General features: G+C 40.9%; 3 protein-coding genes across 3 annotated transcripts; 2 read left to right on the top strand and 1 right to left on the bottom strand.

The window, feature by feature from the left end:
- Positions 1-7,072: 7,072 nt before the first annotated feature.
- On the top strand, positions 7,073-11,441 carry LOC137274795 (uncharacterized). The gene is made up of 5 exons (XM_067808129.1): positions 7,073-7,154; positions 8,490-8,897; positions 10,235-10,645; positions 10,949-10,993; positions 11,398-11,441. Exons 1-5 carry the CDS (start codon positions 7,073-7,075, stop codon positions 11,439-11,441), a joined length of 990 nt encoding a protein of 329 aa, XP_067664230.1.
- Positions 11,442-15,885: 4,444 nt separating this feature from the next.
- LOC137274794 (integumentary mucin C.1-like) lies at positions 15,886-18,522 on the bottom strand. Its single transcript, XM_067808128.1, has 2 exons — positions 18,415-18,522; positions 15,886-17,268 (listed from the first exon to the last, which is right to left on the bottom strand). Exons 1-2 carry the CDS (start codon positions 18,520-18,522, stop codon positions 15,886-15,888), a joined length of 1,491 nt encoding a protein of 496 aa, XP_067664229.1.
- Positions 18,523-20,765: 2,243 nt separating this feature from the next.
- LOC137274793 (fibropellin-1-like) lies at positions 20,766-49,885 on the top strand. The gene is made up of 37 exons (XM_067808127.1): positions 20,766-20,834; positions 21,456-21,483; positions 21,912-22,057; positions 22,770-22,893; positions 24,460-24,558; positions 24,679-24,786; positions 28,332-28,448; positions 28,659-28,679; positions 29,635-29,745; positions 30,014-30,046; positions 31,002-31,112; positions 31,381-31,413; positions 32,369-32,479; positions 32,748-32,780; positions 33,737-33,847; positions 34,116-34,148; positions 35,104-35,214; positions 35,483-35,515; positions 36,472-36,582; positions 36,851-36,883; positions 37,840-37,950; positions 38,219-38,251; positions 39,208-39,318; positions 39,587-39,619; positions 41,943-42,053; positions 42,322-42,354; positions 43,311-43,421; positions 43,690-43,722; positions 44,679-44,789; positions 45,058-45,090; positions 46,047-46,157; positions 46,426-46,458; positions 47,415-47,525; positions 47,794-47,826; positions 48,783-48,893; positions 49,247-49,285; positions 49,746-49,885. The coding sequence occupies exons 1-37, from the start codon at positions 20,766-20,768 to the stop codon at positions 49,883-49,885; spliced, it is 2,874 nt and encodes a 957-aa protein (XP_067664228.1).
- Positions 49,886-56,813: the final 6,928 nt, after the last annotated feature.

The following is a 56,813-nucleotide window of genomic DNA, read 5'->3' as shown; positions in this document are numbered from 1 at the left end:
GCACCTTTGTTTTAATTTGATGGAAGGCGTATCATCTCTTGGGGCATGTGCTTGGTGATGTCTGCTTGATTGTGTGTATGTCTGATGTAGCCAGGTATTCATTGTGCAGCTAGTATTACTTGGATCTTTGTACAGTGTGTACCATGTTCAGTTTTTAATGTGGAAGATTTCGGAATCTGTCACCATTGCTCAAATCATACAAATATATGATTAAGTCTGCATTGTCGTTAACAACCATTCTTCCTTGTGGCTTCAACACCAAGAGCATTGTAGAGCTTATACAACCTTGAGATGACCCATAAGGATCTTATTGAAACAGTCAAGCAATATCATACCTCAACACTCAGTGCCTTTCTGTGTCAGTTGACGTGAACAGAAACATTTTCGTCTCCATGCACCTATTGTGTGTCATAATTGGGGTTTACAGAACCAAATGCATTTGGTTCAACTGGTCTTAGCTTGGCCAAGTTACTAATATCCCTTAAATAAGATTTTCCATAACTTTACACTAAATTACAGTTCAAATTTTATGCACGTCCATTTCAAAGTTAATGATAATGGTACAGAGACAAAGTTTCACAGAAGTTTTTCCAAAGTTTGGAAGATGTCACTATTTGTCTGAAATAGTGCCAATGCCATGTTTGAATCTCTTGTTCTTTGGAGAGAGTGAGCCCCCAAGCATCTTATGTCATATGTGACACTCAAAACCATAAATGGGATACAAACATTGTTTGAAAGAATTAGGTAAGAAAAGTGCTATCATCATTATTATTGCTCTGTCTGTTTTCATCATCCATTATGTATTACACACACTTATAGCTGTTGTTTGTTGTGGGGCTCTTTGTATGAGTGGAGTAAGCTTTCGTGAAAATGTGTGGAAATTAGACCGTTCCATTTCATCATGTTCCTAAACAGTTGTGAGTCCAGAGACTAGGGAAAACTCTCTTCAAACCATGCAACCCGTGTTCTTGATTTGTTAGAGTTATGAATGTTTTTGTGAAAAATACTGTGAAATATGAATTAATGACGAGAAACCAATTATGGTGATATTTGTAAAACTATGTAATCAAACTATTCCACTCATCAACTTGCAGATTTCTTGATCTTTGATTGTCCATGTTTATGTCTCAGTACTATATACCCTGAAACACTTTGCTACTCTGGATTCGTTTTGATCCTTTTAACTGAATAATTGCTGTCCAATCAAATTACATGTATGAGCAAGCGAAATTCTGTGCCAAGTCAGCGATTGGAAACATGGAGTTTCAACATCCGAAACCTGACTATAGTGGTATAAATGTAAGTTATTTGGCGTTATTCCCACTTTTGGCAATACCCAGGATATGTGAGGAGGAGATATGTATCTCTCCCAGAGATGAAGTCCTGTAAAACGTTGGAGGTACTCACTTTTAAATGTTATTCTAACTGGAAACCATTTTTTTGAGGGTTGTGGAAACCTTGACTGCATGCTGACATTAAATTATTCTTGCCACTGTGTTCACTCGCTGAGTAGTAATATTTTAGGTGGATGTCTTGGGTATTTTACCATTGTTTTGCCATGTTGTTCCAGAATGCCACACTTCAAGTTTGGTGTCTTGCTGTACTGAAAGGAGAAAATGTCTGTATAGAGTAGAATTAACAACATGATAATGTGATATGGAATTAAGTTTGAGATTGGTAATTCTGTTTTTGGCTGAAAACATGACCATAAGTTGATGCAGTGCTGAAACATTGAAACTTGTGAATCCAAGATAAGGTCAAATGAGTATTCCTTTTCCTGTCTCATGAAATTTGTCATAATGCATGCAAGAGCAGTCAAGTTTATTTTGATTTTCATACATGTCCTTGGCATTTTGTTTTTATGCGTAGATGGAGCTAAACACTTCAGGGATGCTTTGGTATGAACTAGTCAGTTTCATTAGGATATAGACCCTTTACCAACCGAAACTGATATTGTTTACCATGTAATTTGAACCACTATTATGATGCATATAATATGTGTAGTCTTATTTATTCCTCTGAATAATTAACAATTTCATTTAAACCAAGAGAGATGTTTGGGCTTAGAGACATACAGTTAAGCACAAACTATAAATGCCCACTGTTTTTGGTTGCCTTTGGACACAATATCTCTGTCCGGTATTTTTTAAGAAACTGTTGTTTTCTACTCTGACAAAACTGTATAATATAGTCACTAGCAAGTCACTAGCAAGTCACTGGCAAGTCACTGGCAAGTCACTAGCAAGTCACTGGCAAGTCACTGGCAAGTCACTGGCAAGTCACTAGCAAGTCACTAGCAATTCACTGGCAAGTCACTGGCAAGTCACTGGCAAGTCACTCCAATAGACACAGGATTCATTTGCCACATGGGTAAATTATGTTGTGTTCATTGTTGGTATGATGTGGCTGTCTGAAAGCAGAATCAAAAGAGACTCACTCACTCACAGACTAGTGCTCTCATAATTTCAGCTGGTTTGTCTACTCCATGGTTTGATCCCATGTTGACTTCATCTGAACCATGTTCGCTACTCTGAACTCAACATAACCCAAATGAAATTGAGCTAACCACACTGAACCTTGAATTTAAAGATCATGGATATTTTGTGAGTGTACAGATGAAATTGTATGCTCACACTTCAGGAGAAAATATCCCCCAAATATTCATGATATTTGACTTTGTTGTTCAGTACATATAACTATTCCATGACTGAGGTGTTAAAGGGTTGTTGTCAACTCAAGAGGTATGAATGTTGAATCTCAGGTGAAGATACAGCTACAACGAAAGGCTACTCATGTCTCTGTTAAATAATCTATCAACTTTCTACTTTCAGCATTTTTGTTTTGTTTTTATGAGAATACATATTGAACAAGGAAAGGGTGGTTCTGGGGATATATTGCGGGATATTTTTGGAATTGTTGGCTCAGACTTCACTAAAATATCTTCCATAATATTCATGAGGCTAGACTTTCTTTTGTTCAGAAAATATGTATTTTGAGACTTTGTCTTGTTTTCATATTTTCACCAGTTTTTACCATCTAACATTTGCATCAAGATATGCATTTATTTGGCTTGCTGTATGCCAGCTGTGAGGATCACCACTGTATATTGACAATTTGTGTTAGTTGCAGGTAAGCCATGTAAACTAACATTTTTTAATATGTTTCTGAGGAAATAAATGTCCATTGAAATTTGATATGTGTGTTGTTTCTTGTTGGTGTGTGGACCACACGATCCTATGGTTGACACGAGTATCAGTGTGTGGGGGATCCAGGTTACATGATCACCATCCTGGTTCCCTGAGTATGCATCGTATCCCAACTGTGTAGATCAGTGTTCATCCTGTTGATTGTCTCGTCCAAATCCAATTATTTATAGACTCCACCATGTAGCTTGAATATTGCTAAGTGTGGCATAACTCGGCTCACTCCCTCAATCCCTGGGTATGCTGTGCTAGTTCATTACTGCAGGCACTATGCTGTTGTACCAGTAGTGCCAGTGCAACATCACCCATTGTATGTTGTCACAAGCTGCACCACTTAGAAACATCACCTTATGCTTAATCCAGAATGACAATCACACTCAAGTAAAGCTTAACTTGCTCACCCTCCTGTGTTGGGATCACAGTTGCTGGTTTGATGGATTGAAACAATTTATTTACATTATTTCAATGGTAATAGCAATCCACACTCTTTTGTTGTCTAATTTTAAGCTACATAATTGACTTCAATGGCTCTGATATTTATCCATTGAACTGCAGTTCTTTTATACTCCCGGGTTTGATTAATCCATGGAACATATACTGGTCGTAGTGGCTAAATGGATTACCTGGTATGTATGATGTCGAAAGAGGCGACTAAATGGATTGGGTCATATAGTACAAGTTGACTAATAGGATTGGCCGGTATGCTAATCGTATGAGGCGACTAAATGGATTGTGGCATGTGCGGATCTGTGAGACAACTAAATGGATTCGGTCATATGTTGATCGTACTGATGGGATTGCGTCGCATGCTGATCGTACAAGCTGACATAAAGGAGAATTCAAAGACTGTAAAAGGTTTGTTTTTTTCACTTATTAATCATGCCTTAAATGTGAATATTAGCAGAACATAACTCCAGATTCAAAGACAGATGAACCGTTAGTACTTTGTCAAGTCATCATGGGCACCAGTGCAGGCATCAATGCGGGGCATACTACTGATCAAAGAAGTTAGAAAGTCGTGGCCCATGCTGTCCCAATATCGGACCATCTCTTCTTTCAAATTTCAGCAATATTTGTCAAAATTTGACACTTTTCACGCTTTCCTTCATAAGTCCCAAACATTTTCTATTGGATTTAGGTCAGGTCTATAGCTTGGCCAATCTCATAAGGTGATATTTTGGGTACGAAAACAGGCCTGTGAATGCTTTGAACGCTGTTTTGGGTCGTATGGTGGAAAATTCAAAACTTCCCACAGATCACCTGAACAGATGGAAGTAAATGTCCCTCGAGAATATCTGTGTACCGCTCACTGTTCACATTGCCTTCAAATACACAGAGGGACGTTGCCCCTGACACAGATATGACACCTCACACGTTAAATTTCGGGCTGTACTTTGGGCGCTGATACAGTTTTTTCACTTTGTTTGGTCCAGAATTTAATTGTATTAGGAAACAACCCCCTAGAACTTTCATTTGAGAAAATCACATTGTCCCAGTTAGAATTTCTATACTGTAAGCACGAGTTCAACCTTCGCTCATTTTGTTCAGGTTTCATGATCGGTGTTGGATGGAATTCCTCGACTTTTCTGCCAACTCATTGCAAGCAGCTCAGTTCTGTTTGTCTCCTTACAGACAGCCACAGATCCTCTATCAATCATATCCAGCCTTAAGTTTTCGAAATTCCTTCCATTGTTTTTATAAACAAGAATCCCAAGCCACCATATTACAATACTCTAAAATCAACCTCTTCTCTAAATCATCCACACCGAAGATCACTGTCGTCTGCTTGCTAGTAAACAAAGGGTGATCACTCTTCGCAAACTAATGAAAATAGGATTACAACAGTTGTTTCTCTTGAGTGAAATCACGCACTTGATGGATGTTGTAAGGATGTTTATACTAGAAATCCAATTAAACATACACGTACTTCCTAAAATTCGCAATAATGTCTGGTCATACAGTACACACATAGATCAGCGATGTAATTAATCAAAACAAGTATTCAACCGATGACATTTTGATGACCCACATAAAGTGCTATTTAGGTTTGTGTGGCAAATCCGAGATGTTCCCTTACCAAGTCAGAAATAACCCTCCCCCAATCCCGTACCACACCTCGCTGTTACAGATGAAGTGATATTTACACTCGTTCAACCCCAATCTCCATTCGACCATATGTTCTTGAGACATCTGACGAGTAATTTAAGCATTCCACATTGACTGGGCTAACTAACGTCTAAAAGCGTGCTGCGCAAACCAATGATGGAACCAGTGTACCTTCCACCTGCACTCAGCTAATTAGGGAATGAGTGAATCACTAAGTGGTATTTCTGTGTGTGAGGTCAAACCTCAAGCGCCAGGTCGTAATATCGACTCTACCAAATATTTCCTGATCGCGATGGATTGCTGTGAATTCATGATTGGTATAAAGAGTTATTTTGCTTCCAGGATTATTCAAACATACATACATTTATAATGAATTTAGACATGTTTTATATAACGCCGTCCATTGTCAATTATTCGTTCTGAAATGAATCATCATCATATTTTGGAAGGTAACGCCCAAGGTATAATAGAAATAGCGAGCAGGCCGTGTTCAGTTTGACTATAGCACTCAATCCCATTTCCAAACTCGAAAATTAACACGTGGACGTATTTAGTCAGATACAATTTGATACTGATACATAACACATTACCCGCGTTTGAATTGATTTTCGGTAAACCATGCTTGTCGTAAGAGACGACTAAAGAGATCGGGTGGTCTGGTTCGCTGCCTTGGTTGACACATGACATCGTATCCCAACTGCATAGATGAATGATTATGGTTTTGATCACTGGATTGCCTGGTCCAGACCGCCACCATATACAGCTGGAACAATGGTGAGAGCTGTTGACACTGCTTTGGTTCTTAAACAACAACCAAACAATCACAACCAATATAAACGCACGATAATAATGTAGTCGAAATCGGACTTTGGAAAAGATATATCTGTGGAGAAAAATGTGCACTGTATCAGCGAATGTATATACTGTAATACGCACTAAGCGTTATCTCAGGCACCTCACATGGCCTGTAACGTCTGGGCCAGGCATGTCAGTCACTGACATGATTAACAAACCGCCACGTCGTTTGGACATGGTGACGCCCAATCCATAATGTCACTGCGAATGGCAACATAGTCCAACTCAGTCCCCTCTTACAGTAGGAGGGGCGGTGGGATTGGTCAGAGGTTACCCGTCCTTTCTGGGGATAATGAAAGGTTTATACACCACCCAACGTCTATGTCGATTAATTATACGGCTGGGTGAAACGATAACCACCGTTTATTACACAGTTCTTTATATTAAATCATAAATCTGTGTTGTGTTATGGAGGTATCTTTTGTTAGTGCGGCTTTCATATCAAAATACAAAACTCCACATCGTTTATCAACAATAAAATAACACCACCTCCCCAGTACACCAATGCATGTACATCATCTTCTCGAAAGTTACATAGGATATACAAATCGGCTTTGAAGACTTTTAGTATGGTAGAACAGCCGGACCAGATGTCGTACGAATTAGGAGCTAATCCACGTTCCAGACTTCCTGAGCTGCTCCGTTAAAACATCTTGCCGGATTGTCGGGACCAGTTATTGTTTCAGTCATCCCTTTTGAAAGAATTCTTTACCGTTATGTTATTTTATCTTATGAAACGAATAGTATAACACTCCAACAGTTTTAGCGTTAGAAACATGTGTATTTTTTATCTTTTAATAAATCCTGGATGATACCATTATGATTCTTTCAATGTAAACCCGAACGTCCCATAAAGCAATGACTGGTCCTACATGTTTCCGTCTTTTCGCAGTTGTATTTTTCAAACGATGAAGTCTTTAAGCATTGTCCTGGGATTTGTTGTCTCTTGTGTTTTAACCACAGGATCAACGTTAATATCACCCCTACCAGGTAAAAAAAACCCTGTTTCACTACTTTTTTGTATTGTTTCCAATTCATATATCAGAATTGTTTTAATGCGTACATTATCTCCACTCTTCTCGGATGAGCAGGAGTCTGTCAAATATATTTCATTTCTTCATGATATATAGTTGAACGCGAAGCACGAAGGATAGTGTATTACTGACGTGCATGATGTCGTCATGTAAGTTGATGACTTCTCCCACGAAATGTGGCAACACGCCCTAGACACGTGGAGAACTGGAAGGTAGTGGTTGGCTTTGTTTACTATTGAGTGATGAACAGTTTTACGCCACCGCTTTTAGCAATATTCCGCCACGGCGGGAGACACCAGAAATGGGCTTGACACATTGTACCCATTTGGGGAATCGAACCCGGGCCTTCGGCGTGAAGAGCGAACGCTGTGACCACTCAGCCTGCCCACTGCCCCCTTTGTTTGCTAGGATCATGGCATGTCGTTTGTCGAGCTTCCATGACTTAATCATCTTGCATTATCTCGTACCAGGAAGACTAATATAGAGTGATAGATGATTCCTGCTAGGACATAGATGTATAACGTCCACTTCTATCTTACAAGAGGGTCTATGGATTAGCCATGTGGTCAGTAAAGTACAACTATTCTTGTTTGTGTGCCCTTCGGGATTCGAACCCAGACTCTCAGAGACAGGCAGCAAATCATCAGCACACAGAACCAAACGAGAAGTGTGACATTTAGTAGTTTAGATCACGCACGTTGTGTACCCCTGTGGCACGTGTTAACTGGCATGGATCCTGGGGTTGGAACAGATTTACCGAAATGCAAGCCCGGGAGATACAGGGGTACGGCATACAACTGTACGCTGTCCATATATTACGTCTTCACAATAATTTCCTCCTACATCAAACCGACTAAGATTACCATTGCAGAGGTACCAAAACTTCCACTCACTACGGCTGTACCGATCCATCGAACTATCGGTGGATAGCAATTGTCGAGTCTCCGATAGCAACTAATCGATGGTAGAAACGAAAAACTATCTATGCATCGATAGTATATATGACGATCGATAGTTCAGTAATTGACTTCCCTCTAAAAACGTGCAGCGTGAAATACAGGATGTTTGGGAGCAGACTTGCAGCTTCGTTGAGTTTACGTAACCGTTTACTTGATCTGAGTTTCAAGCTTTTTGTCAGTCATTAAATGAGACTGAAATTAAATCAAGTTTTTATTTATTTCATATAAACTATACATACGTTTGGGAAATGACTTCAGATGAGAACTACTGCAACAATTGTTTCCCCCTCCATAATCAATCCCCATTGGGCAACATGTTCTGTTTCACCTAGGTCAGAGGAGATGTTTGGACATGAGTAACGCTGCTGGCAAGCAGGTCTTGCTCCGATGTACATCAACAAAGAACATCATATTCAGCATCAACGCCATGTGCTACACCACCAGCAGCATCAGCGACACCAACAACAGAAAACGAAGCATCTACAGCACCAACGCTATCAGTAGAATAAGCAGTAACATCAGCATCAACGACAGTACCAGAGGCATCAGCGACATTGGGAAGTGTGGTTCTCAGTGTTCGGGCCAACAGCTCGAAGTTCTGACTTCATCGCACAATTGCTACTGGAAGCTGGAGTGCAACATCACGTGGTCAAAGTCCCCCATCCTGAAATCCCCTAGCAAAAACTGCCTCATGAAAGTCCCGTCATACCTTGATGTCAAATACCAGTGTGTAAGGAAAAGTAAGCTGGATCTTTATATCTGATTACCCCAGGGCATCCTTTCCCAAAACACTAAGGTGATCGTAAGTCACCAAGGTAACCTTCGTGCAATGTTAAACAGTGGGAGTTAAGGTCAGCCTTAGTAAAGGTTGCTTCGTGAGAGGAGTCTGAGGACCCCGCTCAAGCGCCCCATGCTGTATATGAATCATACCTTTAAAAAGTTTCCCGTTGTTTAATATCGATCCCAATATTGTTTGTTTTATAATGAGAAATGATCGCTTTAGATAATTAAAAACAACCTTGTGTGTTTAACATGCGTCAAAGACAGCAAAGAAAAATTACTGCCAGATGTTCTGTCGGACTTGAGTTAATATTAGATTATGAAGAGTTGTGGGGAGAGAAACCACATGCGTTTCTGAATTTAAGATGAACCCTGAACATGGGCTACAAACAACTGCACTGACATTCAATGATGTCTAGAAAATGTGTTTGTTGTTTTGCAGTCAGTTACGACCTGTAAATAATCGAGTCTGGACAAGACACTCTAGTGATCAACATGGGATACTAAAAGGGATACGATGACATGTGTTAACCAAGTCAGTGAGCCTGGCTGCCAGATCCCGTTAGTCGTCTCTAACCTTGGAATTATGACATGATAATAATTTCTAGTGTCTGTGGACTTGACGTATTTCACTTTAGAAGTTTGTTCAGATGAGCAGATTTCGTCAGATCTATGGGACGTCCATGGACAAAACCGTCAGACACCCTGGTTACACGACTATTTAAAAACCTGGGCCTCATATCATAAAGTGAGCGTAGCCCTGTACTCTAACTTACGACTGTCGATGTGCTAAGATTCGTTTGGGGACCGAGACTCTGGCATGTTGTAGAACATGATATTAATCCAGTAAAGATGCTGAAAATGTTGTAACATAACCCACGCTTAATCCTGGATCCATTCCATCGATACTCCATCTCACGGAAAAATAACCTATATGGTCAAACATGAATTATCTTAAGACATGTTCTTTGACATAATACTAGTCCAGTAAGATATCGAAACATAGTTTCAGTATTGAGTGAACATTGTTTTACCTCCTCATTTAGCAACATCCCCAATTTGACATTCGGGCATAACACATTGTTCCCATGCTGGGATTCAAGTCCGTCAAATTTCTATTCAGAACATGTTTTGACTGCCAATACTAGTTTCCTTGTATATACATTGTCTCATGTATATGGCTACTCATAGGTTTAAATCTTGTCGAAATAGGACGCGTTTGCTCACATATATTTTCCGCGTCGGTGTTATTGACCTTATGTTAGGAGAGTTAAACAGTTCCATTTTTATGATTCAGAACGAGTGTTCTTCCTCAGCAAAATCGCCGGGCATGGCCCTATTCGCAGGGCATACAAGGAGTCAGACTACGGCATGATCGTGAGTCATGTACAATACCCCTGGGTTTATGAGGCAGGGCAGAGTAACATCCTGACGCTGTCACCAAGGACGTCGAGGAGGCGGCGGACGAGGATTAGCAGGAACAGGACCAGGAGAAGAAGGAAGAGGATGCGGGCTAATAAGGTTCTCGTCACCGTCGACGTCTTAGACGTCGGCCAGAATGACGCCGTTGTTGTGAGCAGCGGAAACTCGACTGAGAGCCTGGTCAAGGGTTCATCCATTGTCCTGGAGAACACACACACGTTCTCGGTCAGGTTCATGGTCAGCTCGGAGCCTTCGTCAAGACATGGATTTGTCCTATGTTTCTATTGTAAGTTCATCGAGGGAATTCAGCAAGAATATTGTAAAAGTTCTTAGAGTTGTAACAAACACTTATTAATGGGTAAGACGACAAAATCTTTGAAGACTAGTTAGTTTACTTTAGGTTTAGGGTAAGGTTAAGGGTTAGGGTTAACGTTAGCGTTAGAGTGACGTGGCACTGAAGAAAATGGTTGGTAAGTACCCGGTATTCTGTAGGTGTGCTTAACTTTGTACTGAGGATCATTATAAGTACGCCCTCCTGCCTGGTAAGGTTCTGATATGAAGATGTAACACTTAATACCATGTGTTTCAGGGGCGAGAGGATGTGAGAACACTTCAGGGGAAGACGCATGCAAGAGTGAGTATTGAGATAGTGTATAAAGTGTCCTGCAATATACAATATACAGTCATGTTTGATGGTGGCTGACATGAATTGGGCATTGGATAGTGATACATTTGATATGATAAGTTGGGCTTTGGATTTTGGACTTTAGATTTGCAGTGTGACTGTTTTAAAAGTATTATTTGGGCATATATCCTGCACCCATGTAAACTTTATACACCAATGCAGGGGTGCGACATAAATGATGTGGTCAAATTCCCTATTGCACCCCAGTTTCCTGCCGGTCCTCCTTTCTCCAAAGCTCGGCACTTTCCGAGAGTTTCCGTACTCTCTAAATTAGATCGATAATAATAAAGTTAAATGTGTAACAAAATCCAAGTTCATATCGATGGGGAATAATTTTGTAAAATTTATGTCAGTTGTCAGATCCAGCAAAAGAAGAAGACGAATACGTCGATGCTGAAGGCGACGAATTATGGTCTATCGTAGGCATAGCTTCTACTGACCGAGTCAAGTATACAGTACACACAGCTGGTTGCCATGGATACGTTTATGCGGCAGTGCGGACGTGGGAAGGTCTTACGTGAAGTTGGTCTTACACCGATTTTAACATTACTTCAGTTTTGTCATAACGTGACAGGTGTGGATGAAAGTCAGATGTGATATGCTCCGTGCTGTGAATTAACCTGGAGCTGTTGGGATACTGGCACGCCAACTATACAATCAGTGGAGTGTGGTTTTGAACACATGATAGGTGGATTTTGCACGATAGGGGATATTTATCCCGTTTTTTACTTTATTGGAACCTTGTAAAAGTGTGAAATTACTCATAGTTATCGTTAATCATCAGCATGACGTGTTTTTGTTATATATCATTGTCAAGATGCTGTCATTCTGAAATGTTCATCGTTTCTTCATTTCCTGAATTAATCTCCCGAATGACTGCGTGGCACAGTTGCAGTGATCACATGTACGTCATGACAGTTGCAGTGATCACATGAACGCATGACTATGTTCAGGAATGAAATCGTTCTTGTTTTCAAAGACTGAATGTAGTGACTATGTTCCAGGACCGGTTGACGACTCTTTGTTCAAGTACTGGATGAAGTTAGTGTGTTCGAGGAATGGATGTGGTCAATGCGTTCGAGGGAACAGATGTAGTTGCTGTGCTCGAGAACTGAATGTAGTTGCAGAGTTCGGGGATCGGTTGAATTCACTATGTTCTGAGGCCAGATTTGGTCAATAAGATTTAGGGTCATATGTATAACGTACAAAGATTGGTAGTAACTATAGTAACTTTCTTCAAGGACTGGCTGAAAACACGGTGTTTGTGGACAGATTGAAGTTACTGTGTTCAAACATCGGATATGATCCTAGGACGTTTTGTGTTCGAGGACCCGATGTGGTCACTGTGTATGAGAACTGGATGTAATTGCCTGGTTCGGGGTCCGGATGTAAAATAACAACTGTGTCCGAGGTCTGGATATAGTTACCGTGTTCGGGTACCAGATGTAGTCAGTGTGTTTGGAGACCGGATGTGGTCACTGTATTCGGGTACCGGAAGTAGTGTCTATGTTTTAAGGCCCAATTGGGACATTTTCGAGAGCCTGGTGTAATTGCTATGTTTAAGGATGGATTAAGTCTTTGTTCAGGGACCGGATGCAGTCACTCTGTTCGAGGACTGGATGTGGGTCACTGTGTTCGAGGACTGGATGTGGGTCACTGTGTTCGAGGACTGGATGTGGGTCACTGTGTTCGAGGACCGGATGCAGTCACTGTTTTCGAAGATTGGATGTGGGTCACTGTGTTTGGCGACGGAAGGTAGTCTTTGTGTCTGGGGACCGTACGTAGTCACTGTGTTCGAGGGCCGAATGTAGTCAATGTGTTCGAGTGCCGAATGTAGTCATTGTGTTCGAGGATCGGATGTAGTTACTGTGTTCGGGAACAGGATGTGGTCACTCTGTTCGTGGACCAGATGTAGTCAATCTGTTCGAAGACTGAATGTGTTTACTGTGTTCGAGGACTGGATGTAGTCACTGTATTTGAGGACTGGATTTGATCAGTCTGTTCGAGGACCGCATGTTGTCACAGTGTTTGAGAACTGGATATGGGCACTGTGTTCGTGGACCAGATGTGCTCACTGTGTTCGGGTAGCGGTGTTTTAAGGCCCGATTCGGTCAATATTTTCGAGAGACAGATCTGATTGCTATATTTGCGAATGGAGAAAGTCACTTTGTTCAGGGAACGGCTGATGTTCAAAGGCGCGAACTATAACCCAATGATATTGTCTTCGGAGCAGTCAGCAAACATCGAGCTGGTCCAAACATGACGAGGTACATTGAGGAAACCGAATGACAATCATTCAGCGGGTTGAGTACTGGAGTGATCAGAATGTAGTGTACATCGTTGTCGCAGGTGCTCTCCATATAAAATATATATGCTTGAACTACACATTAACACTATTGTTTCCTAGTTGGATTTTATGAACTACACACATTGCCATGTCTAACGTGCTCTAACTTATGAATAAACTTTAGTTTATCACCTTCAAATCTCCAAGCAATCAATTTCCGCTTTTGCATTTCCATTATCGATAGTTTCTCCCTGTGTTCTGAGAACATTAGTTCTCCATTAGTTTCTGAGAATTACCTTGAAACAAAGCTTACACCTACTTACTTTTACGCACTAACACATAAAGAGGTTTTGTATTGTAAATACTACAGTGTTTTTCTACAACCTTTTTGTAAGGCATACCAAACTTTGTGCAATTTAATCATATCATAAAGTCTGTTTTCAAACTATCAGTTGTGTCTGCTGCTGTTTTTAAATATCGCCTACTCTTAGCAATAAATGTTTTTAGCTGTAAAGCTGTAAAGGAATGTACCCTGACCAATGTCAAAGTACAGAAACGTCCCCGCTACCCTAAACAATGGACAAGTCGATATTCCCTAGCGTTACTTGTACTCCTAAGACACAGCATTCATTTGGTTAAGGTGAATCCGTCACTGAAACGTTCATAGAAATACGTAAGTTGGTTATCTTTGCCATGTGTCATGTGGAGCACGATTTGGTATCGACATCATAAAACTGAACAGATTTGCGTGCAGCCACGCTAAAAAGTGCTGGTTTTGAATCACTAGCATTGTCCATTACTGTATGTGAGTGTTGTACACGTGGCACAACAAGGTCCCCTGTCAGTGAGTGAGTGAGTTTAGTTTTACACAGATCTTACCAATGTTCCAGTAATATCAGTAATTACAGAAATGGTCTTCGTACATGATATCCGTGTGGGGAATCAAACTCGGGTCTCCGGCGTGACCTTCCACGCTTTGACCACAAGGCTACCCCACCGCCCTGGGACATCTATCAATAGACATAGGTGTGATAACATTGGGCATGGCTACGGCACTAGTGTGAACTGTTGTCGGTTGTACTGATTCGAAAAAACCCCCCAACATATTAATAAAATTACTGCTTCACATTGTTATTTGTTGGATTGTTTATGCATCATATGTCATATCTACGTTTTATTTTGGCTGTTTTGTTTATATTGGTAAATTACGCAGATATCTTGACTAGATATGTATAGAAAAAAATATGGGAGCACCTTAACATTTGATACACATTTGCACTTGGCTGTGTTTGACAATGTTTCATTTCACTGAAACTCAACCAATATTGAATCAGTTGCTTCACTGTATGTTCTATCATATTGTTTACATGTCACATGCAAAGCAAAACACAACTTTGCAAATTCTGATACTTTTCAGTGTGGACTTACAGAAACCAATCATAAAAAATGCATATTCAACTTATAAAGTTAAATAACGCGATGTAAAATGCCCGCGAAATCGGAGTTCAAACGATTCATTAAGAAGGCCACTCGTGTTCTGCGTGCAAGGATTATCGCTAAGTTGGAGAACAAGAGATGTTTCTTGTGGGTGTCTCTGTCACTGACAAAGCCCAGTGTCTGTTTTATTGAAACCTATATGTTTACCTGGGTGTCTGCTAATGACAATATGTAACACACAACTTCAATCTTTGACCACATGCAATTTGAACACCTATCAGGCCATACACCATAAACAAATACACTGATTTACGGCTCGTGCATGTGGGTTCTGTGTCTGTCACATTATGTAATTACACAGACAGGCAGCTGTGATACCTGTACACATGCCATGTTGTTATAACTGTGTGTTGCAACAAAACTGCATCCATTTTTCCCGGATGACTGGATCGGACGGAAACCGGTGCAAACCCAGATTGTCAGTTTCAAGTTTTGCCTTGTACATGGACGAACGACAGTTTCCAGCCACGCAGTAGTTCACCAACTCAGTATATGTTGATTGGACCGAGCACAATTGCACCTATTTTCAAAACCCAACATTTGTACATACATTATATATGGGTAACAACTTCTTCTATTGGATTTGATGCGACAAGGATTCTTGTACCGTTATCACCTAGCGGTGACTACGTCACGCCGAAGACCCAGGTTCGATCCCCAAAAGGATATGAGTGAATCCCATTTCCATTCCCTCCCGACTGACTGTAGATTACACTGTAGTGACTGACTTTTATTCCAGCATAGCTTTCTTTGTTTCAACAGCTGGTCGATACACATGGCCTTTTGGAACGTAAGTGAAGGTTCAATGTTACTTCAATAACGTAGTGTACTGAAGCCAGATGCCAACACTCACGCATCAGCCATATGCACTCACCCAAAAAAGAAACGCATATACGAATTTTAGCTACAGTTATCTGTTTATGTTGAAACGTCGCATGGAATTTAACAGCGAATGTAATTCAAAGAAATATCATATAGGAAATGTCACGGTGTTACTGTTTGACCAGAGCTCGAGAAAAGACAGTGGGTCACGTACAGACATTTGGTGGTGCTGACGTCAGCATCTTGTGTCGCCACCATTGGCGTTCAGAACTGCGTGACATCGTCTCGGCACCTCGTGTCGCCACCATTGGCGTTCAGAACTGCGCGACATCGTCTCGGCATGGGACGAAGTAGTCTCTGGATCTGAAGTTGCTGCGTCACAGTCTGCTCTGCCTGTAGTGTATGTGGGCGTAGCTGCGTCATAGTCTTCTCTGCCTGTAGTACATGTGGGCGTTGCTGCGTCACAGTCTTCTCTGCCTGTAGTGCATGTGGGCGTTGCTGCGTCACAGTCTTCTCTGCCTGTAGTACATGTGGGCGTTGCTGCGTCACAGTCTTCTCTGCCTGTAGTACATGTGGGAGTTGCTGCGTCAAAGTCTTCTCTGCCTGTAGTGCATGTGGGAGTTCCTGCGTCACAGTCTTCTCTGCCTGTAGTACATGTGGGCGTTGCTGCGTCAAAGTCTTCTCTGCCTGTAGTGCATGTGGGCGATGCTGCGTCACAGTCTTCTCTGCCTGTAGTACATGTGGGCGTTGCTGCGTCAAAGTCTTCTCTGCCTGTAGTGCATGTGGGCGTTGCTGCGTCACAGTCTTCTCTGCCTGTAGTGCATGTGGGCGTTGCTGCGTCAAAGTCTTCTCTGCCTGTAGTACATGTGGGCGTTGCTGCGTCACAGTCTTCTCTGCCTGTAGTACATGTGGGCGTTGCTGCGTCATAGTCTTCTCTGCCTGTAGTGCATGTGGGAGTTCCTGCGTCATAGTCTTCTCTGCCTGTAGTGCATGTGGGAGTTCCTGCGTCACAGTCTTCTGTGCCTGTACTGCGTGTGGGAGTTGCTGCGTCATAGTCTTCTCTGCCTGTAGTGCATGTGGGAGTTGCTGCGTCATAGTCTTCTCTGCCTGTAGTGCATGTGGGCGTTGCTCCGTCACAGTCTTCTCTGCCTGTAGTGCATGTGGGAGTTGCTGCGTCATAGTCTTCTCTGCCTGTAGTGCATGTGGGCGTTGCTGCGTCACAGTCTTCTCTGCCTGTAGTGCATGTGGACGTTGCTGCGTCAAAGTCTTCTCTGCATGTAGTGCATGTGGGAGTTGCTACGTCATAGTCTTCTCTGCCTGTAGTGCATGTGGGCGTTCCTGCGTCATAGTCCTCTCTGCCTGTACCGCATATGGGAGTTGCTGCGTCATAGTCTTCTTTGTCTGTAGTACCTGTGGGCGTTGCTGCGTCAAAGTCTTCTCTGCCTGTAGTACATGTGGGAGTTGCTGTGTCATAGTCTTCTCTGCCTGTAGTGTATGTGGACTTTGCTGCCTCATAGTCTTCTCTGTTTGTAGTGCATGTGGGAGTTGCTGAAGCCTCTGGGGATGACGCTGTCTCACCCGTCTGTCCAGATGTTCGATGTGGTTTAAGTCTGGTGATCTGGAGGGCCAAGGCAGCACACTGATGGCATGTTTCTGGAGAACGTCTCTCGTGACACGTGCCGCATTTGTTCTGGCAGTGCGTTGCTGTGACAGCTCCATGTAACGGGTGAGAATAGGAATGGGGTGTGGACCAAGCATTTGATCACAGTACCGTTGCTCTGTCACCAACTCACTTCTTGTAATGTTGGTTATGCCCGCCCACATTATAACGTGCCCCTACTGACTGTCCACCTCGGGACACAGACGTCGGCAAAACGTGTGTACACCTGCATTCTTCCACCGCGTCGTTCCAACAGAAATCTCGTTTCATTCCTGAAGCAGATTCGACGCCAGTTTATCATGTCTCAGGTCTGAACATCGAGTCACGATGTTGTCGATTTTTCTGACTCTTCTAACTCTTCAACATGCCCAACACAGTCTCCTACTGAAGGTCAGCCCAGACACTCTTGTCAATCCGGGTATTTGCCAAGTGGTACTGGTCACTGTAACTGTTCTATGACGCAGATGATGTACCCAGATGAACCGATCTTGTGCTGCACTGTTAACTCGATATCTTCCAGTTCTTAGTCCATCTTCCACCGAGTTTAACGGGTGATATGCCTCTAAGAGACGAAAAATCCCTCTCTGAGGGGTCTTCTTATGACGGGGCAACAAGTTGTGACCGTCATGCTTCAAGGAAATCTATAGCAATATGTTGCTTTGCACGGCTCTGTCGTCGCATTTTGCATTACCCAAATACGCTAAACCGAAACTAAACTCTCTCTTTGAAATTGGTAATCAGTTTAATTCAAACAAATGTGAATAACATAATAATTGTCTGAAAGATTTCAAAATTGACATGTATGATCATCAATTAATAAAGACGAAAATCAGTCAATTACAAGATCAAAATGGTGACAGGTGGCGTGACAGTGCTATCCGAAATTCAAAAGCGTGTGTGGCCTCCTCGAGCGTTGACAACAACATTGCGTCGTCTGTACATGAAGTGCATGAGACGGTTGATGAAGGCCACAGGAGCTTGCATCCAGATTCGGTGATACGCTTGAAAAGGTTCAGCTGCAGTTGTCACGGGGCCTCGGTCGCACATCATTCAACCTCCTCTAAATCTCGCTCCACAAGTAGTCCATCAGGTTTAAGTCTGGACTGAGGGCAGGCCGTTGAAGAGTCTGTACGCCATGTTGACGGAGAAAGTCTGTAGTTGCTCTGGCAGGATGGGCACGCGCGTTGTTCTGCTGGAAGACGTGGTTTCCATGACGACCAAAACGTGGCACGACAGGGGGTCTCAGCGCGTGATCAATGTAGCGGACAGCATTTCCTCTGCCAGGACCAGAGAACACCACTAGGACCTGCTTGTGACCGAGAACAACAGCATCCCATAGCATTACACCACTCCACAAGTTTCTTTCCAGGACACAATCATCTGCAAAACGCTCCCCGCCACGTCGCCTCACTCTCATTCTGTCATCAGCCGTAGAGACGTAATGCCGGCTTTTGTCGGAGAAGACTACAGTTCGCCACTTCCAGTGAAGTTAATTCCGATGATGTGTGGCCCACTGGAGACGAGCACGGTGATGTCGAACGGTGAGGACAGAACCCCAGTAAGGCCTGCGACATCTGACGTTTCTCTGCCTCAAACGCCTCCACACTGTGTCTGAACTGATTTGTCTCTGGTGCTTGTCAGTGTTTGTCCGTGCAGTTTCCGTAGCCCTGGCGAGACGATTTTGCAGGTGATGACGGACAATCTGCTTATTTTCCCTCAACGTTGTCACAGGTGGTCTTCCACTGTGAGGACGGTCGGCTGTGCTTCAAGTGGGTGGGACTTGTTGGCGCAGGCGGAAAAATGTTCGAAATATGAGCAAAAAACGATTTGCAACATGTCTTGCGGTCTGGCCAGCATTTGGTCTTCCTGAATCTTGGTCCCTCTGTTCCCTTGATAATCGTGACATGTCGCTACTGTAGAACAGTGAAAGATTCGGTGCATGTTCGGTGGCTCTTCTTATAGGGATGACACCTTGGGATGCACGTGCATTGTCATTTTCATGACATATGCCCAAAACGTCCCGACATCATCATTTTAGTAACTGCGTAGACGATATTTTTAAATATCAAATACAGAAATTCTGAAACCCGATTTCACTGGTAACTAACCAGGTCTAACTAACATATAGAAAGTGAAAAAATAATTAATTAAATTTAAGATGAAACATATCTGGCAAAATTCTTGGTGAGCAGACATTTCTTTTGCCATTAGTATACAATGAATATAGCAAATAAAGTAATCGATCGTTTATACCAACTTTCACATCCATGGCACGTGCATTATGTCCTGTGGCATTACATGCGTCTATTGAAAACCATGTCTTTACATACGGGTATTTTATATGGGATGCGTTTGGATATGATGTTTTAAGTAAAAACACCATAGCAATCGTAAAGAAAATAAACGTTTTTGTAAACTCATCTATGTACTAATACACAGTCGTATCAAAATGTTTCATTTATGAGAGCATGTATATTAACTGATCAAGCAGATATGTACTTTAGTAAAAATTGATATCGACTTTGGAAAGTGCCAAGCCCACAAACTGATCTCATCTGCAACAACTCAAGTTTGAATGTGGAAGTGTTGTTGCCGATACCAAACCGAAATATAGAAGATAGTTCCAGCCAGTCTGTAGATATATTGACGTTGATAATGACCTTGGAGATAATTAATTTCTAATGAAGAGATATACATTAATATTGAGTTTCGTTGCTGTTTTGTGTATGTGGATGGGGAAGAGAGTTTTGTTGCTTTTTTGTGATTCTTTCATGCTTCTCCTTTCGCCCACAGCCTTTTGCTCTTCGCGTCCTCACCCTCTTTCTTTGTCCCTACCCCGTCCAGACCCTCTCTCTTTCTCTTCCCATTCCACACCCTCTCTCTCTCTCCCATCCACATCCCCCCTCTCTCTCTCCCAGTCCACACCCTCTCTCTCTCTCCCACCCACATCCTCTCTCTCTCTCCCTACACAAACACACACACACACACACACACACACACACACACACACACACACACACACTCTCTCTCTCTCTCTATATATATATAAACACTATGTTAGCAATGTTTACAATTAAATTATAGAGAAAAACAGCAATACATCAGGGGTTTGAAAACATCACTGACCGTGCTGAAATTACACATTGCATGCAAAAGAACCATCGACAGGTGCAGAACGCATGTCGTTCCTTTGCTATTCCTGAGAGCTAACAGGAATGGAAGTACGCATGGGCAATATCAGTTACGTTCACCTGTACAGGTGAGCAGCTGCAGGGTTCCCTGTATCAGCGAAGCAAACGCTGAGTCGATATCACCATGTACATATACTTGTGACACGTGGGTTGGAGCCGACGCGCGTGTTGACCATACTGACAGGAGTATGGCAGCTGTGTAAACCGGGAAGAGTATATAAGCACTGGTATATTTGGATTTTTATCACTCCGGTCTCATTCAACATGAAGACGCTTTCATTGGGTGTCCTGGTTCTATGCTGTCTCGGTCTTGCCGCCGCCCGGAGCACCGAGGTATCCGCTCACATGTATTTAACTCTGAATTATGCTGGACCATGCATCTTCACTGACACATATTGGAGAAAATTTGGTAGGAGTAGTTGCATCAGCAGCCGTAGCAGTAGTAGTGGTTGCATTTGCAGCAGCAGCAGCAGTAGTCGCCGTCTCCGTAGTAGTAGTTGCAGTAGTAGTAGTAATAGTAACCTTGTGGTATTGTAGAATATTATTAGGATAGTAACGTACAAGTTGTAGGGTAAGTAGTTAGAAAAGCTAGGTGCAGCGTCAGAAGTTAAGCGGTGTAGTTTGCAGTGGTAGTTACAACAATGTGACGTCGCAACGGCGTTATTTCAGCCATATGGCGGTGAGATCAAGTCTGCATACACATTTCATGTACACAGCTTAAATAAATTTTAAATAATTTTTTAAGAGCATATTCATTACATTATAATTTACAACCAGACAGTCATAGTAGTAGTAGTAGTAGAAGTAGTAGTAGTAGTAGTAGTAGTAGTAGTAGTAGTAGTAGTAGTAGTAGTAGTAGTAAAGATTGTAGTGAATGTAGGTGTATCTGAAGTTGTAGTAGTCGCAGGAGTACTTAGGGGAAGAAAGAGTAAATGTCGATTTCTTTCGTTTCAGAATGAACATCTCCGGCAAAGACGTCAAGGTAAAAAGAATAATTTCATTCAGAAATCACTATTTGCGGAATATCACAACAGAAACTAAGCATATGTGTTAAACCCAAGACAAACACCTTTGATTGTATCACTATAATGAGGCCCCGACACTTCATAGATTCGAGGTTAGGGAACAGTCGATGGCGATTTGCATATGGGGGCCCGCATCAGTCCATACCGTCAGAAGACCGCGCACGGACTGTAAATGTTATATACAGAACAGCAAAAGCAACGCAATTTTCGAAAAAGTGAATTCTCATAAACGTTCATGTTTATGACTCCTATTCAAATAATTCACAAAAAGTTGCGTTTCTTTTGATGTTCAGTATTTTTACGACACTAAGCCTGTGCTAAGCATGCAAACGTACAACTGTGGATATTTTTACACTTTCCTGAACTCTGCCATCCTGTTTTGCAGCTCCGAACAAGTTGAAGGATCAGATTCTGACAGGTCTGACCGGCACGATTACGAGCCCCAAGGACCCCGATAACCCCTCAAAGTACCCTCTGAGCACTGAACAGACCTACACCATCCAGTTCCCCGACCCCCAGGCGTATTACAAGGTAAGGGAGTAGGCCATGTAACTTACGTGGAAGGAGCAGATGGTGCCAAGTGGGAGGTCACTTCCGGTTACCGAATCTCGCTTACACATTTTTACGGAGTCACAAATAATTCATGTGACAAATCTCGAAAGCATACCTCATATTTCATTGCTCAACGGCAGACTACCAGTCATTACGGAGAATCTATAATTGTTAATTAATCGAAAAGAAAATACTTATAGGACAGAATACTGTGTCGCTCTGAGAGTTCGGTAAACTGACTATGCGTGTGAAATGGGGCAGACTTGAGGACATACATCAGACACCATGTAATGTCCCATAAAATAATTTATTTTTTACTATTACGCACATCATTCAATGCGATTCTTTGAACTTATGAACAGTCAACCCGTGAAGGTCCCGGGGTAGAATAGGCCTTCAGCAACCCATGCTTTCCATAAAAGCTGACTATGTTTGTCGTAAGAGGCGACTAACGGGATCGGGTGGTTAGGCTCGCTGACTTGGTTGACACATGTCATCGGTTCCCAATTGCGCAGATCGATGCTCATGTTGTTGATCACTGGATTGTCTGGTCCAGACTCGATTATTTATAGACCGCCGCCATATAGCTGGAATATTGCTGAGTTCGGCGTAACACTAAACTCTCTCACTCCCTCACTCCCTATGAACACCTTAACGGCTTGGCTAGCATTAAAACCTTAACACTGTCCAGGTGCACATCAACGTGGAGTCACTCAGCATAGAGTACCAGAGCTCCTGCAGTTGGGATTATCTTCTCCTCAACTTCGGTGGAATAGGCAAGATATGTGGCACATACACCAACAAGGTCTACACTGGTAAGAAACCTCCTGGTCATAGAACACACATTTGGTTGGGACTTTGGTTCAGAATATATCACTAGCACCTACTTCTGGATAGGTAGGTCCAATTTGGTTGATTTGGGGACAGTACTGGACTGCTGTTGGAATAAAACCTTCTGGAGAGTTTCTGGAAATTCGAACTGAATTCTAAAACTTATTATTACTCTCCGAATGCAGTCTACCTATTCGGGTCAATTCTTGTAACATACCCGAATCGTTTTAACATGTTCAAAACTTTCGGGGGGACATTCGAAGTGGAAAAATGTCGAACAGCATATGAGGTGCATGCAAAATGCATTCTAAACATCTAAACATCTAAACATATACTCGACGAAGAACAGAAAAGACAAACCACTTCCAAATCCCGTCAGAATTTTTCGACTGCGCCTCGAATGAGTCGTAATATATCTCAATTACTAGTGGACTTCAGGTAGAATATGCTTTAAATGTATCGGAATATTTCGACTGAAATTGGAATAGAGCTTGAATGTGCCCCGAATACACCCCGAATACAGTCAGAGCATCCAAAATGCTCTTCAAATAAGCCCTGACGTCACCAGGACGCCGCCGAATCAAACAAAAACGTGTCTACAGGTCACTGAAAGCAGGGAGGCCATATACAGAGGAAACCCCTGGAGAAGCCCCTAGATGTATCCGTACGTGACCAGTGTGACCAACATGGCGGCAGCTTACTGGTATTTAAGATTGAGCCCGGTTAATTTTCAGCAGTTGATTAAATTCGCTGAGTGTTGTGACAACAGAAAACCTACATGTAGAAGATAAGTTAACTATTTTGTCACGTTAGTTTAAGTCAAATAATTGTTATTAGTGTCAGTATTAGGACAATAGATTTTTCAAGTTGGTATGTTATAGCTCACTGGCTTCCAGTGAAGACTAAACTGTGTCTATAAAAACTTCTTTCACACATTCGTTTAATTTTTAGAAGGTAAACATATCTTTAGTTGAAAGGTATTGCAAGTAATAATTATAGTTTTGTGACTTAAAAATCGTTATGGTGTATTTGAGGTGTGTGAAAAATATGACATATCTTCGATCTGTTCACACGTTAATTAGTACAAATGGTAAAGAAAGCAAGCGAGGAACCCATCCCTGTTGTTGTTTATTTCTTCTGAAACGACCGATAGCATTTGGGAGTCGCATTCTTATGAGTCTTGAAAAAAGTCGTTTATTTTGACATTCTCTCCGAATGCGGTTCGAATTTTGGAAATATCTGGCTGTTTCTCCTGGATCCCTGTCAATTCGAAATAGTGTGAAAGAGTCTTTACAGATGAGCGAGGCTTATAAATAGCACTCATTTCAAGGCAACCCTTTGTTCAGGGTTGGAGAAGACTCTCGCGTCAGTTATGACTGCCATGGCGATATACATCTATCACGTGTTTCACTTTAGGATTTCCTTTCCCGGAAGGTTGACATCGAGTGACCAAACAGAAATACTATTGAAAGCGGTTTATAACTAAACTGACTGGCTGACTGGCTGGCTGGCTGGCTGACTGACTCATTCCATGTTTCTGTATATTTCAGCGGATGAGCAGAAACAGTCAGTTACCCTCAAGTTCTACTCGGACTTTGTAATCAATAAAGAAGGATTCAAGCTGACGTATAGCTTGGAGAAACTTCCCGGTGAGCGATAAACATCCATTCACCCTGATATGTCTACTGAGGCTGTTTTGGGTAATTAATAAAATACCGTAAACTTCAAGAACAACAAAACAGTAATGTAAAGTCATGGCTTCCTTCCAGACGGCTGTTCCGCTCAGCCATGCTACAACAGCGGCAGCTGCACCCCCGTGGGCAGGAGCGACTACACCTGCGCCTGTCTGGAAGGTTTCATGGGCATAAACTGTGATGGTAAGATGCTGCCCCTATATTCCTATATAGGGAACTCAATTCATAGAGGATATTATATGAGTGCTCATGTCATATTACGTTTATAACACGAGTGTCTACATGTTGGTATTTCCCGAGCTATCCCGATATTTACACCAGCGTCGTAAACGTAGATATAAATATGGACTCGAATATAATATTCTGTTTATTACCGAAATCGTCAAATTGAGGAAAATATTCAAGCATAGGATGGCTACACACCGTCGCCGTAGAACGCGACATCTTAGGACAAACGCGTCGTCATAGCATTGTTCATGATGTCACGTCATCCTGAACAAGTGATATTTTGCCCCAGGGAATCGTATGAAACATGTGATATTTATGCCCTCGTGTGTAGCAGTGGGTAGGCAGTGGGTAGGCAGTGGGTAGGCAGTAGGATATAAACAGCATACACACATGCCATGACAGCCGCATTTTGAAGACAGCATGCTGTTGTATTCAGTTACACCAGTGAGAGAGAAATTGTATCACTAAAATTAAAACGTTGAAACAAAGATGTGGTATGGAATGAGCCCATGAGATTTTCTTAAAGGTCACATGCCACGTAAAACACAGCTTTGCAGACTCCGATACCTATCTGTATGCCCTTAACGAAACAAATCATCCAAAATGCCCATTTAACCCATAAAGTTGAAAAAAAAACGCGATGAAAAAAAAAGCCCGCGAAATCAAACGATTCACTAAATTTCCCCCCAACGCTCTGGGAAAAAGTGGTTTCAACAGCTGTGCTGCGCTGCGCTGCGCCCATAACGCATGCGCAGTGAGTAGGTTTGCGGAGCGTGAAACAGTATGCATGCCCAGAGTATGAGGTCGTGAGCAGTAGTCTAATCTTGGTTGTGTACACAAACAACTAAATAATCTACTCGTTACATAAAACACCTGTTGATTGTGGTAAGCAGCCCCTGTCACAGAGAAAGCTCAATGTCTAGTTTATTGACACATATATGTCTCCCTGCATGTCAGCTGAAGACAATATGCAATGCACAGCTTCAATCAATGACCACACGCAATTTGAACTTAACACCTATCAGGCTATACGCCATAAACAAAATAAATTGATTTGTGACTCGTGCACCCGAGTCCTGTCTCTACCACACTACGTAATTAGGCAGGTGTGATACTTGTACACATGACATGTTTTTGTGTCTGTGGGTTGCAAACAAACTACATCCATTTTTCCCGAATGACGGGATCTGAGGGAAACTGGTGCAAACTCTTGTCAGATTCAAATCCTGCTTTGTACTTGGACTAATGACGTTTCCAGCCGCGCAGTAGCTCACAATCTCTACTGAGATAATTTTTGATTGGGTTGAACGCAAATTGAGAGAACATGTATTTACAAAACCCAACATCTCTATATACATTCTTTATGGGTAACAATTTCTTGTAGTGTATATGACTTTGCTTGACAATGGTATATGAATCCATAATGAAACGACGCATCAAGTACAATAAAAGAAATTGTTGTCCATAAAGAATCTTACTCTCTTGTGACTCGCCATGCTTCTAAAATGCCCATCAAACAGATCATCTTTCTGTACACGCAATGAGTCTTCAGCGTATCAGCTAAGGAACCAGCCAATCGGAAGCCGTCGTTACACTTGAGTGCACACACCCGCTATTACTGGGTTCGGTCTCCCGTGGACTTCGTTTCGGAGGAAGTTAGACCAAATACAAAATAATGCACTTTTGAATCGCGATTGTGCGCTTATAATTTTGTGTATTTGTTTGTTTACTAGCAGTAATGTATTTTATGTGTCGTGAATAAGTGATAATTGTGTTTTAATTATGTTTGATTTTTTGGTTGCATGTGATCTTTAAGTATTTGGCACTAATTATGCATGCCAATCCTATTTTCTACATTATAAGTCCCCAAACGTATATGTCATGCTAGTTCCGTATGCTACATATGTGTCATGATTCTGATAACAGCAATCTCAAAATTAGGTTGCATGGTCATGGATACTAGCATCCCCTTTATACAATTTTTAGTATCGGAGTATGCAGTTTTAATATTGAATAACGAAGGAAAACATTTGTTGTGAATAAACCATACAAATTACCACAAAAACATGTATGTTCTTTACCCAGTTGGTTCTTAGAAAACACATTGCAACACGTATCCTTTAAAAAAGGGTATTTCGATACACCGGAATACTGTTCAGTCCTCGTCGTTAGGAAAGGTACGCGGGCGTGTGTTGGGCGTGTGTTGGGCGTGTTCCCGACCTATATACATGGATGTTGTTGCTTAGGCCGCTCGTGACATCCACCCTTCCAGCTCAAATGTTCTTGGCCAATTCGATTTGCAAAACTACTCAGACTAACCACCGTGAACGCGGATTACAAACCAACCCAAATGTTGCGTGTACGGTATAGGCAAAACTGGTTATGATAGTGTATGCCAGGAAAAAGAGCATTGAAAGATGATTGACCCGCAAGAAAAGCCGTCATTGGTTGGAAAGGATTTCTCAACCATCAAAGTCCTTAATGTTACGTCGTTGATTGGTCAATAACATGAAAATGATGAGTGAGTGAGTGGTTATATTCCAGGAACAGCACATCAGGGTTTCAAAATTAGATTGCTGAACCTTTTGGGGCGATAAGGTAGCCTGGTGGTTCAAACGTTCATTCGTTCACTCGCCATGCCGAAGTTTTGGTTCCTCACATGAGCACAATGTGTGAAGTCCATTTCTTGTGTCCCTCACCGTGATATGGCTTTTAAATTCACCCACTCGGATCTCTTGTTACAAATATAAATCCCTACCCATGATTCCCTCTGGCATGCTCCTTTTCTACTTATTCCCCTTATTCACAGACACCGTCAAAACAGAACCCGAGGACAAGCCAGGTGCAGGCAACAGCTCAGGTAATACGAAGACACCGTAATATTTGTGTTTTCTGCTTCCATGTTAAAAAAGCCCCATGTTCTCCGTGGTAACCGCTTGGACTGATAATTGGAAGTGGTTATTGTCTAGCATGATGTCATGTGCTGAGTAGTTCTCTAATCCTATACTTTCATGCTGTTTGTGCCTATCCTGTAAATAATGCATTCTGGGGCAGTAAATCGAGTGATAGATAACATGATTAACGTATTCTGCGGTGAACAATGGTACACATCAGCACTTAAAATCTTTTGGTGTATGATGTTACTGTGTCCCCTGATGAAGAGAATAGGTCTTCCTGCGCTGGCGACCATGTGTTTATATGTGAAGCCCATTTCTTGTGTCCCCCAGTGTGCTATGTCTGGAATATTGCTAAAGGCGGCGTCAAACCATACTCAATCACTCTGGTGCAGATTGGACGTACAGCACCTAATGTTTATCTCCCCTTGGATGATCTTGTATACATCAGACCTACAATAACAACTACTTGTTTGAAATTGGTAACTTCAGCGCAGGTGCCCGTACTTCTCTCACATTTCCTTAATGTCGAGCTGGGGGTTGGGTCGGATCCTATCGCAGAAAATACTACTACATGCTGTTGGACACAAATCATCAATGTCTCAGTTCCAGGAAACAGTTCTTGTGCCTCCAGCCCTTGTTTGAACGGTGGCTACTGCTACAGCAGTGGCAGCAACTACTCCTGCTCATGCAACGCCGGCTACTATGGCTCACGTTGTCAATGTAAGTACTATGATGTAAATGATTTTCCTTACAATGTACAATGTTAACTTTGTCTTACACTGCATACACTTCAGCATTACCTTTACATATCTCCAGTCGTACTAACACGATTTGATGTCCTTTTCATACAATTCATTGTCGTTCAACTATAATGTATTCAATACTGTTTAATGAAAGACAAAGTTTGATAAAGCACATTTCTATTTACAGATATCAACAGCAACACATCAGGTAACAGAATCTGAGGTTACGACTTTGCAGAAAACTAAATTGAGTACATTTCCTAAGATGGTATGGTAAAGAAAAGGTCTCCAGTATGAAATGTTGGTTTTGTAATGAACGATTTAGTGGAGAATAGGTTCACGTTATCAAAATCATGAAATTGGCCCTTAGTACTCAATACTTTTCTCTCCGTAGATGTGTCTAGTTAAAAAAGAGTGACAATGGCCTGATTGATATTTCTGCACTGTTAATCTGGATATGATTAACTTCATCACATCCCTTGCTTATTCCTTCAAGGGTATTTCACATTCTATTGAAATGTAAGTTGAAGACAAAGAAAACGCCTGTGGAGATATGGTGCTTTACAGGTGCATTGTGTGGATGCTTGTTTGCCAATGGTCATTTTAGTGCAAAATAGGAGCACGTTATCACTATGCTTGTTTCCCTGCGGATAAGCAAGTGTAGTGCAGGTGAAACATAGTCCATGTGTGTTGTCCTATTTTTGATACAGTGTGGAAAGATCCAAAGTAAGTTTTGCTTGGTGTCCTGTAATTGATTTGGTGGAAATGTGTCCACAACATCACTGCGCCTGTTTCTCTGTGGATAAAAAGTGGAGAAAGTGTTCTTTTACCACCTATTTCATTCCACAAGAACGACACAACGTAAGGTTGGCCTTCAGTACTCAGTACATGTTTCCCCATAGGTGGTTTGATGCAGAAAGAATGCACAACATACAGTGTTTATGTCCCTTTGGATTACCTAAGAGCTACAATAAGCCCTACATGTTTGAGAATGGATGATGGTTGAGTGGTGAATAGGTACCATGTACTATAGTGAAATTTCCCTACTTTTGAGATAGGGTAGGTCATGTCTGCAACACCCCTTGCTTACTGAATCGCAGAGTATTCCACGTGCTGTTGGATTGACCTGCATGAAAACTATCAATATCCTGTTATTCTTTAAGGAAACAGTTCTTGTGCCTCCGGCCCTTGTTTGAACGGTGGCTACTGTTACCCCAGTGGCAACAGCTACTACTGCATGTGCAACAATGGCTACTCTGGATCACGTTGTCAGTGTAAGTACGTGTGGAAGTATATGTGGATGTTAAGTACCAGGATGTAAAGTGTGAACTTTGTCATTTTTTCAATTACGTTGAGAAGATTGCATAACCTTGAGCAGTGCCTTAACTGACCGTTAGTAGTAATTTACCTCAGTGGCACCTTTCTCTCCCTTTCACTGCATTTTGATGTAGAATACTTTTAATATATGACAAAATATGATAGCCATGGTCTGTGATAAGTAACTGCATAATGAAGTTTGATGAAACCTATTTCTCTTTACAGATATTAACAGCAACACATCGAGCAACAGCACAGGTAACAGAAACTGACGTTACGACTTTGCAGAAAACTAAATTGAGTACATTTCCTAAGATGGCATGGTACAGAAAAGGTCTCCAGTATGAAATGTTGATTTTGTAATGAACGATTTGGTGGAGAATAGGTTCACGTTATCAAAATCATGAAATTGGCCCTTAGTACTCAATACTTTTCTCTCCGTAGATGTGTCTAGTTAAAAAAGAGTGACAATGGCCTGATTGATATTTCTGCACTGTTAATCTGGATATGATTAACTTCATCACATCCCTTGCTTATTCCTTCAAGGGTATTTCACATTCTATTGAAATGTAAGTTGAAGACAAAGAAAACGCCTGTGGAGATATGGTGCTTTACAGGTGCATTGTGTGGATGCTTGTTTGCCAATGGTCATTTTAGTGCAAAATAGGAGCACGTTATCAGTATGCTTGTTTCCCTCTGGATAAGCAGGTATAGTGTAGGTGAAACATAGTTCATGTTTGTTGTCCTATTTTTGATACAGTGTGGAAAGATCCAAAGTAAGTTTTGCTTGGTGTCCTGTAATTGATTTTCTGGAAATGTGTCCACAACATCACTGCGCCTGTTTCTCTGTGGATAAAAAGTGGAGAAAGTGTTCTTTTACCACCTATTTCATTCCACAAGAACGACACAACGTAAGGTTGGCCTTCAGTACTCAGTACATGTTTCCCCATAGGTGGTTTGATGCAGAAAGAATGCACAACATACAGTGTTTATGTCCCTTTGGATTACCTAAGAGCTACAATAAGCCCTACATGTTTGAGAATGGATGATGGTTGAGTGGTGAATAGGTACCATGTACTATAGTGAAATTTCCCTACTTTTGAGATAGGGTAGGTCATGTCTGCAACACCCCTTGCTTACTGAATCGCAGAGTATTCCACGTGCTGTTGGATTGACCTGCATGAAAACTATCAATATCCTGTTATTCTTTAAGGAAACAGTTCTTGTGCCTCCGGCCCTTGTTTGAACGGTGGCTACTGTTACCCCAGTGGCAACAGCTACTACTGCATGTGCAACAATGGCTACTCTGGATCACGTTGTCAGTGTAAGTACGTGTGGAAGTATATGTGGATGTTAAGTACCAGGATGTAAAGTGTGAACTTTGTCATTTTTTCAATTACGTTGAGAAGATTGCATAACCTTGAGCAGTGCCTTAACTGACCGTTAGTAGTAATTTACCTCAGTGGCACCTTTCTCTCCCTTTCACTGCATTTTGATGTAGAATACTTTTAATATATGACAAAATATGATAGCCATGGTCTGTGATAAGTAACTGCATAATGAAGTTTGATGAAACCTATTTCTCTTTACAGATATTAACAGCAACACATCGAGCAACAGCACAGGTAACAGAAACTGACGTTACGACTTTGCAGAAAACTAAATTGAGTACATTTCCTAAGATGGCATGGTACAGAAAAGGTCTCCAGTATGAAATGTTGATTTTGTAATGAACGATTTGGTGGAGAATAGGTTCACGTTATCAAAATCATGAAATTGGCCCTTAGTACTCAATACTTTTCTCTCCGTAGATGTGTCTAGTTAAAAAAGAGTGACAATGGCCTGATTGATATTTCTGCACTGTTAATCTGGATATGATTAACTTCATCACATCCCTTGCTTATTCCTTCAAGGGTATTTCACATTCTATTGAAATGTAAGTTGAAGACAAAGAAAACGCCTGTGGAGATATGGTGCTTTACAGGTGCATTGTGTGGATGCTTGTTTGCCAATGGTCATTTTAGTGCAAAATAGGAGCACGTTATCACTATGCTTGTTTCCCTCTGGATAAGCAGGTATAGTGTAGGTGAAACATAGTTCATGTTTGTTGTCCTATTTTTGATACAGTGTGGAAAGATCCAAAGTAAGTTTTGCTTGGTGTCCTGTAATTGATTTTCTGGAAATGTGTCCACAACATCACTGCGCCTGTTTCTCTGTGGATAAAAAGTGGAGAAAGTGTTCTTTTACCACCTATTTCATTCCACAAGAACGACACAACGTAAGGTTGGCCTTCAGTACTCAGTACATGTTTCCCCATAGGTGGTTTGATGCAGAAAGAATGCACAACATACAGTGTTTATGTCCCTTTGGATTACCTAAGAGCTACAATAAGCCCTACATGTTTGAGAATGGATGATGGTTGAGTGGTGAATAGGTACCATGTACTATAGTGAAATTTCCCTACTTTTGAGATAGGGTAGGTCATGTCTGCAACACCCCTTGCTTACTGAATCGCAGAGTATTCCACGTGCTGTTGGATTGACCTGCATGAAAACTATCAATATCCTGTTATTCTTTAAGGAAACAGTTCTTGTGCCTCCGGCCCTTGTTTGAACGGTGGCTACTGTTACCCCAGTGGCAACAGCTACTACTGCATGTGCAACAATGGCTACTCTGGATCACGTTGTCAGTGTAAGTACGTGTGGAAGTATATGTGGATGTTAAGTACCAGGATGTAAAGTGTGAACTTTGTCATTTTTTCAATTACGTTGAGGAGATTGCATAACCTTGAGCAGTGCCTTAACTGACCGTTAGTAGTAATTTACCTCAGTGGCACCTTTCTCTCCCTTTCACTGCATTTTGATGTAGAATACTTTTAATATATAACAAAATATGATAGCCATGGTCTGTGATAAGTAACTGCATAATGAAGTTTGATGAAACCTATTTCTCTTTACAGATATTAACAGCAACACATCGAACAACAGCACAGGTAATAGAAACTGACGTTACGACTTTGCAGAAAACTAAATTGAGTACATTTCCTAAGATGGCATGGTACAGAAAAGGTCTCCAGTATGAAATGTTGATTTTGTAATGAACGATTTGGTGGAGAATAGGTTCACGTTATCAAAATCATGAAATTGGCCCTTAGTACTCAATACTTTTCTCTCCGTAGATGTGTCTAGTTAAAAAAGAGTGACAATGGCCTGATTGATATTTTCTGCACTGTTAATCTGGATATGATTAACTTCATCACATCCCATGCTTATTCCTTCAAGGGTATTTCACATTCTATTGAAATGTAAGTTGAAGACAAAGAAAACGCCTGTGGAGATATGGTGCTTTATAGGTGCATTGTGTGGATGCTTGTTTGCCAATGGTCATTTTAGTGCAAAATAGGAGCACGTTATCACTTTGCTTGTTTCCCTCTGGATAAGCAGGTATAGTGTAGGTGAAACATAGTTCATGTTTGTTGTCCGATTTTTGATACAGTGTGGAAAGATCCAAAGTAAGTTTTGCTTGGTGTCCTGTAATTGATTTGGTGGAAATGTGTCCACAACATCACTGCGCCTGTTTCTCTGTGGATAAAAAGTGGAGAAAGTGGTCTTTTACCACCTATTTCATTCCACAAGAACGACACAACGTAAAGTTGGCCTTCAGTACTCAGTACATGTTTCCCCATAGGTGGTTTGATGCAGAAAGAATGCACAACATACAGTGTTTATGTCCCTTTGGATTACCTAAGAGCTACAATAAACCCTACATGTTTGAGAATGGATGATGGTTGAGTGGTGAATAGGTACCATGTACTATAGTGAAATTTCCCTACTTTTGAGATAGGGTAGGTCATGTCTGCAACACCCCTTGCTTACTGAATCGCAGAGTATTCCACGTGCTGTTGGATTGACCTGCATGAAAACTATCAGTATCCTGTTATTCTTTAAGGAAACAGTTCTTGTGCCTCCGGCCCTTGTTTGAACGGTGGCTACTGTTACCCCAGTGGCAACAGCTACTACTGCATGTGCAACAACGGTTACTCTGGATCACGTTGTCAGTGTAAGTACATGTGGAAGTATATGTGGATGTTAAGTACCAGGATGTAAAGTGTGAACTTTGTCATTTTTTCAATTATGTTGAGGAGATTGCATAACCTTGAGCAGTGCCTTAACTGACCTTTAGTAGTAATTTACCCCAGTGGCACCTTTCTCTCCCTTTCACTGCATTTTGATGTAGAATACTTTTAATATATGACAAAATATGATAGCCATGGTCTGTGATAAGTAACTGCATGATGAAGTTTGATGAAACCTATTTGTATTTACAGATATTAACAGCAACACATCGAGCAACAGCACAGGTAATAGAAACTGACGTTACGACTTTGCAGAAAACTAAATTGAGTACATTTCCTAAGATGGTATGGTAAAGAAAAGGTCTCCAGTATGAAATGTTGGTTTTGTAATGAACGATTTAGTGGAGAATAGGTTCACGTTATCAAAATCATGAAATTGGCCCTGAGTACTCAATACTTTTCTCTCCGTAGATGTGTCTAGTTAAAAAAGAGTGACAATGGTCTCATTGATATTTCTGCACTGTTAATCTGGATATGATTAACTTCATCACATCCCATGCTTATTCCTTCAAGGGTATTTCACATTCTATTGAAATGTAAGTTGAAGACAAAGAAAACGCCTGGGGAGATGTAGTGCTTTACAGGTGCATTGTGTGGATGCTTGTTTGCCAATGGTCATTTTAGTGCAAAATAGGAGCACGTTATCACTATGCTTGTTTCCCTGCAGATAAGCAAGTGTAGTGCAGGTGAAACATAGTCCATGTTTGTTGTCCTATTTTTGAAACAGTGTGGAAAGATCCAAAGTAAGTTTTGCTTGGTGTCCTGTAATTGATTTGGTGGAAATGTGTCCACAACATCACTGCGCCTGTTTCTCTGTGGATAAAAAGTGGAGAAAGTGTTCCTTTACCACCTATTTCATTCCACAAGAACGACACAACGTAAGGTTGGCCATCAGTACTCAGTACATGTTTCCCCGTAGGTGGTTTGATGCAGAAAGAATGCACAACATACAGTGTTTATGTCCCTTTGGATTACCTAAGAGCTACAATAAGCCCTACTTGTTTGAGAATGGATGATGGTTGAGTGGTGAATAGGTACCATGTACTATAGTGAAATTTCCCTACTTTTGAGATAGGGTAGGTCATGTCTGCAACACCCCTTGCTTACTGAATCGCAGAGTATTCCACGTGCTGTTGGATTGACCTGCATGAAAACTATCAATATCCTGTTATTCTTTAAGGAAACAGTTCTTGTGCCTCCGGCCCTTGTTTGAACGGTGGCTACTGTTACCCCAGTGGCAACAGCTACTACTGCATGTGCAACAATGGCTACTCTGGATCACGTTGTCAGTGTAAGTACGTGTGGAAGTATATGTGGATGTTAAGTACCAGGATGTAAAGTGTGAACTTTGTCACTTTTTCAATTACATTGAGAAGATTGCATAACCTTGAGCAGTGCCTTAACTGACCTTTAGTAGTAATTTACCTCAGTGGCACCTTTCTCTCCCTTTCACTGCATTTTGATGTAGAATACTTTTAATATATGACAAAATATGATAGCCATGGTCTGTGATAAGTAACTGCATGATGAAGTTTGATGAAACCTATTTGTATTTACAGATATTAACAGCAACACATCGAGCAACAGCACAGGTAATAGAAACTGACGTTACGACTTTGCAGAAAACTAAATTGAGTACATTTCCTAAGATGGCATGGTAAAGAAAAGGTCTCCAGTATGAAATGTTGGTTTTGTAATGAACGATTTAGTGGAGAATAGGTTCACGTTATCAAAATCATGAAATTGGCTCTTAGTACTCAATACTTTTCTCTCCGTAGATGTGTCTAGTTAAAAAAGAGTGACAATGGCCTGATTGATATTTTCTGCACTGTTAATCTGGATATGATTAACTTCATCACATCCCATGCTTATTCCTTCAAGGGTATTTCACATTCTATTGAAATGTAAGTTGAAGACAAAGAAAACGCCTGTGGAGATATGGTGCTTTACAGGTGCATTGTGTGGATGCTTGTTTGCCAATGGTCATTTTAGTGCAAAATAGGAGCACGTTATCACTATGCTTGTTTCCCTCTGGATAAGCAAGTGTAGTGCAGGTGAAACATAGTTCATGTTTGTTGTCCGATTTTTGATACAGTGTGGAAAGATCCAAAGTAAGTTTTGCTTGGTGTCCTGTAATTGATTTGGTGGAAATGTGTCCACAACATCACTGCGCCTGTTTCTCTGTGGATAAAAAGTGGAGAAAGTGGTCTTTTACCACCTATTTCATTCCACAAGAACGACACAACGTAAGGTTGGCCTTCAGTACTCAGTACATGTTTCCCCATAGGTGGTTTGATGCAGAAAGAATGCACAACATACAGTGTTTATGTCCCTTTGGATTACCTAAGAGCTACAATAAGCCCTACATGTTTGAGAATGGATGATGGTTGAGTGGTGAATAGGTACCATGTACTATAGTGAAATTTCCCTACTTTTGAGATAGGGTAGGTCATGTCTGCAACACCCCTTGCTTACTGAATCACAGAGTATTCCACGTGCTGTTGGATTGACCTACATGAAAACTATCAGTATCCTGTTATTCTTTAAGGAAACAGTTCTTGTGCCTCCGGCCCTTGTTTGAACGGTGGCTACTGTTACCCCAGTGGCAACAGCTACTACTGCATGTGCAACAACGGTTACTCTGGATCACGTTGTCAGTGTAAGTACATGTGGAAGTATATGTGGATGTTAAGTACCAGGATGTAAAGTGTGAACTTTGTCATTTTTTCAATTATGTTGAGGAGATTGCATAACCTTGAGCAGTGCCTTAACTGACCGTTAGTAGTAATTTACCTCAGTGGCACCTTTCTCTCCCTTTCACTGCATTTTGATGTAGAATACTTTTAATATATAACAAAATATGATAGCCATGGTCTGTGATAAGTAACTGCATAATGAAGTTTGATGAAACCTATTTCTCTTTACAGATATTAACAGCAACACATCGAGCAACAGCACAGGTAACAGAAACTGACGTTACGACTTTGCAGAAAACTAAATTGAGTAAATTTCCTAAGATGGTATGGTAAAGAAAAGGTCTCCAGTATGAAATGTTGGTTTTGTAATGAACGATTTAGTGGAGAATAGGTTCACGTTATCAAAATCATGAAATTGGCCCTTAGTACTCAATACTTTTCTCTCCGTAGATGTGTCTAGTTAAAAAAGAGTGACAATGGCCTGATTGATATTTTCTGCACTGTTAATCTGGATATGATTAACTTCATCACATCCCATGCTTATTCCTTCAAGGGTATTTCACATTCTATTGAAATGTAAGTTGAAGACAAAGAAAACGCCTGTGGAGATATGGTGCTTTACAGGTGCATTGTGTGGATGCTTGTTTGCCAATGGTCATTTTAGTGCAAAATAGGAGCACGTTATCACTATGCTTGTTTCCCTCTGGATAAGCAAGTGTAGTGCAGGTGAAACATAGTTCATGTTTGTTGTCCGATTTTTGATACAGTGTGGAAAGATCCAAAGTAAGTTTTGCTTGGTGTCCTGTAATTGATTTGGTGGAAATGTGTCCACAACATCACTGCGCCTGTTTCTCTGTGGATAAAAAGTGGAGAAAGTGGTCTTTTACCACCTATTTCATTCCACAAGAACGACACAACGTAAGGTTGGCCTTCAGTACTCAGTACATGTTTCCCCATAGGTGGTTTGATGCAGAAAGAATGCACAACATACAGTGTTTATGTCCCTTTGGATTACCTAAGAGCTACAATAAGCCCTACATGTTTGAGAATGGATGATGGTTGAGTGGTGAATAGGTACCATGTACTATAGTGAAATTTCCCTACTTTTGAGATAGGGTAGGTCATGTCTGCAACACCCCTTGCTTACTGAATCGCAGAGTATTCCACGTGCTGTTGGATTGACCTACATGAAAACTATCAGTATCCTGTTATTCTTTAAGGAAACAGTTCTTGTGCCTCCGGCCCTTGTTTGAACGGTGGCTACTGTTACCCCAGTGGCAACAGCTACTACTGCATGTGCAACAACGGTTACTCTGGATCACGTTGTCAGTGTAAGTACATGTGGAAGTATATGTGGATGTTAAGTACCAGGATGTAAAGTGTGAACTTTGTCATTTTTTCAATTATGTTGAGGAGATTGCATAACCTTGAGCAGTGCCTTAACTGACCGTTAGTAGTAATTTACCTCAGTGGCACCTTTCTCTCCCTTTCACTGCATTTTGATGTAGAATACTTTTAATATATAACAAAATATGATAGCCATGGTCTGTGATAAGTAACTGCATAATGAAGTTTGATGAAACCTATTTCTCTTTACAGATATTAACAGCAACACATCGAGCAACAGCACAGGTAACAGAAACTGACGTTACGACTTTGCAGAAAACTAAATTGAGTAAATTTCCTAAGATGGTATGGTAAAGAAAAGGTCTCCAGTATGAAATGTTGGTTTTGTAATGAACGATTTAGTGGAGAATAGGTTCACGTTATCAAAATCATGAAATTGGCCCTTAGTACTCAATACTTTTCTCTCCGTAGATGTGTCTAGTTAAAAAAGAGTGACAATGGCCTGATTGATATTTTCTGCACTGTTAATCTGGATATGATTAACTTCATCACATCCCATGCTTATTCCTTCAAGGGTATTTCACATTCTATTGAAATGTAAGTTGAAGACAAAGAAAACGCCTGTGGAGATATGGTGCTTTACAGGTGCATTGTGTGGATGCTTGTTTGCTAATGGTCATTTTAGTGCAAAATAGGAGCACGTTATCAGTATGCTTGTTTCCCTCTGGATAAGCAGGTATAGTGTAGGTGAAACATAGTTCATGTTTGTTGTCCGATTTTTGATACAGTGTGGAAAGATCCAAAGTAAGTTTTGCTTGGTGTCCTGTAATTGATTTGGTGGAAATGTGTCCACAACATCACTGCGCCTGTTTCTCTGTGGATAAAAAGTGGAGAAAGTGGTCTTTTACCACCTATTTCATTCCACAAGAACGACACAACGTAAGGTTGGCCTTCAGTACTCAGTACATGTTTCCCCATAGGTGGTTTGATGCAGAAAGAATGCACAACATACAGTGTTTATGTCCCTTTGGATTACCTAAGAGCTACAATAAGCCCTACATGTTTGAGAATGGATGATGGTTGAGTGGTGAATAGGTACCATGTACTATAGTGAAATTTCCCTACTTTTGAGATAGGGTAGGTCATGTCTGCAACACCCCTTGCTTACTGAATCACAGAGTATTCCACGTGCTGTTGGATTGACCTACATGAAAACTATCAGTATCCTGTTATTCTTTAAGGAAACAGTTCTTGTGCCTCCGGCCCTTGTTTGAACGGTGGCTACTGTTACCCCAGTGGCAACAGCTACTACTGCATGTGCAACAACGGTTACTCTGGATCACGTTGTCAGTGTAAGTACATGTGGAAGTATATGTGGATGTTAAGTACCAGGATGTAAAGTGTGAACTTTGTCATTTTTTCAATTATGTTGAGGAGATTGCATAACCTTGAGCAGTGCCTTAACTGACCTTTAGTAGTAATTTACCCCAGTGGCACCTTTCTCTCCCTTTCACTGCATTTTGATGTAGAATACTTTTAATATATTACAAAATGTGATAGCCATGGTCTGTGATAAGTAACTGCATGATGAAGTTTGATGAAACCTATTTGTATTTACAGATATTAACAGCAACACATCGAGCAACAGCACAGGTAATAGAAACTGACGTTACGACTTTGCAGAAAACTAAATTGAGTACATTTCCTAAGATGGCATGGTACAGAAAAGGTCTCCAGTATGAAATGTTGGTTTTGTAATGAACGATTTAGTGGAGAATAGGTTCACGTTATCAAAATCATGAAATTGGCTCTTAGTACTCAATACTTTTCTCTCCGTAGATGTGTCTAGTTAAAAAAGAGTGACAATGGCCTGATTGATATTTTCTGCACTGTTAATCTGGATATGATTAACTTCATCACATCCCATGCTTATTCCTTCAAGGGTATTTCACATTCTATTGAAATGTAAGTTGAAGACAAAGAAAACGCCTGTGGAGATATGGTGCTTTACAGGTGCATTGTGTGGATGCTTGTTTGCTAATGGTCATTTTAGTGCAAAATAGGAGCACGTTATCACTATGCTTGTTTCCCTCTGGATAAGCAAGTGTAGTGCAGGTGAAACATAGTTCATGTTTGTTGTCCGATTTTTGATACAGTGTGGAAAGATCCAAAGTAAGTTTTGCTTGGTGTCCTGTAATTGATTTGGTGGAAATGTGTCCACAACATCACTGCGCCTGTTTCTCTGTGGATAAAAAGTGGAGAAAGTGTTCCTTTACCACCTATTTCATTCCACAAGAACGACACAACGTAAGGTTGGCCATCAGTACTCAGTACATGTTTCCCCGTAGGTGGTTTGATGCAGAAAGAATGCACAACATACAGTGTTTATGTCCCTTTGGATTACCTAAGAGCTACAATAAGCCCTACATGTTTGAGAATGGATGATGGTTGAGTGGTGAATAGGTACCATGTACTATAGTGAAATTTCCCTACTTTTGAGATAGGGTAGGTCATGTCTGCAACACCCCTTGCTTACTGAATCGCAGAGTATTCCACGTGCTGTTGGATTGACCTGCATGAAAACTATCAATGTCCTGTTATTCTTTAAGGAAACAGTTCTTGTGCCTCCGGCCCTTGTTTGAACGGTGGCTACTGTTACCCCAGTGGCAACAGCTACTACTGCATGTGCAACAATGGCTACTCTGGATCACGTTGTCAGTTAAGTACGTGTGGAAGTATATGTGGATGTTAAGTACCAGGATGTAAAGTGTGAACTTTGTCACTTTTTCAATTACATTGAGAAGATTGCATAACCTTGAGCAGTGCCTTAACTGACCTTTAGTAGTAATTTACCTCAGTGGCACCTTTCTCTCCCTTTCACTGCATTTTGATGTAGAATACTTTTAATATATAACAAAATATGATAGCCATGGTCTGTGATAAGTAACTGCATGATGAAGTTTGATGAAACCTATTTGTATTTACAGATATTAACAGCAACACATCGAGCAACAGCACAGGTAATAGAAACTGACGTTACGACTTTGCAGAAAACTAAATTGAGTACATTTCCTAAGATGGCATGGTAAAGAAAAGGTCTCCAGTATGAAATGTTGGTTTTGTAATGAACGATTTAGTGGAGAATAGGTTCACGTTATCAAAATCATGAAATTGGCTCTTAGTACTCAATACTTTTCTCTCCGTAGATGTGTCTAGTTAAAAAAGAGTGACAATGGCCTGATTGATATTTTCTGCACTGTTAATCTGGATATGATTAACATCATCACATCCCATGCTTATTCCTTCAAGGGTATTTCACATTCTATTGAAATGTAAGTTGAAGACAAAGAAAACGCCTGTGGAGATATGGTGCTTTACAGGTGCATTGTGTGGATGCTTGTTTGCCAATGGTCATTTTAGTGCAAAATAGGAGCACGTTATCACTATGCTTGTTTCCCTCTGGATAAGCAAGTGTAGTGCAGGTGAAACATAGTTCATGTTTGTTGTCCGATTTTTGATACAGTGTGGAAAGATCCAAAGTAAGTTTTGCTTGGTGTCCTGTAATTGATTTGGTGGAAATGTGTCCACAACATCACTGCGCCTGTTTCTCTGTGGATAAAAAGTGGAGAAAGTGGTCTTTTACCACCTATTTCATTCCACAAGAACGACACAACATAAGGTTGGCCTTCAGTACTCAGTACATGTTTCCCCATAGGTGGTTTGATGCAGAAAGAATGCACAACATACAGTGTTTATGTCCCTTTGGATTACCTAAGAGCTACAATAAGCCCTACATGTTTGAGAATGGATGATGGTTGAGTGGTGAATAGGTACCATGTACTATAGTGAAATTTCCCTACTTTTGAGATAGGGTAGGTCATGTCTGCAACACCCCTTGCTTACTGAATCGCAGAGTATTCCACGTGCTGTTGGATTGACCTACATGAAAACTATCAGTATCCTGTTATTCTTTAAGGAAACAGTTCTTGTGCCTCCGGCCCTTGTTTGAACGGTGGCTACTGTTACCCCAGTGGCAACAGCTACTACTGCATGTGCAACAACGGTTACTCTGGATCACGTTGTCAGTGTAAGTACATGTGGAAGTATATGTGGATGTTAAGTACCAGGATGTAAAGTGTGAACTTTGTCATTTTTTCAATTATGTTGAGGAGATTGCATAACCTTGAGCAGTGCCTTAACTGACCGTTAGTAGTAATTTACCTCAGTGGCACCTTTCTCTCCCTTTCACTGCATTTTGATGTAGAATACTTTTAATATATAACAAAATATGATAGCCATGGTCTGTGATAAGTAACTGAATAATGAAGTTTGATGAAACCTATTTCTCTTTACAGATATTAACAGCAACACATCGAGCAACAGCACAGGTAACAGAAACTGACGTTACGACTTTGCAGAAAACTAAATTGAGTAAATTTCCTAAGATGGTATGGTAAAGAAAAGGTCTCCAGTATGAAATGTTGGTTTTGTAATGAACGATTTAGTGGAGAATAGGTTCACGTTATCAAAATCATGAAATTGGCCCTTAGTACTCAATACTTTTCTCTCCGTAGATGTGTCTAGTTAAAAAAGAGTGACAATGGCCTGATTGATATTTTCTGCACTGTTAATCTGGATATGATTAACTTCATCACATCCCATGCTTATTCCTTCAAGGGTATTTCACATTCTATTGAAATGTAAGTTGAAGACAAAGAAAACGCCTGTGGAGATATGGTGCTTTACAGGTGCATTGTGTGGATGCTTGTTTGCTAATGGTCATTTTAGTGCAAAATAGGAGCACGTTATCACTATGCTTGTTTCCCTCTGGATAAGCAAGTATAGTGTAGGTGAAACATAGTTCATGTTTGTTGTCCGATTTTTGATACAGTGTGGAAAGATCCAAAGTAAGTTTTGCTTGGTGTCCTGTAATTGATTTGGTGGAAATGTGTCCACAACATCACTGCGCCTGTTTCTCTGTGGATAAAAAGTGGAGAAAGTGGTCTTTTACCACCTATTTCATTCCACAAGAACGACACAACGTAAAGTTGGCCTTCAGTACTCAGTACATGTTTCCCCATAGGTGGTTTGATGCAGAAAGAATGCACAACATACAGTGTTTATGTCCCTTTGGATTACCTAAGAGCTACAATAAGCCCTACATGTTTGAGAATGGATGATGGTTGAGTGGTGAATAGGTACCATGTACTATAGTGAAATTTCCCTACTTTTGAGATAGGGTAGGTCATGTCTGCAACACCCCTTGCTTACTGAATCACAGAGTATTCCACGTGCTGTTGGATTGACCTACATGAAAACTATCAGTATCCTGTTATTCTTTAAGGAAACAGTTCTTGTGCCTCCGGCCCTTGTTTGAACGGTGGCTACTGTTACCCCAGTGGCAACAGCTACTACTGCATGTGCAACAACGGTTACTCTGGATCACGTTGTCAGTGTAAGTACATGTGGAAGTATATGTGGATGTTAAGTACCAGGATGTAAAGTGTGAACTTTGTCATTTTTTCAATTATGTTGAGGAGATTGCATAACCTTGAGCAGTGCCTTAACTGACCTTTAGTAGTAATTTACCCCAGTGGCACCTTTCTCTCCCTTTCACTGCATTTTGATGTAGAATACTTTTAATATATAACAAAATATGATAGCCATGGTCTGTGATAAGTAACTGCATGATGAAGTTTGATGAAACCTATTTGTATTTACAGATATTAACAGCAACACATCGAGCAACAGCACAGGTAATAGAAACTGACGTTACGACTTTGCAGAAAACTAAATTGAGTACATTTCCTAAGATGGCATGGTAAAGAAAAGGTCTCCAGTATGAAATGTTGGTTTTGTAATGAACGATTTAGTGGAGAATAGGTTCACGTTATCAAAATCATGAAATTGGCTCTTAGTACTCAATACTTTTCTCTCCGTAGATGTGTCTAGTTAAAAAAGAGTGACAATGGCCTGATTGATATTTTCTGCACTGTTAATCTGGATATGATTAACATCATCACATCCCATGCTTATTCCTTCAAGGGTATTTCACATTCTATTGAAATGTAAGTTGAAGACAAAGAAAACGCCTGTGGAGATATGGTGCTTTACAGGTGCATTGTGTGGATGCTTGTTTGCCAATGGTCATTTTAGTGCAAAATAGGAGCACGTTATCACTATGCTTGTTTCCCTCTGGATAAGCAAGTGTAGTGCAGGTGAAACATAGTTCATGTTTGTTGTCCGATTTTTGATACAGTGTGGAAAGATCCAAAGTAAGTTTTGCTTGGTGTCCTGTAATTGATTTGGTGGAAATGTGTCCACAACATCACTGCGCCTGTTTCTCTGTGGATAAAAAGTGGAGAAAGTGGTCTTTTACCACCTATTTCATTCCACAAGAACGACACAACGTAAGGTTGGCCTTCAGTACTCAGTACATGTTTCCCCATAGTTGGTTTGATGCAGAAAGAATGCACAACATACAGTGTTTATGTCCCTTTGGATTACCTAAGAGCTACAATAAGCCCTACATGTTTGAGAATGGATGATGGTTGAGTGGTGAATAGGTACCATGTACTATAGTGAAATTTCCCTACTTTTGAGATAGGGTAGGTCATGTCTGCAACACCCCTTGCTTACTGAATCGCAGAGTATTCCACGTGCTGTTGGATTGACCTACATGAAAACTATCAGTATCCTGTTATTCTTTAAGGAAACAGTTCTTGTGCCTCCGGCCCTTGTTTGAACGGTGGCTACTGTTACCCCAGTGGCAACAGCTACTACTGCATGTGCAACAACGGTTACTCTGGATCACGTTGTCAGTGTAAGTACATGTGGAAGTATATGTGGATGTTAAGTACCAGGATGTAAAGTGTGAACTTTGTCATTTTTTCAATTATGTTGAGGAGATTGCATAACCTTGAGCAGTGCCTTAACTGACCGTTAGTAGTAATTTACCTCAGTGGCACCTTTCTCTCCCTTTCACTGCATTTTGATGTAGAATACTTTTAATATATAACAAAATATGATAGCCATGGTCTGTGATAAGTAACTGAATAATGAAGTTTGATGAAACCTATTTCTCTTTACAGATATTAACAGCAACACATCGAGCAACAGCACAGGTAACAGAAACTGACGTTACGACTTTGCAGAAAACTAAATTGAGTAAATTTCCTAAGATGGTATGGTAAAGAAAAGGTCTCCAGTATGAAATGTTGGTTTTGTAATGAACGATTTAGTGGAGAATAGGTTCACGTTATCAAAATCATGAAATTGGCCCTTAGTACTCAATACTTTTCTCTCCGTAGATGTGTCTAGTTAAAAAAGAGTGACAATGGCCTGATTGATATTTTCTGCACTGTTAATCTGGATATGATTAACTTCATCACATCCCATGCTTATTCCTTCAAGGGTATTTCACATTCTATTGAAATGTAAGTTGAAGACAAAGAAAACGCCTGTGGAGATATGGTGCTTTACAGGTGCATTGTGTGGATGCTTGTTTGCTAATGGTCATTTTAGTGCAAAATAGGAGCACGTTATCACTATGCTTGTTTCCCTCTGGATAAGCAGGTATAGTGTAGGTGAAACATAGTTCATGTTTGTTGTCCGATTTTTGATACAGTGTGGAAAGATCCAAAGTAAGTTTTGCTTGGTGTCCTGTAATTGATTTGGTGGAAATGTGTCCACAACATCACTGCGCCTGTTTCTCTGTGGATAAAAAGTGGAGAAAGTGGTCTTTTACCACCTATTTCATTCCACAAGAACGACACAACGTAAAGTTGGCCTTCAGTACTCAGTACATGTTTCCCCATAGGTGGTTTGATGCAGAAAGAATGCACAACATACAGTGTTTATGTCCCTTTGGATTACCTAAGAGCTACAATAAGCCCTACATGTTTGAGAATGGATGATGGTTGAGTGGTGAATAGGTACCATGTACTATAGTGAAATTTCCCTACTTTTGAGATAGGGTAGGTCATGTCTGCAACACCCCTTGCTTACTGAATCACAGAGTATTCCACGTGCTGTTGGATTGACCTACATGAAAACTATCAGTATCCTGTTATTCTTTAAGGAAACAGTTCTTGTGCCTCCGGCCCTTGTTTGAACGGTGGCTACTGTTACCCCAGTGGCAACAGCTACTACTGCATGTGCAACAACGGTTACTCTGGATCACGTTGTCAGTGTAAGTACATGTGGAAGTATATGTGGATGTTAAGTACCAGGATGTAAAGTGTGAACTTTGTCATTTTTTCAATTATGTTGAGGAGATTGCATAACCTTGAGCAGTGCCTTAACTGACCTTTAGTAGTAATTTACCCCAGTGGCACCTTTCTCTCCCTTTCACTGCATTTTGATGTAGAATACTTTTAATATATAACAAAATATGATAGCCATGGTCTGTGATAAGTAACTGCATGATGAAGTTTGATGAAACCTATTTGTATTTACAGATATTAACAGCAACACATCGAGCAACAGCACAGGTAATAGAAACTGACGTTACGACTTTGCAGAAAACTAAATTGAGTACATTTCCTAAGATGGCATGGTAAAGAAAAGGTCTCCAGTATGAAATGTTGGTTTTGTAATGAACGATTTAGTGGAGAATAGGTTCACGTTATCAAAATCATGAAATTGGCTCTTAGTACTCAATACTTTTCTCTCCGTAGATGTGTCTAGTTAAAAAAGAGTGACAATGGCCTGATTGATATTTTCTGCACTGTTAATCTGGATATGATTAACTTCATCACATCCCATGCTTATTCCTTCAAGGGTATTTCACATTCTATTGAAATGTAAGTTGAAGACAAAGAAAACGCCTGTGGAGATATGGTGCTTTACAGGTGCATTGTGTGGATGCTTGTTTGCTAATGGTCATTTTAGTGCAAAATAGGAGCACGTTATCACTATGCTTGTTTCCCTCTGGATAAGCAAGTGTAGTGCAGGTGAAACATAGTTCATGTTTGTTGTCCGATTTTTGATACAGTGTGGAAAGATCCAAAGTAAGTTTTGCTTGGTGTCCTGTAATTGATTTGGTGGAAATGTGTCCACAACATCACTGCGCCTGTTTCTCTGTGGATAAAAAGTGGAGAAAGTGGTCTTTTACCACCTATTTCATTCCACAAGAACGACACAACGTAAGGTTGGCCTTCAGTACTCAGTACATGTTTCCCCATAGGTGGTTTGATGCAGAAAGAATGCACAACATACAGTGTTTATGTCCCTTTGGATTACCTAAGAGCTACAATAAGCCCTACATGTTTGAGAATGGATGATGGTTGAGTGGTGAATAGGTACCATGTACTATAGTGAAATTTCCCTACTTTTGAGATAGGGTAGGTCATGTCTGCAACACCCCTTGCTTACTGAATCGCAGAGTATTCCACGTGCTGTTGGATTGACCTACATGAAAACTATCAGTATCCTGTTATTCTTTAAGGAAACAGTTCTTGTGCCTCCGGCCCTTGTTTGAACGGTGGCTACTGTTACCCCAGTGGCAACAGCTATTACTGCATGTGCAACAACGGTTACTCTGGATCACGTTGTCAGTGTAAGTACATGTGGAAGTATATGTGGATGTTAAGTACCAGGATGTAAAGTGTGAACTTTGTCATTTTTTCAATTATGTTGAGGAGATTGCATAACCTTGAGCAGTGCCTTAACTGACCTTTAGTAGTAATTTACCTCAGTGGCACCTTTCTCTCCCTTTCACTGCATTTTGATGTAGAATACTTTTAATATATGACAAAATATGATAGCCATGGTCTGTGATAAGTAACTGCATAATGAAGTTTGATGAAACCTATTTGTATTTACAGATATTAACAGCAACACATCGAGCAACAGCACAGGTAATAGAAACTGACGTTACGACTTTGCAGAAAACTAAATTGAGTACATTTCCTAAGATGGTATGGTAAAGAAAAGGTCTCCAGTATGAAATGTTGGTTTTGTAATGAACGATTTAGTGGAGAATAGGTTCACGTTATCAAAATCATGAAATTGGCCCTTAGTACTCAATACTTTTCTCTCCGTAAATGTGTCTAGTTAAAAAAGAGTGACAATGGCCTGATTGATATTTTCTGCACTGTTAATCTGGATATGATTAACTTCATCACATCCCATGCTTATTCCTTCAAGGGTATTTCACATTCTATTGAAATGTAAGTTGAAGACAAAGAAAACGCCTGTGGAGATGTAGTGCTTTACAGGTGCATTGTGTGGATGCTTGTTTGCCAATGGTCATTTTAGTGCAAAATAGGAGCACGTTATCACTATGCTTGTTTCCCTGCGGATAAGGAAGTGTAGTGCAGATGAAACATAGTCCATGTTTGTTGTCCGATTTTTGATACAGTGTGAAGAGATCCAAAGTAAGTTTTGCTTGGTGTCCTGTAATTGATTTGGTGGAAATGTGTCCACAACATCACTGCGCCTGTTTCTCTGTGGATAAAAAGTGGAGAAAGTGTTCTTTTACCACCTATTTCATTCCACAAGAACGACACAACGTAAAGTTGGCCTTCAGTACTCAGTACATGTTTCCCCGTAGGTGGTTTGATGCAGAAAGAATGCACAACACACAGTGTTTATGTCCCTTTGGATTACCTAAGAGCTACAATAAGCCCTACTTGTTTGACGATGGATGATGGTTGAGTGGTGAATAGGTGCCATGTAATATAGTGAAATTTCCCTACTTTTGAGATAGGGTAGGTCATGTCTGCAACACCCCTTGCTTACTGAATCACAGAGTATTCCACGTGCTGTTGGATTGACCTACATGAAAACTATCAGTATCCTGTTATTCTTTAAGGAAACAGTTCTTGTGCCTCCGGCCCTTGTTTGAACGGTGGCTACTGTTACCCCAGTGGCAACAGCTATTACTGCATGTGCAACAACGGTTACTCTGGATCACGTTGTCAGTGTAAGTACATGTGGGTTGTTTTTTCAGTGTTAGTGGATACGGATTTTATTGATGCAAAACGTACATCTTGTGACACTGTACAAAGAGAGAAAAAGAGTTTATTTGAATTATGATTCCACAGTCACATAGGCTATGCATATGATACAGAAAAGGAATGAATAGTATATAAGAGGGGGAAATATAATTAGTTTTGAGGAATTTCTGTTGTTTAAAACGATGAGAAAGATATTTCGAATATTACGTAGTAGCATGTTACATTTAGAAGATGGAGTGATAAGTCAACAAAAAACCGTCGACTTAAAATGTCCCTAATTATTTTTTCCTGTTATACATTAAACATGTGAACATTTCAGATCCGTTCTACAACGAAACAACAGCGTTTCCTGCATCAGGTGGGTTACCTGTACTGCTATACCTTGAAACCTACGGCTACAAGACATCAAGGGGTCCCTTTTTGTTTTCAAGCATTATATCGCGGATTAGGCATATCGTCTATCTTTTGTCACCAAACGCTTATGATGTTGATCAATGTATTGTCTGGTCCAGACTCGATTACTTACATACCATCACTATATTGCTGGAATGCTGCTGACTGCAGCGTTAAACACAAACAGGCACACGTCATATAATCAGATTCTGGAAACAATATGTGAAAGCCCAAGCAATAATATTGCTGGAATATTCTGAACCAATATTGAAACAATATCTAGGAATTAAATAGTGATAACGGATTTAATGTCTTGTGGAATGTAGCTAGATTTAAGATGAATTTCAGTGTTTAAACCTTTACGAGGTCTGGCTTTCCCCTTCAGCATGTGTTACTCACTCAGTCATTCTTAATTCCGTGTTCAGATTCCTCCAACATCACCGTGACCCAGGTGTACAACATGCTGCAGCAAGCGCTCAACAAGTCCAACACTTCCCAGCAGAAGCTGCAGATGGTCCAACAGGTGCTCCAGCAGATCAAGGCTCTCCTCGGCTTCAGTCACTGAGTAAGTCTCAGGGTAATTGTCCCAGTGTCAGATCACCTGCATGCATGGCTGCATATATGACAAAAGTCTTAGCTCACATGCTACATATGTGTGGCTATATGTATGACATGATTCTTGCTCATCTGCATGCAGGGTTGCATGTATGACAAGATTCTTAGATCACCTGTATGTATGATGAGATTCTTAGGTCACCTGCAGGCATGGTTGCAGGTATGACAAGATGCTTAGCTCCCCTGCATGCATGACGGCATGTATGACAAGATTCTTAGCTCACCTGCATGTATGACTGCATGCATGACAAGAAGCTTAGCTCCCCTGCATGCATGACTGCATGTATGACAAGATTCTTAGCTCATCTACATGTATGACTGAATGTATGACAAGATTCTTAGTTACCTGCATGTATGGATGCAAGGGTTACAATATTCTTGGCTGACCTGCATGCATGGTTCCATGTATGACAGGATTCTTAGGTCATCTGCATCCATGGCTGCAAGTATGACATGATTCTTAGCTCACCTGCATGCATGGCTCCATGTATGACAAGATTGTCAGCTCACCTGCCTATATGCCAGCACGTATGACATGATATTCTTAGCACACCTACATGTGTAGTGCATGTATCGCAAGGTTGTTACGTCACCTGCATGGGTGGTTGCATATCTGAAACAGGAGTCTCAGTTCACCTGCAAAATACTGGTTTCTAAATACTGATTCTCACATTACCTGTATTTTCAAAATACTATTTAACCCCACTGATTTCAAGCTCACCTGCAGTTGTTACATCCATGAAACTGCGCACGCATGTATTATCCACCCAATAATCCTCCTAAATAACAATCATCAGTATGTTCCGAGCCCATAATAATCTTGAGGTGTCTTCTGTGTTTTTTGGATTGTCTATGGTTGTTAGTTAAACGTAAGGTCCACAGTGTTCCCTGGCTTGTCAACACCATCTGCATGGCCGCCATGAGGATGTAATACTGCTGAGTGCGGTGTTTAGCAACAAACAAACCATCTGCATTACCGCCATGAGGATGTAATACTGCTGAGTGCGGCGTTTAGCAACAAAGAAACCATCTGCATTACCGCCATATAGATGTAATACTGCTGAGTGCGGTGTTTAGCAACAAACAAACCATCTGCATGGCCGCCATGAGGATGTAATACTGCTGAGTGCGGTGTTAAGCAACAAAGAAACCATCTGCATTACCGCCATGAGGATGTAATACTGCTGAGTGCGGCGTTTAGCAACAAAGAAACCATCTGCATTACCGCCATATAGATGTAATACTGCTGAGTGCGGCGTTTAGCAACAAAGAAACCATCTGCATTACCGCCATATAGATGTAATACTGCTGAGTGCGGCGTTTAGCAACAAACAAACCATCTGCATTACCGCCATGAGGATGTAATACTGCTGAGTGCGGCGTTTAGCAACAAACAAACCATCTGCATTACCGCCATATAGATGTAATACTGCTGAGTGCGGTGTTCAGCAACAAACAAACCATCTGCATTACCGCCATATAGATGTAATACTGCTGAGTGCGGTGTTCAGCAACAAAGAAACCATCTGCATTACCGCCATATAGATGTAATACTGCTGAGTGCGGCGTTTAGCAACAAACAAACCATCTGCATTACCGCCATGATTATGTAATACTGCTGAGTGCGGTGTTCAGCAACAAACAAACCATATGCATGGCCGCCATGAGGATGTAATACTGCTGAGTGCGGTGTTAAGCAACAAACAAACCATCTGCATTACCGCCATATAGATGTAATACTGCTGAGTGCGGTGTTCAGCAACAAAGAAACCATCTGCATTACCGCCATATAGATGTAATACTGCTGAGTGCGGCGTTTAGCAACAAAGAAACCATCTGCATTACCGCCATATAGATGTAATACTGCTGAGTGCGGTGTTCAGCAACAAACAAACCATCTGCATTACCGCCATATAGATGTAATACTGCTGAGTGCGGTGTTCAGCAACAAAGAAACCATCTGCATTACCGCCATATAGATGCAATACTGCTGAGTGCGGCGTTTAGCAACAAAGAAACCATCTGCATTACCGCCATATAGATGTAATACTGCTGAGTGCGGTGTTCAGCAACAAAGAAACCATCTGCATTACCGCCATATAGATGTAATACTGCTGAGTGCGGCGTTTAGCAACAAACAAACCATCTGCATTACCGCCATATAGATGTAATACTGCTGAGTGCGGTGTTAAGCAACAAACAAACCATCTGCATTACCGCCATATAGATGTAATACTGCTGAGTGCGGTGTTCAGCAACAAACAAACCATCTGCATTACCGCCATATAGATGTAATACTGCTGAGTGCGGCGTTTAGCAACAAAGAAACCATCTGCATTACCGCGATATAGATGTAATACTGCTGAGTGCGGTGTTCAGCAACAAACAAACCATCTGCATTACCGCCATATAGATGTAATACTGCTGAGTGCGGCGTTTAGCAACAAAGAAACCATCTGCATTACCGCCATGAGGATGTAATACTGCTGAGTGCGGCGTTTAGCAACAAAGAAACCATCTGCATTACCGCCATATAGATGTAATACTGCTGAGTGCGGCGTTTAGCAACAAAGAAACCATCTGCATTACCGCCATGAGGATGTAATACTGCTGAGTGCGGTGTTCAGCAACAAACAAACCATATGCATGGCCGCCATGAAGATGTAATGCAGCTGAGTGCGGCGTTCAGTAACAAACAAACAATATGCACGACCGTGCTCTTTACAGAAGTGGTAGGCGGTTGTGGTGTGACCGTATCCCTCTGATAACGCAGACACGCTGTGACATGACCCGAACCTTGTTGGACAGGCGTCCAATCAAACGCACGCACACCGTTTGGCACAGGATTTAAAGCGTGCTTCCCACTAATGCTGACGCTCCATATAACTGACATGTATGTTAACTGTATGCGAATTTTTCATAATGTTCAAATACCCTGCGTACTTTCAGATCACCAAGGAAGCAGTGAACGCCCACAGCTAATTATCAGTCCACACAACAATGTGTATATGTGAATAAACTTGTGCTCATATAATATGCCGTGTCGGCCATGTGTATACACAGACATGGAGATTCACGGGTTGAACCCCATAGCACTTCGTCAGTGACAGTGTGGTGGAAATAAAAAATAGGATTCACTCAATGCTCCAGAAACGGGATTCAGCATGATGACGTGTGTGGCATTATACCTATACTGAACAACATACGAAACGCAAATTTCATCAAAACGAATCTCATAAAAGTAAGGGTTTATGTTTATGTCTTCTACTTAAAAATTTGACAAAAAGTTGCGTTCCTTTTGCTGCTCAGTATATATACCCAGCTTCCTGCGAGTAATCATATCATAAAACGAATAGGATTCGTGAGTAATGGTGTTACATCACAGTGGTGGTCAACATTTACATAATGATCATCGTTACAGCGAACAACCGAATACCAGCTGATCCCGAGTCTGTATTTCTTTAGCCAGCGATATTTGTAGGTGTGCTAGTCTTCACCTTGACGCTGTTATGGTGCCATCGTCATCTGTTCAAAGAAAACAACATTACCAAAACGTGTTCGAAGAATTGTTTACCTGACATGAAAAACGGCAGTTCTATCTCATTTATCAAAACTATGAATATTTCGAGATCCATTACTGGATCAAAGATTGCATCCTGAATTCAGATAAAACCTCTTCTCGACATTGTAAACATATTCCCCTCACAAAAAAAATTAAGGAACACAAATTTTAAGACCCATTACATTTTCATTTACTGACATTGCATATCATGGAATGATGCAATAGAAAGGTGACACATATGTACACACGATTAACAAACTGAATTGAAATGGCATTGAGCAATAACGGACTTACAAATCATCAAACGCATGTACCTGCGAAACAGTCGTTGAAATTGTGCTGCATTGATGGAGCAAAATGTTAACATTAAAGTTCAAGTCAGTTTTGAACAGTGAAAGTGTTCAGTGACGCGTGCGACCACCGTGAGCATGAATGCAAGCTTCGACACGTCTTTGCCATTGACCAAATCAGACTTTACAGTTGCTGTTGTGGAAAGTTCTTCCTTTCTCTCTGTAACGCCTGTTCAAGTTCATCCAAACTCTAGGGGTGAACATGGAGACGGCAAACACGACTTCTGATAATGTCCCAAGCATGTTCAGTGAGATTAAGACCAGGGGACCTTGCAGGCCAGTCTATATATGTGACTTTGTTGTTCTGAACAACATCATCAGCAACCCTTTCTCGGGCATTATCATCAACGGACAGACATTATGAATCATAAAAATGAATTTAAGACCCGCTTGTCGTATCAGCGGAATGGTTACAGGTAGTGTTAACAGATCAGACTGCATGTGTGAAGCGCGGGGCACATTCATGCCACCCATTTTGCACGTTGTTTGTGGGAGGTGGTTGTGTTCGGGTGATATTATCAATGTTATGAACTAACAATCACTAAAGGTTATGTACTCTTTGAATGGTTACCTTTCAGTAACGGCAAAAATCGGTATTGAGATTGATAAAGATATCAAATAAGCATGATGTGGGATGACCTCTTCAGTGATACAGAACTAACACGTATATCACTTTGCCGATGCCTACGCCATTATTTCGTAGCCATCAATCTGATATTGTGAAAAACTGCTTGTTACAGTGAGTGAGTAGGGTTTCACGCCTCTTTTAGCAATATTCCAGCAATACCACGGCAGGGGACACCAGAAATGGATTTTAGATATTGTACCCATGTGGAGAACAGAACCCGCGCCTTTGGCACTTTAACACTTTAACCACTAGGCTACCCCCTGTGTGCTAGAGCTGTTCGCGATGAAGTCATACCTGAACAATCGTATGAACACTAGATATGCTCTTGTACCAGTAAGAAAGTCAAAACGTGTGATCTATCATCCCTTCAAAGTCTTTACGATCAGTGTTGTTGTATTGTTACCTTATGACGAATTATGATAAGTACTATGACGTATGATGCATGTAACACACGATGACCATGACGTATATGGCGCATGTCGTGCGTCACGTATATGACGCATAATGCATATGACGCATGTCGTCCGTCACGTATATGACGCATAATGCATATGACGCATGTCGTCCGTCACGTATATGACGCATAATGCATATGACGCATGTCGTATATGGCATACAATGTATGATATATCTCTCTACTGCTTGGAAATATCAAAATCTTGCGACGTTTGAGACTCACCGTCTTCCGGGATCGATCTACGACTAAGTGGCTGAGCATGGACAGGGCTTATCCCATCTGTTTTCCTGACGTTTTAAATATACTTTGAAAGGAACAGGGTCTCGCTCTGAAATATTGGGGGCGGCTGCGCAGCCCAGTGGTTAAAGCTTTCGCTCATCACTCCGATGACCCGGGTTTGACCCCTAGCATGGATACAGCGCGTGAAGCCCGTTTCTGGTGACTGTAATATTACTGGAATATTGCCAAAAGCAGCATGAATCTGAAACTTACTCACTCACCCACTCCTTACTTTTCGGGAAGTCTTAGTGGTTCATACATTGGATCATCTCAATGATGCATGCTACTTATGACGCACATTCAGGGTGTGAAATAAACACTTCGCCGTGACGCACGTATGGTATTAACACCAGTTGAAAACAGTAGAACGAACAAATCATTGGTGACTAAGAATTATGATTCTACGGGTCAAGTGACATACATGTACGTAGAATGACTATCCCAACAAGCATATACACTTCCAACACGGTATCCCAGGCGACAGGTTGAGAAGTGATGTCTGATTTGGACGATTACATCCTGTGATAATCCATATTATACCAACTAAATCGTCAGTAAAAACATAATGGATATTAATCCGAAGATGTCATACAGTGTTGTCCGGAAACTGACTGAAGGTCGTCTCTGTGTTTTCGACAGCATATTTTGGTAGCTGCTTGAAATTCATTCTCCTTGGTCAAGGATATAATGCTTCCATTGTGATTAATGCCCTCGACGCTGCAACAGTTCCGTTGTTTAGTATTCTTTAACTCTACTCTCTATAAGGGCCGTAGATGTCTGTGAAGTGTTTCATGTATTGAGCTGGAGTAGATGAAATTATTCCCGTGTTGTAAATTTCTGTATATAATTGTTCAGAAAGGTGTTATATGAAAAGGGTCACCTACGTTTGGAAAGGACCCCGAGTTGAGTCGTAAGCTGAGAGAATGATTTCATAGGCATCTGGTAGCACTTAAAATGTCAACGGTAGATAGCCATTTCCTCACATGGTTGTGCTTTAAGATTTCCAACTCCATATTTAATAATAACTCTCGTAAAACAAATTTAATACAACATTAAATTTGTTTTACGAGAGTATAACTTAATACAACATTTAATTTGTTTTACGAGAGTAATTATTAAATATGGGGTTGAAAATCTGAAAGCACAACCCTGTGAGGAAACGACTGTCTACATTTGATGGTGGCGATTTTTCTTTTTGACATTGTGAGCATTTTCTGAACCGAAGCGAGGAAAGCTGATTGACAAGCCTTGCTCGCTTGCCTGTCATAAAGGACTTTTTCTTTCTGTTGCGTAACTGTATTTGCGATACAGTTTGCCTGTGATTTGCCTGTGATATACGTGATAAACAACACTTTTCATGATTAAAACAAAAAACTATATCTGCTATTGTGCGTTTCCACGTCATGCATGTGTTCAGTCCGTTTGATTCATTTGAAATCGATGAATTGCTCACTAACACAGAATGTAATAATCGCAACAAAGCCAAATTTTGCACATGAAATCAACAGATTAATTGTTGTGACGTATTTAATCATTTTTGAGGGGCACGTGATAGTAAACAAGGTGCAGAGACTTCTTTGATATCAATTCAATTCAATTCAG

The sequence above is a fragment of the Haliotis asinina genome, chromosome 2 (genome assembly GCF_037392515.1).
Source record: "Haliotis asinina isolate JCU_RB_2024 chromosome 2, JCU_Hal_asi_v2, whole genome shotgun sequence".
Classification (NCBI taxonomy): Eukaryota; Metazoa; Mollusca; class Gastropoda; order Lepetellida; family Haliotidae; genus Haliotis; species Haliotis asinina.
Note: the sequence above shows the minus strand (reverse complement) of the source record. Positions and strands in the feature narration are given on the sequence as shown.

Coding starts and splice junctions, on each gene's coding strand:
- LOC137274795 (XM_067808129.1), top strand. CDS start 7,073: ATGAAGTCTTTAAGCATTGTCCTGGGATTTGTTGTCTCTTGTGTTTTA. Junction 8,898..10,234: donor ATACCAGTGTGTAAGGAAAA/GTAAGCTGGATC, acceptor TTTATGATTCAG/AACGAGTGTTCTTCCTCAGC. Junction 10,994..11,397: donor AGGGGAAGACGCATGCAAGA/GTGAGTATTGAG, acceptor AATTTATGTCAG/TTGTCAGATCCAGCAAAAGA.
- LOC137274794 (XM_067808128.1), bottom strand. CDS start 18,522: ATGGAAACCACGTCTTCCAGCAGAACAACGCGCGTGCCCATCCTGCCA. Junction 17,269..18,414: donor TCTTCAACGGCCTGCCCTCA/GTCCAGACTTAA, acceptor TTGGCCCTCCAG/ATCACCAGACTTAAACCACA.
- LOC137274793 (XM_067808127.1), top strand. CDS start 20,766: ATGAAGACGCTTTCATTGGGTGTCCTGGTTCTATGCTGTCTCGGTCTT. Junction 20,835..21,455: donor CCGCCGCCCGGAGCACCGAG/GTATCCGCTCAC, acceptor CTTTCGTTTCAG/AATGAACATCTCCGGCAAAG. Junction 32,480..32,747: donor CTCTGGATCACGTTGTCAGT/GTAAGTACGTGT, acceptor TTCTCTTTACAG/ATATTAACAGCAACACATCG.